This window comes from Triticum aestivum, chromosome 5B (genome assembly GCF_018294505.1).
Source record: "Triticum aestivum cultivar Chinese Spring chromosome 5B, IWGSC CS RefSeq v2.1, whole genome shotgun sequence".
Classification (NCBI taxonomy): domain Eukaryota; kingdom Viridiplantae; phylum Streptophyta; class Magnoliopsida; order Poales; family Poaceae; genus Triticum; species Triticum aestivum.
Genome location: NC_057807.1, coordinates 21,909,265 through 21,980,500, shown reverse-complemented (window position 1 = coordinate 21,980,500; position 71,236 = coordinate 21,909,265). Strand labels below are relative to the sequence as shown.

Sequence of the window (71,236 nt, the reverse complement as noted above, 5' to 3'; positions counted from 1 at the left end):
GGAGGCCTAACAGAGTCTACAAAAAGAAAGGTGCATAGCAGACATCAGTGCTTGTTCTGTTGACATTTCGACGGGGTCCCTTTAATAAAAGTTGTTCAGGTGGACGAGCTGCCTCGGAATCCACACCAAACGGGCGCTCATACGGACACTCGCGCACGTGTGGAACATCGTCTTTTGCTCTGACTTCACAGGGAAGCCTCTTATTGGTTCCTTCTTCCTTCATTCTTCTTCCCTTCCACTTCCACACATGATTTCTTCCCTTTTTAGCCCATTTCCTGTGGAAACACATCAAAGAGTGGATTTGTGGAATTCTTTGCATTCATTGGTCATTAGTGGCAATATCGAAGCAAATATCTCTTTTTAAATGAAATATCTTGATTTAATAAAGGTGAAATGAGTGTAAAAATATCACTCATCACATGTCATAAATTTAGAGTTTAGTGAGCAGGAACTAATAAATTGAAAGTAGTAAAATCAAGTTTGCTCATTAGAGTTAGTGATAATATACCAAATCTTAGTAACACAATTTTTAATGGAAAATCTTACTAAAGCAGATGCAGCATCTAGCAGAGGTGGCCAACGAATCCAAAGACATTAAAAAGAATAAAAAGAGAAAAAGGAAATATGTAGACATTTGATCATATAGCGAGAAGCCAACGGCTTCAATACATCATATCCGTAGTACAACTTTGATCTAATTGGGACAAGTACGAAAACCAATTTGGTATACCTTTACCATGACCTAGGTGGAAGAATTTGTTCATTGGCACAACAAACCTAAATATGCAGGTGATTGGACGTCGCGGAGGCTGTCAAGATCGAGTAGTCGGCCTTCTGCGATGAGGAAAGGCAGACGTAACATATCAGCCCGATCTTGCGATGGCCGTGTGGCCACACGACCCTGCAGCCGCACCATCGTGTTGGACGGGAGCGTCTTCCCCGGTGCCTCGCCGGCCGTGGTACAACATGCCCTTGGAGAAGGCCACCCATTGGATGGTCGTCTTCTCACTACAAGATCATCAGGGAAGAGGACAATTATTTGGCAAAAAAATAGTGGGGACGGGCACGACGGTGTAGAAGCCATGCAGTGTAGAGGCAAAGGAGGCATGTGGGGGGCATAGAGGTGGTGTTGGAACCCTAGAGGTGAGGCGAGAGGATGTGATAGGAAAAACTTGGTGGAGTGATTTGTTTCCTATAGCTAGGGAAAAAACCGGTTAAAAATAAGGGAACGAAAGGTGAGGGCAACTTTTGTCGGGATAAAAATCGTTGACAGTGAGGGGGGTGTTAGATCGATAGGAGGGTAACGGAACGAAATGATGTACCAACCCCCCCTTTAGGAGTAGAGATTCTAGCACTAAACATAAACATTAATTACAAACTTGGAAATAAACAATACCATTTATTACTGCATACAGGACATATTTGCAACACATGGGGGCCTTATGTAGCCTAGTAGTCCTTGACAAACGAAAAATCTACCCTTGAAGTAAGGATGTGGGACCATGGGAGGGTAGTACAAGGTAATTTCTCGTCCTTTAGCCCATGTGCTCCTTGTTGGGCTAGGAGGTGGGTTGTAGCCTATTAAGGGGAGAATCCCTCGAAAAGTGCTTGCAGCTACCGAGCTCCACTGCTCTCGGTATTTCGAAATTTTGAAAAACACACTTTTGGTACTCAAAAAATCTAAAAAAAATACATGGATACATACACTTATTCCCAAGGCCTGGTAAAAATTTGGAAAAGAAATACTTTGTATGTTGCGAAATACAAAAAAGAGAAATTCCTCACAGAAATGGCACCCTTTTTTATCCTGTATACTGTCATAAATGTATTTATTTTTGTATAGCCCAAAACAAAACGAGATTTCTACCAAAACTTGACACGTGTAATCGGAATGTGTATATGTATCCTCGGGAGAAATTTCACATTTTTTTGAAACTTCAAAAACCCGAATTTCAAAATGTTCAAATATAGAGAGCAGTGGAGCTCGGTTGCTGCAACGTCTCTCTTGAGAATCCCTACACTACAAGGAGACTTCCTTGCTTGGACTTGGGCTTCTTTGCTCTCATGTCTTCTCCTTTGACTTACTTTTTTATGTGGTCTTCTTCCCTTGACTTGTTGATCATGAAGCCTTTGCTTAGACTTCTGTTGACCAGGGTGGCCTCCGTGGACCCATGAGGGGCGGTTTTGACTATTCTTGACTATCTTGACTTGTGTTGACTGCTTGTTTAGTGCTTCATGTATGATAGGGGTGGGACCTTGAGCAGGATTAAAATCCACGACTACAACACCTTAAAGTACATCTTAATAAAACTATTAGTCCCAGTGTTGGATCCAGGACCCAAGCTGGGGGGGGGGGCATGAGAATGATTTACTTCGTTGACTGTAGCTTATTGAGCAATGTAGCAACACTATAGCAGCCTGGGCCCTGCGCTTGGCCCAATCCTGGGTCCGCCCATGATTAGTCCATAACAATTTTTATTAATTACCGAAACGATACACTAGACTACATGCACATTTAACTACGACTTCATCGGATACATGAAGAGTATAGTCTTGAATGGTAAGTTTACCCGCGACGGGCAAAGGAACAAAGGCCTCCATGCCAAGGCCAATGTTAAACAAGACACTACAAAAGCATTTGAACCAGTGATCTCCACCTTTCATATGTGAGGTCAGTGCAACGGGGAGAACAAGATGAAAGAGCACAAGATTGAAGACGGTAGAGCCCGATCTTCAATACGTCTCTCCAACCACCAATGCAACTATGAAGAAGGATTGACGATGACCCCGAATTTGGTCACACTAGAGATCTTCCGAGCTTATCAAAAAAGTCATTCCTGGATCAACAATCACCACCTATAACGGACGACAATCTGAGGAACAAGCCAATGCCACTCACATACACCAAAAAGAAGCTTTGATATGCCAGACGCCATGAAGACGTATCAAAACATAAACTCATATCCAGTACGCCCCTACTAACTGCAACGACGGTCCAACTGCCTCTCTCGTCGACACTCGTGACTGGCGACGCCGTCTTCTCCGGTCGGAACGGGGATGGGGTGGGCCCGGACCCCGGAGGACTCGAGGCGAGTACCGGGGGAGAGGGAGGGAGAAAGGGAAACTGAGAAGAATTAATAAAAGCCATGTGATGGAGGTGGAGGTTCCGTGAGATCTGGGGCGGGCGTGGGCGCAGCGACACCGCGTGAGCGCCTCCCCCACCACCTCCCCCGTCGTGCTTTCCGCCGACCCCCATCATCTCGCTCTCACGCACACCCACACCCACACCGACACCGCCGACGCCGACGCCGCCATTTTCTCCATTTATTGACCGGAAACCCCCTCTCCGCTCCCCCTCACCTCAACCACCGACGCCACCGCCCCTCCTCCTCCTCTCCGCCGCGTGCCGCGCACGGTACGTCTCGCCTCTTCTCTCCCCCTCTCCCCCTCTCCCCCTAAACATCTCTCCCCCTTCCCTCGCCGCAAACCATAGTCTATCTCTCTCTCTCTCTCGAGCGCGCGCGGGCCGCAGCCTCCGGTCGGCCGGCGCCTGCCTCCGTAGCTGACGGCTGAGGTGGGGTGCGTGGCCATCTTGCATTGTGCTGCAATGCACGGCAGGTGTTTGCTTCTTTGCCAAGCCCGGATCGGGTCCCTTGCGTGCTTCGGATGCCGTCTCCCCGTCTTCCCTCTTCCTACAGTTTACTCGCAGCGGAAACCGTGCTCAGATCTATCAGAAAAGAAAGAATGATCACAAGTCGCATCTTAACCCAGATCGATGACCATGTTCTGCTGTTGTCTAGTGCTAGTTTCTTTTCTTTTTTGTCTCACTCCCTCATTTGTAGATCAGTCCAAGATCTCAAAATTCGGCCGCTTCGTAAGATCCACCGATATTGGCCCGGCATGTTTGACCAAGTTTTAGCTGCTTGAGTATGCTTTAGGGATAGTTGCTGGCACGTGGACTGCCAGATGTGGAAAAACGAAGAAGACAAATAACTAGGTAGTATGTACTTGCAAAGCAGGTTCAGATCTTGGTCTAGAAAGTATCATTAGATGTCTACTTATCTAGGATTTGCTGCACGTTCCTGTCTGTTATCCATTGTTTTCCATGACCTGTCAGTGAAAATGTTTTTACAGTTAGTACTTCTGTTATATTGTGGTTTGATAGGATAGCATGAATATCCAAATTTACCTCGATGCATCTCTCCCCTGTGTGGTTCGCTTGAAAACGCATGTTGTGGCTCCATTCCAATGTTTTGTTGTTTCTAAATAGTTATGCACGCTTTTGTTTTATCTAGATGCGAAATGACACTGGATGCTCTGTCATGACTCATAAATTCTACTTTCAGCTTCGATATTTGTACAATTGTGCGAACCAATTATTTTTCTGCAGCAAACAAAAAGACGGAATGTGCCTGTCTTGCATGACTGCATTTCTCCACATTTTTATTGAAATTCCCAGAGTTTTACTTTCGAGCTTGGTAGTTGGATCAGGCACTCTGGTTTACGAGAAATAGGTGCAGCTTCCCATTTATGTAGTGACCTTAAGAGGCTGAAACTGGCCTTCCTGGTCTGTCTGAATTCTTTCTACAGGGGAGCTTGGTTCAGTTTCTCATTGTATCGTGTTCTGACAGTTCAAAAGATAATATGTAGTAATATTCTAGTTATTACATATCAGTTGTTTCATTTTATATTGTCTGTATCATAAACTGTACCTTGTCTGATCCTTTTAAATACTCTACTTGTACAACAGGATTTCAGAAATTACAGTCCAATATGGCGACACCCTACACACCTAAGAGCATCCTCATTACAGGAGCTGCTGGTTTCATCGCTTCCCATGTCACAAACCGCATTGTACGGAACTACCCTGATTACAAGATTGTCGTCCTTGACAAGCTTGATTACTGCTCCAATCTGAAGAACCTTCTCCCTGCCAGCTCGTCACCAAACTTCAAGTTTGTCAAGGGCGATATTGCCAGTGCTGATCTTGTCAACTTCCTCCTGGTCACAGAGAACATTGATACAATAATGCACTTTGCAGCCCAGACACATGTTGACAATTCTTTTGGCAACTCCTTTGAATTCACCAAGAACAACATTTACGGTACTCATGTTCTTCTTGAAGCTTGCAAGGTCACTGGCCAGATCAGGAGGTTCATCCACGTTAGCACTGATGAGGTCTATGGCGAGACTGATGAGGATGCAGTGGTTGGTAACCATGAGGCCTCACAGCTGCTCCCCACAAATCCTTATTCAGCCACCAAAGCTGGAGCAGAGATGCTTGTCATGGCTTATGGGAGATCCTATGGTCTGCCAGTCATCACTACCCGGGGAAATAATGTGTATGGTCCTAACCAGTTTCCTGAAAAGCTTATTCCGAAGTTCATTCTTTTGGCCATGAGAGGAAAGCCCCTCCCAATTCATGGTGATGGATCCAATGTCCGAAGCTACCTCTATTGTGAGGATGTTGCTGAGGCTTTTGAAGTCATTCTTCATCGTGGAGAAGTTGGACATGTTTACAACATTGGAACAAAGAGAGAGAGGACAGTCACTGATGTGGCAAAGGATGTCTGCAGGCTTTTCAATCTTGAAGCTGATAAAGTAATCCAGTTGGTCGATAATAGACCTTTCAATGATCAGAGGTATTTCTTGGATGATGAGAAGCTCAAGAGTCTTGGGTGGTCTGAGCGCACTAGATGGGAGGAGGGCCTGAGGAAGACAATGGAATGGTATGTAGCTAATTCTGACTATTGGGGTGATGTTTCTGGTGCACTGTTGCCTCATCCGAGGACACTGATGATGCCTGGGTATGAGGGCTCTGAGGAAATTAAAGGAATGCTAAATCTGTTTACTAACAATCAAACAAAGATGGTGGCTCCAACATCAGAAAGTTCTTCCCAAACGCGTTTGCTCAAGTTCTTGATATATGGCCGGACAGGATGGATTGGTGGACTGCTTGGCAAAATATGTGAGAAGCAAGGAATTCCATACGAGTATGGAAAAGGTCGCTTGGAAGAGCGCTTTTCCATTGTCCTTGATATCCAAACTGTTAAGCCAACACATGTCTTCAATGCTGCTGGTGTTACTGGCAGACCCAATGTTGATTGGTGTGAGTCTCACAAGCCGGACACCATACGTACCAATGTTGTGGGCACCTTGACTCTAGCTGATGTTTGTCGGGAGCATGGGTTATTGGTGATGAACTATGCCACTGGGTGCATATTTGAATATGATGCAAATCATCCTGAAGGGTCAGGCATCGGCTTCAAAGAAGAGGACAAACCAAACTTTACTGGTTCATTCTATTCAAAGACCAAGGCAATGGTAACTGCTTCTCCTCTTCTGTAATGACTACTTTGTTAGTAGTATTTATCTTTGTGGTGATATTATGTTTTGAAATTTGAGATGCAAATACTGGAAGAAACTTCTGATCATTTGTTCCCTGGGCAATGCAGGTCGAGGAACTGTTGAAGGAGTATGAGAATGTCTGCACTCTGCGAGTCCGGATGCCGATATCGTCTGACCTCAACAATCCCCGAAACTTCATCACAAAGATTAGCCGTTACGACAAGGTGGTAAACATCCCAAACAGCATGACTGTGTTGGATGAGCTTTTGCCGATTTCAGTTGAGATGGCAAAAAGGAACTTGCGGGGCATCTGGAACTTCACCAATCCTGGCGTGGTCAGCCACAATGAGATTCTGGAGATGTATAAGAAGTACATGGATCCCAGCTACAAGTGGACAAACTTCACGCTAGAAGAACAGGCCAAGGTCATTGTTGCACCTCGGAGCAACAACGAGATGGACGCGACAAAGCTGAAGAGAGAGTTCCCCGAGCTGCTATCGATCAAAGACTCGTTGATCAAGTATGTCTTTGAGCCCAACAGGAAGGTCCCAGCAACTTGAAAGCCAGAACAGGTAATAATATAGGAAATATACACCAAGCACCGAAAGATTGTAGGAACCATTCGTCACAGCGATTCATTAGAAATGTTTTACGATATTTGCAGCGTATCTCTGTTATAGATTCACAGAATCGTTTGAACTATACATTTGGCAGTCTGCTGGTGGCAGCGAGATATCTTGTACCATGATTGTTCCGAATGAATGTCGAGTACACTTGTATACCTTTTAATCTGGTTGCCTTTTTTGGTGATTGATCGAGCAACCTCTGCTCTGACAAAAGCATTTGGACAGGCATTTTAACTGTTTAAGTTCACATTTTTCTCTCGCTTTGCTCATTGTGGTGTTGCTCTATGCTGTTGCGTTTGGGTTTGGCCCAAGCTTGGAAAAAAACTTGTTATTCACAGAGCAAAGAGGAAGCACTTACAATCCATTGGTGATTAGATAATTAGAGTACACTAGTGTGTACTCCGTAATGGTTTTCTTAAACTAATATAAGAGGGTTTAGAATACTAGAGTAGTGATCTAAACGCTCTTATATTAGTTCACAGAGAGAGTACACAGTATTATTGGTTTCTTTCAGAAGATATATGTTTTCGTTTCACGGAAATCCTCCTAGGGCACCACTTGGAAAATTCTTATGTACCAAGTTGATGTAGAAATCTGAAACAGGTGACAATATTACTCTTTTGTTAGTTTCCGGTCTGCACCGCTGGAATGTCATGTTATAAGATATAAAGGTCCATGATCTAAGGCCTGCTTGGAATGTCATATCCCAGCCCAATACACCTGTAAAACACCCTCCGCAAAGAGAACTGGGCGGGCTTTTTCTAAAATCTAAATGCAACTACTGCAAGATCGGCCACAAGATGTTGCAGAAGAGCTTGCTAAGCACAGTAAAATCCTCTTTGTGTACATTCGGATTACACTGTCTGCAAAAAGAATTAAGCATAGAATTTTGTTTTAGGTACTCCTTCAGTTTAGCTAGTGCGAAACAGACGACAGATCATCCTCCCCGCCCGTAAAAACGTACTCTCTTCGTCCCAAAATTCTTGTCTTACATCTTGTGGGACGGAGGAAGTACTGGATAGGCTTGGAATGTTGTTTTTTGGTGGTTTTCTCAATTACAGCCGTAATAGGCTAGTGTCTTTTTTTTAGGCCCTAATAGGCTGGTAGGAGGGGGTCCCTATATGACGCATTCAGCGTTAAACAATGACCCGACACCCACATGCGCTTGCGACTGGGCCGAGCCCATTAAGCAGGTACTTGAGCTGCAACAAATTTCCAATACCCACAAGGTGATCATCTTCTAACTGTGAACAATCCTCAAAGTCCAGAACACGCAAGAGTCGAAACTCCGACAAAGATGGGATCTTCACATTACGACAAAACACATGGAGTGATCGGGCACTAGATACATCAATACCCGGCGAAACCTCGCCATCATTCTGTAGAGACACTCGACGAATCTTGGCCTTGGGATCAGGATTTATAACACCAGGTACACCTACTATAGTAACAAAGTTCTCTTCAACAGCCTTAGCAAACGCTTCTCAGTTTTAAAAAAGAGGTTGGGGCCTCTTTTCTAGATACAACAACAACAACAACCACATGGTTTTGGATATACTGCGGTTTGTAAAACTAAAGTATTTGTCGAATCCAGACACATCAAAGTATTTAAAACTGGTGTTTCTACAAAAACCATGGTATATTCTCCTAAAATTCCAAAAATACTAAGCAGCCAAAAGCAGCCCAAAGGATGTGCCCAAAGGATGTACCGCCGACTCAGACAGAACATTGCCATCTCCATCAATATGGAAGTTGTTAATTTTAGCGTGAAATGGAGGTGGGACCCACGACGCCACGTCCGTACCCTTTTCCTCTTTCTTTCTTCTCTCTTCTTCTCCCAACCAAATCCGGTTCGTTCGTTCGTTCGTCGTCCTCACGTGCTAGAGCTAACCGCCGCGGCTGCCGTACGTACGCCGTCTTCCCCAAATTTAATTCTCTCCCGAGAAGAATCGTCAGTCCGTCTCTCCACCCAACTTCGCCGCCTTCCCCGCCGGCCGGCAAACTGAGCGACCACGCATGGCACCTCTCCGGCTCCTCTCCTCTCCTCAGTCCTACATATATACTCATGCATGCCGAACACACATTCAGGTCAGTCCTCGTCGCCGCCGCCGCGATTCGACCCGACATTCAATGGAAATGGGTTTGGTGGTCCTTTTCTGCCTCACGGGTCTCCTCTCTTTCAGTATGGAAGTTGTTAATTTTAGCATGAAACCTACCGCACACACAAAAAGAAGGAACCTATTCAACTCAAACTAAAAAGAAACCCGTTTTAACAAGATAACTGAAATACGTGCGCAAGTGCAAATCTAATCCCGAACACTTCACCAACAACAAATTAAACTGGTCTGAACACACCGTTATTTCTTAAAACAATCTAGGCTATTAAGAACCCCACCACTTTAAGATTTACTAGCACATTGTTCATGCGTTGCTATGAAGCCAACAAAAGAAGATGGAGAGTTAGGCCGCCGGCTTAGAAAAACGTTGAACGACATTGGTGTCTTGTGGCCAATGAAGATTCACAACGAAAAAGAGAGAAAATAAGATGTGGAGATTCACAACGAAAAAGAGAGAAAAAACGTTGAAAGACGTTGGTGTCCTGTGGTGTTCTGCTCATGAAGTGGTGCATGCAGTAGCTAGCAATAACCTATCTGGTTTTTGTTTTAAGCTTGACTATGAGTAAGCTTATCATATGATTAGTAGAGAATTCATGCTGAAAATGCTTAGGAAGAGGGGGTTTGGCCCCAAATGGATGATGAAACTTGAATCTCTTCTTTGCAATGGATCAGTAGGAGTGAGGATTAATGACACAAACAATGATTATTTTATAGCTGGCAAAGGGGTTAGACAAGGAGACCCTGCCTCTCCCCTATTGTTCAACCTGGTAACTGATGTATTCACTAGAATGCTGATAAAAGTTGTGAGCAATAATTTGATCGTTGGTTTCTTCCCTCCCTCAAATCCAGCTGGTGTTATTAGCATGCAATATGCTGATGACATTCTTCTATTTTTAGATAAAAATCTAGATCATGCCAGAAATTTGAAACCGATTTTATCTGGTTTTGAACATATTTCTAGCATGAGGATCAATTTTCACAAGTGTGACCTAGTTAATATTGATAGGGATGAAGCTATTATTTTTGCCCAGTCTTTAGGGTGCAAAATTAGTGCTTTCCCTATTAAACATTTAGGTGCTCCCCTTCACTATAGTAAGCTTAGAAAAGAGGTTCTTCAACCTACGGTTTGAAGGAAATACGCCGTTATTTCTTAAAACAATCTAGGCTATCAAGAACATCACCACTTTAAGATTTACTAGCACATTGTTTGTGCGTTGCTACGAAGCCAACAAAAGAAGATGGAGAGTTAGGCCGCCGGCTTAGAAAAAATGTTGAAACACGTTGGTGTCATGTGGCCAATGGAGATTCATAGCGAAAAAGAGAGAAAAAAATAAGACGTGGAGTATTTGAACCCGCATGAACAGAACAATAACATCCGAATAAATAGTGAAAATATTCAAATTTTTTGATTTTTTGTGATAAACATTAATGAAAGTTTTAACTAACTGCAAAATTTTGTGATGAAATGACATTCATGTAGGTCTGGGCAAAAAAAAAATGATGCTCTGAAAAGACTATTAATTGTTGGAAGCATGTTAGAGCATCGATTTTGTTCATTTTGTCCAGATCTCCACCAATGCTATTTCATCACGAAAATTTGCAGGAAGTTAAAACTTTTATCAATGTTTATCACAAAAAAAATGCAGAATTTTTGAATATTTTACTATTTTTCGGATTTTACTATTCATCAGGGAGCATGTGAGCTCGGGATCAAAGAGCACTTTTGGAGAAAATAGAGTGAGAGATTTGCATGCGACATGTGACGGAGAATCTTAAATGAACATAATAGATCCTTTGCAGGATTTAAAGCGGGACAAGATTTTGAATTTTGAAACACAAGAGGGTGGACATTAGTTAGGAGAATGCACAAGGTCATGCATTCACCACCAACTACCAACTTTATAAGTATGAAAGATTGTATAAACAATAAAAAAACAAACCGGTATAAAATAATAAATAGTGTGAATATACATATGCATTCATGTTAATACATGCGATGAGTGTTATTTAGACTTAAGTCAACAAAACAACAAAGCTTCGTATTTCAAACATTCAGCTTATAGTCACACGGCCAGCCAATAAGTAGCCAAACAACAGTTTTATCCAGATGACTTTTCTCATCACAACAATTTTGACAGTATAGCCGGTTCAAATAAATATGATGTTATGCTATTCCAAGTAGCAGACACGACATTTCAAGATACAAGATGGAATTCATATGATCCTTTATTTATGTTTCTGAAACATAAACGAAAATTTAAACATAATGGTACCACCCGGAGGATGTAGCACAAACTGCAGTTTTGCTTGCTCCTCTCACCTTTTGTTAACACCTACAAGTGTATGAAAACAGCTAGCGTGTGAAAAATATATAAATCTATTTTGCAACATGATAAATAATGTGCGGACGAAAAGAGAAGTCCAAACAAATAAGACAAGAATTTTTTATGACAACAAAGACAATAATTAATAATTGTTTACAAGGAGAAAGAACAAAATGGTACCTCAAGGTAGCCAAAAACCCTAGAGTTAATCCTCATACCAAACCAAGGTAGGACGGTTTGGATGTTCCTCCATTGCTTTCTCCATAGCAGCCCGTGACTCAGACACATCATCCTCATCCGCATCCGCGTAGATGCGAAGATGGCGCAAGCTGGGCAAGCCTCTCAGTATCTCCATGTCTCTCTCATTGATCACTCGCATTGTGATGCATAGCTTCTCAAGGTTGACGAGCGAGGCCACCCATGTCGGAACCTCCGAGAGGAAGTCCCCCACGATGATAAGCTCTCGAAGGCCACACTGTGGATCAGGAAACCATGAACGCTTGAAGTACGCATCTGCTGCCTCCCTTACAAATATGTGTAGAGACTCGAGGCCTGCTTTGCCGAGCTCACATATGGAAGAGAGAAACTCCTCCTCATCCTCCTCGATCTCCTCCTCCTCTTTGTCGTAATTAACATCACAATTACCCATATCATACATGTTCCATATTATGCCCAGCTTCCTCAGTTTTTTCAGTTGGCCAAGCCTCTTTAGAAATTCCGTTGACTGAGTATAAATATTGAGACCTTCCAACACTCGCAATCCCTGCATGGCCGCGATCTCATCCGGTACTGTTTCATAACCATCAACACATAGAGTTACATAACAGGCCAACCGTTCTTGGATGGTCATAGGGATTTCCATTAGTTTGCCGTATCCATTCACGTCAATCTCCAAATGATGCAGCATTGCCACCTGTTCTGGAATCTTCATGACGGCTTTGGCATGTTTGAACCTCAGGTACTTGAGCTGCAACAAATTTCCAATACCCACAAGGTGATCATCTTCTAACTGTGAACAATTCTCAAAGTCCAGAACACGCAAGAGTCGAAACTCCGACAAAGATGGGATCTTCACATTACGGCCAAACACATGGAGTGATCGGGCACTAGATACATCAAGACTCGGCGGAACCTCGCCATCATTCTGTAGAGACACTCGACGAATCTTGGCCTTGGGATCAGGATTTATAACACCAGGTACACCTACTATAGTAACAAAGTTCTCTTCAACAGCCTTAGATACGATGAAATTATGAACGGTGTCATGAACACAGCAATTCTTCACCTCGTCACCAAATGTCTCGTCCAACTTCGCAGGCTGGATCAAATTCCTGTTGATGAGGTCATTGAAACACATCTCTCCTGACTCATATACTGTATAGCCAGATTTTTTCTGAATGAATCCCTCGCCAATCCACCTCCTTATCAAATTCTCCTTCTCAATAATGTGCCCTTCTGGAAATATACTCAGGTATAGTAGACATGTTTTAAGATGAGGAGGAAGATCCAAGTAACTAAGGGATATTATGTTTACCATGTCTTCGACACTAGAATTTCTTAGCGCACGACCAATTAAATCCTTCACTTGGTCCCATATTTCCTTTTCACTTGCCTTATCAGCCAACACACCAGATATAGCTGTGATTGCCAAAGGTAAGCCAGCACATTTATCCAAGATCTGACCAGAAATTTCTTCGAGGTATGATGGACATTTTTCTTCAGAGTTGAATAATCTTGTATGGAATAATTGCCTCGAATGCACCATACTAAGAGGCCTTATATTGTATACATGTCCGCTGAAAGTTGAACAACATGATTGAGCGACAGCATGTATACGTGTAGTGATTATTATTTTACTACCGGAACTGGCTGTGGGAAATGCACACTCAATAACCTTCAATATTTCCACATCCCATATATCATCAAGTACAATAATACACCTGCAAAATATATAAATAAAAGTTATGCTTACTGAGAAAAAAAAGAAGCAATAAAGGAGTTTGAATATCCATAAGAGTATACTTGTTTGGTCACACGGCCATCAGAAGTTAAGGCAGAATTTGCACTAGAATGGACAGTTCACTGATCATTAAATGTATTTTGCACTTGTACACTATATATGACGACCCGGTAAAAACTAAAATAGTTTGGAAGCTAGAATTGCCTCTAAACGTCCAAAATTTCCCTTTGTTATCTATGGAAATTAAGAGGGGTGATGTTAACAAGGGACAACCTAGCTAAGCGTAAATGACACACAAGTAATATTGTTCTGTTATGAGGACAAAACAACTAAATGTCTCTTTTTCAAATGTTAGCTCGCTCATAGCATATGGGTTGTCATTCAAACTGCCTATAACTTGTATCCGCCTCAGAGTGTTAGTAATATGTCCAGTAACTGGATGTAGGCCATTGATACGAAGGCTAGAGCCCAAATCATGTTGGCACATGCGTGAACTATGTGTGTTTTGTTTGTTATCCCCTTAGTGATCTACACCAAAAATATGATGCCCACAAACTAGAAGTTGGAGGAAAAAAAATCAAAATGGAAGAGTGGAAGGGAAACATACGTAAAGAGGTTGGACAAATGAGCTAGTAGGGAACCTTAAAGTTTTTTTAGATAGTAGACATACTAATAATCAAAGTTGATTTTTTGGTATTCCAGAATCCAAATGCAGGCCATATTTGGTAGTTTTAAAATTCCAGGATAATTGTTTGTGCTTTACAACAAGGATATAAATATTCTAATAGGTAAATGGAAAATTAACATGGTATTTTATTATTAATGTGATTGCATTAAATAATAGGATTTAATTTGGAATCATTAATTGACTAACAGAAAAGGCATGATTTTATTTGGTAAGCCAATAAGATGTGAGGCAGTTGAGGCAAACAAAATTAAGAAATCAAATGAGAAAAACTAGATATATGAGGAAACAATTGAAAGGGAAGAGGGGAAGGGGAGTAAAGAGGTTGGACAAAGGAGCGGGCAAAACGTTATGTGGTAAAATAGGGAATCACTAGTAGAAAACCCCCTTATAGGATTTCGTTACTAGCAGCGTTCCGATGAAATCGAAAGGGGCAACTGTTTTTCCAAATTATCAGCAGAGTTCGTCCATGAAGAGAACATGGCAACATCCTCTAGCAACGTTTCATTATGCTGGACACTGCTAGCTTGGTGCATCATGCTAACGTACCAGCCTTTAGGAACTAGCAGCGTCTTATCAAATTGAACGTTGCAAGTAGTTGAAGGACTGACAGTGTTTCTTGTAAATTCAATAGCTGCAAAGAATTTAATGTGTAGTTTATATTTTATATTCAAAATCCTTTATTATACATTATGTTGTTGTGTTTTAGCTTTGTTCATAAAAGTTGGAAAGCAAAAGAAAAAACAAAATTTAATGATTGGATAGGTAAATACTTTTATTTGCCAGCAGCATCTTTCAGAAACTAAACGCGGCGAACGGCAATGTTAGCAGCATCCGCTTTTGAGTACAGACTGCTACACTAGTTATTATACTTAATATATTGCCATTTGGCTTTTTATTTAAAAGCAATCTCAAATAAATCTATAATTGGATATGTAAATGTCTAATGATGCATATTACTTCTATATAATTTTTTGTTGTCATATGGTCAATAGTGTGCATGCGAACATCATCGGTCTCTCTTGTCGATTAACCTGACAGCCAATACTTCAGTTCCGTGGCTCCCCTCCGAAACTTTCATTAAATTTTTGGTATTTATCTAATTGTATTATGTTAATATATAAACAGTTAAAAAAATTCATCCGTTCACCGCCGAAAAGAATTTTTCTCTATCCAAGGTGGTACTAAATTCTTTGCGTTCGCATGCTAGAAAAAAAAAAGGTTTTTTCAGAATTTCGTACGTGGGCTGCACTCTGTGACGCAACAAAGCCAGTCCACTTATTTTTCTGCTCACACAGCTGGGAAAATTCTATTATCCGCGTAAGGCTACAAATAGTCGGAGCTTCTCACAGGACAACCAATAATGGGTTGTCCCATTTTTCTTTCTTTCTGCGGTTTACATCTATTTTTATTCTCCTTCCCCTATCACTTTTTACCCTTTCAAGTTTATTTTTCGTATATAATTTATTTCATATATTCGAAATTCTAAAAAATATTCAGAATTTTAAAAAAATCAAATTATACAAAATGTTCATAATTTCAAAATTTTGTTGCTATTTAAAAAAATATTTGAAACTTGAAAAAAGTTTCCCACCCAAAAACCTTTATTGTTCTTCAAAATTGTTCAAGATTTCTAAAAAGAAAATGTCATTTTAAAAATGCTCCAAATTTGAAAAATATTCTTGTTTTCGTGAATCTTTCACAATTCAAAAAAATATTAGAAGATACACAGTTTTTTAAAATGTTATGAATTTTCAATACATGTTCCTGTTCTAAAAAAATATTCACAAATTCAAATAATATTCATGTTTTTATAAAAAAAGTTTGCGTTTTCAATAAATGCTTGTGATTTTAAAAGATGTTCCTGTTTCAATTTTTATTCACATTTTTCTGAAGTGTACATGATTTTCAAAGAACAGTTCAGATTTTAAAAATGGTTCATGTTTCCGACAATATGCAGAAACTTCATACCTTAAAATATCCTCGATTTAAAGGAAAAGTAGATTGAATAATTCATGGGCCTTCTCTCGTGTACGATGACATAACAAAACTCTTAAATGCACTTGATAAAATAATGGAAAAATGGCGGATTGATTACACACCCGGTGAAACTGAGAAGCTAAATATTGCTTTTTCACATGCACACAACGTTTTTGCTTGCACATATAATTCTCACTAACTTTAAATGCATACTATTTTTCTCTCGTTGCAATGCATGGGCATATGTGCTAGTTTAAGACCAACTTCAAATAAATTGCTTCAACATTATCAGCAGCGTTTGCCGTTCAGAGCACGCTGCAGTGTACCATTATTCGTCGTGTGCCTCTAGCTGGAATGCTGCTAAATTACTAAACCCTACCAGCAGAGTTTTCAAATCACCAAATGCTACTAATGTTTCTTACCGTGGATAAATATCATCTTAACCTAGATCCCCCACTGTCTCTCTCTCACTCGCAACTCTCTCTCTCTCTCTCTCTCTCTCTCTCTCTCTCTCTCTCTAGGTAAATTATGTGGGGCACCTAGGTGCCTGGGCTCCTTGTTTGGATCCAGCCCGTTAACGCATTTCCTACATATAAATAATCATTATTGTCTTTCAAATAATTTACTTTCCATTTTGTGCTTGCATGCACTAGTACTCACGACCATTGATTACATATTGGTTTCCAAAACAGATGCATGTGATTGATTGCCTCATAAAGGATTTATTTTATTAAGAATTTTACTATAGTCTTGTTAAAATACTCTGAACACTCGTACTTGGGTACATAGATACCAAATAGTTTATTTTAGACTTTTGATACCTACAAACGTAGTTAATATATTTTAAAGTGTATATACTCGAATCCCTGCAAAAAAATAGTGCATACTCAAGATGTTTCTTTGTATGTATATACCTCGATGTGAATTTTCTTTGTATATACTCATACATGTCAGATTTTTAAAGGTGGTACATGTACCCGAGATACCCATGTGTACATGTTATTAAATTGTGATATAATAGTTGGTGGGTATTTATACCTAATATTACGGTCTAATAACAGATACCCATGTGTACATATTATTAGACCGTGATAAAAATATATACGTGTTGATGTTATACCCAATGAAAATACATATAACTAATGTATTATACCTAATGGAAATATACACATACCCATGGCAATTATATCGAATAAAAATACACACATACTAGAAGTATTATACCTAATGAAAATATACATATACCCGAGGTATTATATGTACTGAAAATGTAAACATAGTCGAGGTATTATAACTAATAAAAATTGGATATATCTCAGTCATTCTAAATGAAACGAAGGTTGAATACCCAACCGTGATATCTGTTGGTGCATACTAAAGTCCCCGAAAAAATGCATACTCAAATTTTTTATCTGTATGTATATACCTCCATGTGAAATTTATTGATATATGCCCATAAATAAAACTACCTTCCGATAGGTGGATACATGTATGTAAACTAAATACCTCGACACATGATACGTACATTACAATAAATATGAAGAACTATACAACATTATCCGATAGAGATGTATTTGAGGTACGGATACTCGAGTAATATAATAACATGTATGATTATCACATACCTCCAACAATTTTTACCTTTCTACTTTTGAAGTGTTTTCCCCATACCATACTACAGGTATATGCACCATAATTTGATAACTTTTTATGCATTGATGAGTATCAATTAGTATTAAAACCATAAATAGTTTCCATGCATGCACGCATGCTTGCCATTACTTTTGCTTACTGCCATATATATACTCATAACGGGTTTACCCAGTAGTACTTGAATCAACGGTAGTAAGTCACCACCTAACGGCTAGGAGACAAGGTGCCCAGGCACCTAGGTGTCCCAAATGGCGCCTCACGCTCTCACCGTCGCCTACACCCCGCCGCTGCCAACGCCATGATGTCGCCGTTGCTCCGCCATCGTCGACGCGGCTCCACTGCCGACACCGTCGCCTACCCTTTGCCCTGCGTGCCATGCCAACACCGTGCCACTGCTTGCCCGACGGTGGCAATGATCCTGAGCAGAAGTGATGCATCGCTACTGACACAACGAGGAAGTGGTCCGCTCGGCGGTACACAACCTGGGGCCTTGAGCCGCTGCCGTCCTTCCTCTGCCGCGAGACAGAGGAGTACGACCGGTGGCAGGCTTGACTATCTGGCACGCTGTCGCGGGCAGCTCCTCTCGTGCGAGCAGCTCGAGAACGCCGCTACGATCGGTCAAGAGGGAGGCAGAAGAGCTCCCGCCGCTCCGAGCGGTCAAGAGGGAGGCGGAGGACCTCCCCCAGCTCCCGCCTCTCGGTGAGCTCCTCGGTTGATTTATATAGATCAATTATTAGTTATTAGTATTATTTATATAGATCGATTAGTTGGTAGTGTTTCTAGTTATATAGATTGATTAGTCGGTCCATCGATTAGTTATAGATCCATTAGTCCATAGATGAGGTGGTGTATCTGGTATATAGATTGATTAATGTGAGCTAGCTCGATTAGTTGGTAATTTGATCTTCATTGTCTTTCTTACATTTCAACATTAATTTGAGTTGGCTCGGTTAGTGACTTGAGTTTCTTATTTGGTAAACACTCATTCTATCTTCTTTTTTATTTGGTAAACACTCATTTTATAGATATTCAACATTAATTTGGAAGTACACTAGTGACCATCACCGACAATCACAATACCTGTGAGTGAGATCCGACCATATAGACTCCACCACCTCAGAGATGAGAGTTGTTGAAGGATCCCGACTATTGTTGTACGAGGTGGTTGTTGTACTTATCCTCCTCTAAGACATTAGTTAAGCACGAGGGTAAGTACAACATCAACCATCACCGACAGTTGAAATACTCATGACTGAGAGCCCATCATATATATACACCACCATCTGAGAGATGAAAGTTGTTGAACGATACCGACTATTGTCGTAGGGGGTCACTTTTGTCCTTCTCCTCCTGTGAGACATTAGTAAGTAGGAGGGGAAGTGCAACACTGACCATCACCGACAGTCAACATATTCAGTGAGAGTTGTTGAAGCATTCCAACTATAGGGGGTTGTAATATTACCTTCCACACATGCTAGTACTACAATTAATACCCTTTTATGAATTTTGGGACATCCGCCATCAACTACATGGCTTCTCATCGTCATCAGGACTCTGTACCGCACCATGCTCATCCTCCACTCCTCCGCGAGTGGATTCGCGGTGGCCTCCTCTATGAGTGGTTGAGCGGGCATGAAGGATTCACGACGCAGTGTCCAGCTGATGAAAGTGCATGGAGGAGCTAAAAAAGACGCAGGTTCTCGCACACGAGAATCCAGACCTAGGGGAGGGCTTCCAACTTTGCAAAGATCGTATGAAGTGTACATTGAGGAATGCAACAGAGGCTGTCATCTTTGAGGCCACCGATGCAAAGTGTGCTCGAATGCCAACTCATAACAATCCAGAATTAGCCATCAAATGGGCACTACAAGAAATGAAATCGCCGAGCCCGGTGAGGTTGTATCCCGGGGTTAATGCCGTCAGGATACCACCACACCACCAGATTCAGCCGACATTATTGTTAACTAGTAGTATATATGCTTGGTAATACTATGTTAACTACCAGTATGCATGGCTCAAAAAAGCTTCCATTTCACCATTTAGGACTAAGAAAAAGGGAATCCAGCTAAGCGTAGGTACTATGTGCTAGTTAACTGTGTTGAACATGTTGTACTATGTGGTAAATTATAATACAATATGCTATTAACTATGTTGAACTGTCTACGTGTTTTTTTATTATTCTGTCAAACACTATCAGCATCGTTCGAACTATAGCAGACACTACAAACTTACTACACAAGGTAGTGGCGTTCAGTGGAAAGTGGCATGCTGCCGCTTTCCGGCCGAACGCAGCTAGGTTGGTATATATTAGCAGCGTTTGATCCGAACGCTGCTAGTTGTCCGTTGCGAGCGGCATCCTACTAGCAGCGCTTGGACGTTGCTAGTGGGCACCCCGGAACCCTGCTAAAGAGGGGGTTGTGTACTACTGAACCCCGGCCTAAGGTTTTTTAGATAGTAGAGAATTCAACTCATAAACATCTATATCTATATCTTCAAAATTTAAAGCAACAGATACTGACATACATACCTTCTGTTTTCGAGGTAGTCTGAAATCATGGTGATAAGTCCGGGCAAATCCCTCACGCCAGGGCGAGGAGAAGATAGACGGTCGAGGTTATTGTAAGAAGAATAGAGCTGATTGTAAATGGAGCGCAAAACCCGGGCCTTGTCTGGATTCCGTCGCACGGAACAGAAAGCATGGCAATCCAGCTGGCCTTCGAGCTCTTGGTACACTTGGTTTGCAAGGGTTGTCTTGCCCGTTCCTCCGGACCCAACAATAGCCACCAAATTTGGGGTTGGCTGCTGTTGCGTTGACTCAACAGAACCGGAGAGTAGTTGGATGAGCTCTTCCTTGGGCCCATCAACGCCGACGAGCTTGGGCGCGTCGTCGAGGATGGCGGGAGCCCTGCGATCGACCTTGGACCTCTTGTGGCTGTGCCTCTCGGCGACCTGGGCCACTCGCTCCTTGAGATCATCGACGGCCTTGGCGATCATCTCGTGGCGAGCCTTGGTCCGGCCCAGGATGGCCTTCATCTTGTCCAAGAGTCCGGCCAGCTCGGCGGATTTGTCGCAGACGCTAGCCTCCATGAAGTCGTGGAGGTCGTCGTCGATGTCGTAGGACAGCTCCCGAATCTCGTGCATGCAGGCCTTGTCCTGCGCGCTGGGAATGAGATCCGACGACGACGACGACGACTTGGCGAGGAGGAACGCGTCCATGGCGGCGAGCTCGCGGGTGAGGAGCTCGGCCTCGCCGCGCAAGCGCTTGTCCTCGTCGTCGCCGAGCAGAGCGGCCAGCTTTCCCAGGGCGGGCTGCAGCGCCCCCGTCGCCGCGCTCACCAGGCCCTCCTCCTCCATCGTTGCAGTGTTGCTTAGCTCAGCAGTGGGATCTCGATCCGTTTTATCCTTTTTCTATATGGATGATGGGTGATGGGTGGGGATGTGGTAGTAGGTATGGTACCGTAGTGGTACATGCTGGACGGTGGATGAATGCTCCAGGTTTATATATATGTTTCAACCATGAGCTGTTCCGGAATCGGAGGAGCCTGCACGTTCCCCACCTCCTGGCACGCTGCAGGATGGACGTGGCGTATGTCGCAAATTAAATACCAACGCATAAAAGCATCTACAACCACGGACACCAAAATCAGGACCTTCAAACGTCAGTGACCGGCAGCTCTCAAATTTCCGTTCTCTGCATCAAATATTTCATATTTCAAACCTTAAATCCATAGTAAACATAGAAAAACCTAAATACTATTTAGGTCAACAGCCTAGCATGCACAACTCATTGTCATCAGAGATATCCACGATCTCCGTGCCGGGCTTCGGGTACATGGCCTGCAGCTCCTCCAGCTCCGCGTCGGCCTCCGCCTCTAACTCGATGAAATGCCGGTTGGCCTCCACACATGCTGGATGGACTCCAAAATAGTGGTCTGCTCTGCCATCTCCAGCGCGTGGGCGACCTCGAACTCCGCCTTGGCGAAGCCGTAACCGGCTCCAGCTGCTCTTCCGGCTCCACCGCCTCCTCCGTGGGCTCCGGCTGCTACTCCCCCACCGGTTGTTGCCCCCCTCATCTTCCTCCTCCTCCTCCGGCTGTGGCAAGTCCGGAGGCAAGCCGGTGGTGATCCGGTCGGCGCACCTAGCCCGGATCTCCTCGAGCAAATGGAGGCGCTGCTCCAGCGCCTAGCCCGGATCTCCTCGAGCAACTGGAGGCGCCGCTCCAGCGTCAGCATAGCGCTCGGCCCTCGTCCACTCTTTGCTGACCAGAAGGGCCTAGGACCTAGCGGATTTTTCAAAAAGGAGGTTCAAATCCCAGTCTCTCCATTATGACGATGCACGCAACCATTGTTATTGTTATTAAGCATAATACAAAATAAAAACAATCACAGTTGAACCGTTAAAAAGATGAATAAAACAACCATCACTTTAAAAACGGATCTGTCGATAATCATCTCAGCCAGTACTCGACATTAGGCCAAAGAGACGCTAGCGAATGGGTAGGCCATCATCCGACGGTAGACAACTTCCGCAGCAGCCAAGAGGCCGCCCATGCCACAGCGTGTCAATCAATGCAGGCACGAACCAACCTGCAACATCCACCACAAGCACGGGGTCGCTGCCCCGGCTTCCTCAATGTAAGCAGAGGCGGATGCCGCCAAGCTTGATGCCTATGGAGGGCCGCCGCGCGGTACGCCCCCGTCCCATCAGCGGCGGCAGTTACCCTTACTGGCGTAGGCTTATGCAATCTCCGCCGTGTTTGGACACCTGCTTCCTCTCACGACGACATGTCATCTGACAAAGAGCACTGCCAGAACTATGGTGTGTAATATTGGCCGTTGGATCTCCCACGCCCTTGGTCGACCCTCGATTAAATCTAGGTGCACGTGGGCTGAGTTGTTCACACGTCAACTGTGTACTGCATAAACATGGAGTTGTTGTTATTGATCTTCTGCACCTGCCGTCCATTTTGGAAAACGGTCACCTCCCCTCCTGTACGCGTATATCGATCCAGACTGGGTGGCAGTTAAACTAATTAATTCATATGTGGTCTGCATGTCAATTAAACTAATTCATGTGTGGTTTGCATGTCTTTAGTTAAAAAGGATACGGGTTCCAGTCTACGCTTCTTCCATTATTAACATTATTATCAGTCCAAGATAAAAAAAACGTTATCTGCCACGGAAGCAAAGTCAGCTCTCATATTTGAGTTAATGGAAGAACACCTCCGACCTAAGTGTTTCAGGTTAGGATTCAGGTTTACGGAGGGAAAGATAAGGGTGCGTCATGGGGTGGGGTTTCCGTATTGAGCCAGAGTGTTGAAGATAATATGACAGATAGCCCGTAGCAATGCACGGGCTTTCTGCTAGTATTAATCTAGTGCTAACTCTAGTTGCCGTTTTTTTAGTGTTTTCGATGCAACAAGAGAAAAAATCAATGATAAAAAAATAAAACAAAGAGATGACATTTTTTTTAGAGACAGAAAGATACGACATTAAATTTAAACGCATGGAGATTGCCAGGAGCCGAAGAAGTGCCAGAGGGGTGGCCCAGGTCCATGCGCACCATGGGGCCTACTTCCTGATGGTATTGTGCCTATTGGATGAAAATCTATTGGACCCTGAAGTGCAAGAGTTTGTAGCATGAAGTAAATTTCCCTTAGTTGGGAACCAATATATGGAGTGGTCCATTTCACTAGCTTTGCTAGTCACACAAATTAATGTATAGTCTGGTTGGAAATGATACTTGTAAGCAATGAATCAACATAAAAGTTGATATTGTAAAAATAAAGTGATCGATGTTCTTTTTTCAACCAGTTTTTTCTTTTTTTATTTAATTTTTTAAGAACTTACAACATTTTTTGTATTTCACAAACATTTTCAAATTCGTCATTTTTTTAATTCATGAACATTTTTAAAATCCTATAAAAACCGGTGGTCGGTTTTCTACGTCAGTCACTTATATTTTTGGCCATCATATCAATATCAAACGGTCAGGAGCGCACTGCCACTTGTTCATCTTCTTCCTCGTCCTCCCCTGCCATGCCCCCCCCCCTCCTACACAGCCATAACCTCCTGCCTCTACCCTCAGCGGCCGGCGACGATCGCCACATTGCCTCTCCTCCCTTCGCGCGACCTTCCCCGGCGGCCGACGACTATCGCCACCTTGACTCTCTGCCCTTCCCTCGACCTCACCCCACCGTCGTGCTGGCCGCAGCCCCAGCCACCCTCTAAGCCCTGCCTTGATGAACAACTCTAGAAGACAAGTCATGGTGCCGTCTCTCACCTCGAAACACCAATGAGTACTTTTGTGGTATTTGACACACAATGATTGGGGATTAGTTGCAAGGGGTTGTTGTATGTTGCTCATGTAGGGTTCTTCTCTTTGCAAATGTATGCAATTTCTTTCCTTTTTTTGCGAATAAAATGTACATGTATGTAATACTCATTAGCATTGGTTTGATAAGAACTAAATGAAACCGAACAAATTTAATTTGTATATATATATATTGATTTCTTCTTTCCTTTCGTCTTTTCTGTTTCCTTCTTTTCTCCAAACAAGCTAAGGAAAGTAACTACACAAGCTAAGGAAACTTAATTACCACACACGCTAAGGAAACTTCTTCCATCTTTCCTTGAATGAACAAGGTAGGTAATAAATAAATAAGAAAGAAGAATCCCCGGCCGCAAGATATATATAAGATAAATAAAATACTTCATCATCTAAGAAAGAATCCTGAGGAGGAGACGATCCATCGAGTTTGATTCCATGGCCGCCGTGGACGCGAGGAAGCCGTCGACCTGGCTGGAGCCCTTCAGGCAGCTGGACCCCCCCGTCATTGGTACGACGGGCACCCCATGGCCCAGATGTGGACCATGGCCGTCTCCCTGTGCACCTACATCTTCCTCTTCCTCCTCGGCATCTGGCGCAGCTGGCCGTTCTACACCGACCTGGCCCGCCTCTCGTACGGCCTCCTCCTCGCCGCCGTCGCCGCCGCCCACGTCGGCCCGCGCACCGCCGTCTACGCCCTCCACCTCAGCACCGTCTACGCCGCCGCGTACCTCGGCTACGCCCTGGCCATGCACCGCCTCCGCGCCGGGTCGACCGAGCGGGCCATCGAGGGCGAGGCCAACACCACCCGCAGGATCGCCGTGACCGCGTTCTGGGCGACGGCAAGCTCGACAGCGTTCGAGGCGGTTGTCTTCCACGTCGCTGCGATCGACGAGATCCAGACCGTCTTCTTCCTCTCGTCCATGGGGTGCATGTACGCTGCCTACTTCAACATCCACGTGGTCACCGGGCTCATTGGCGGAGCTCTGTTCCAAGAATGGATGCCGTTGTTTCTTCTGGCCTGCAGCGCTTGCTTGGTGGTTTCTCTTGTTCTCGTTGTGTGCATCGCGATTTGTCCCTTCATCGTGGCAGGTGCCGTCACCGCGGCGCTGTGCATGTGGGTGATCATGCTCGCACTGCTCGCCTTCCTCGTCTACATGTCCTACCTCCACACTTGTGCTGCCGCTGACGAGACCGTTGACCAGCACGGCCAGAGATGATGATTTTGACTGGGAAGAGCAGGAGGAGATTGTTCTTCCCCTTTCATGCATCATCTGATCATGATTTGCTAACTAAGGTCACTAGCTATTGATGTGTTGGTTTGTATTTGTACTGGTTTAGTTTAATATTGCACTGCAGGAATAGTTTCATCCATGAAAATAATATCTGTGATCGGAGTCTAGCATTGGATTTGTAAAACGGCTAATTCTTTTTCGATTCTCTGATATTTATCTTTTTTGCTACAAGTGCCTGCATAAGAGTCTAGCGTTGTAGATGCTGTAACTAGCATTCAGAATCAAAGAACTGTTGGAAACATAAGCAATTTTTAATAAGCGTAATCCACGTGTGCTAGCAAAACAAATCACAGACGAGAATTTTTGACATTATCCACACATACGTGTTGGTAGGGATGTCCATAACCATGGCTTTGCGAGCGTTGGTTGTCAACCATGGCGGTGGAGATGACGGGATATAGTTATTAAGTAGTGGACGTAGTCGCTCGGTTCCTCTCCTCACCAGGTGGAAGGTTCTCAAGGAGCACGGCTTAATGGTCATGCACACGACCTCTGATATGCGACTTCTCCACGTCCCTCTGGTTGGATCATCCTTCCTCGGCTCCTCGCCTCCCGAGAACTAATGCTTGTACTCTTTCTTCTTCAACTTCACCGGTTCATGCTTTGTCTTCTTCTCCTTCCATCCCAGGCAACGTTTTCACAAATTAACATGAAACGGATGACAGCATGGAAGCAAATCATCCACCACCATCACCCGTCGAGGGATTTTATTGCCCATCTCCTTCCGTTGACGGGGCGAATTGGAAGCCTCACTCCGCCACTGACGCCTGCTCTGCGAATCAGAATTCAGAATCCTTCATCAACCTGAGTTGAAGCACCCACCGTGATTCATCTCCTTCTGATACCATGTGGGGGCTGGATGGGACAAGGCTGCACATTCTTCTTCCCCAGCGACAGCGAGGCAAATATTGTTAGAGTAATCTTGATGATTAATATTGCAATAATCCTACATCTACGTAACCCACTACGAAGACCTACGTAACATGCCTTTCTAAATCTTCTAGGCCCCCCTGATTTTCAGGGGGTGGGCCCCTTCGCGCCTAATGACCCATTAATAACACTCCACGTCGCTATTTACGTAAAGAACGTAACAACTATTACGTAGCTCTAGCATTACTCTTAATATTGTTATGTGTTGTTAGTGTCCGGTTAGTACTACATAAATAAGCTACGAAGGGCTACGTAAGTTTCCAATCTAAACCTATTGGCCCCCTTGATTTTAAGGGGGTGGGCCCCTTGCCCCTGCACCGATCCACTAATGATGCTCCCTGTTCAGCCATTACGTAAAATCTTCGCGTACCTTTACGTGGATCTAGCAAAGCCCTATTGTAGTACTGGGCTACGTGTGTGTGGCAATTGCCATGTACTCCCTTCGTCACATAATGTGTGTCAAAAAACGTCTTACATTATGGGACCGAGGGAGTACACATCAACTGTGTCAATCGGAAAAAAACAAATGAGTAAAATTGTCAGTGTTCCAGATTTCTACATGAATTTAGAACATAAGAATTTTCCAAGTGGTGCCCTAGATTTCTACATGAATTTAGGAGGATTTCAGTGAAACGAAAGCAGATATCTTTTGAAAGAACCCAAAATGAGAGTAGTATCATACTGTGTATACTGGGAAAAAAAAGAAAGCTCTTGTTCATTAGATAAGAAGAAAACCATTAGATACTCTTTCTCTGTGGATAACCAGTGCAAGTTCTTTTCCAAGCTTGGGCCAAACCAAACGCAACAGCATAATGAGCAAAGCGAGAGAAAAAAAGTAAGCTTAAACAGTTAAAATGCTTGTCCAAATGCTTTTGTCGGAGCACAGGCCACCCCATCATTCACACACAAAAAAAGGTAAGCAGATTAAAAGGTATACAAGATTCTCGACATTAGTTCGTTTCTTGACAGAACAATATGGTACAAGATATATCGCTGCCACCAGCAGACTGCCCCCTCAGTCTAACACATAGCTCCAATGAAGCGGAGAAATAACTTCACAGTTTTTTTTAATGGAAGTGTCACACTGTCACCATTTGTTTAGACGTGGAATATAGGAGTAGTATTTACGGGAGTAGATATGGGTTGTATCAGGCTTTGAGCTCAAGTCTGAATTATATGTTGTTTGGATGAAACCTAGTGTTCTATTTATGTGGGCTTTGGTATTGAACTATTAGGCCGCACCAAATTAATTTAATACTCTCTCGGTCCCATATAATATAGTGCACTATGATTTTCATGGAAGTCAAACATCGCAAAGTTTGACCAAGTTTATTGAGAAATTTATCTATTTCTATATTACTCCATCCATTCACAAATATAAGATGCTCTAACTTTTTCAAAATTGAACATGTTTTAGTGTGATTGTTCACTCATTTCAGTTTGTAAGTAGTCCATATTGAAATATCTCAAACATGTTATACTCCCTCTGTTTTGTATACAAGGTCACTCTATTTTTCGTGTCAAACTTTGACTTGTACTTTTGGTCAACAAAATATGGGTTATATGTCATTAAAATTATATCATCGAAAGTTGTTTGAAATGTGCATCGAATGGTATACTTTTTGTGGCATATAACTCATATTTTGTTGGTAAAATTAATTATCAAAGTTAGAAATAAAAATACCAGGCGGTGTTGTATAAAAAATGGAGAGAGTAATTGTGAACGGAGGGAGTACCAAATATACATCATATGAAAATATATTTCATGATGAATCTAATGATAAAGATTTAATATTCTAATTTTTTTCACATTTTTTCTGAAAACTTGGTCAAAGTTTACATTGTTTGACTTTAGAAAGGCCTAATACAACTATTATGGGACGGAGAAAATATATTATAAGCATTCAGTAGTAAAAGAAATTGCAAAATGTTTGTGGGGGCCATGGCCCCATAACCCCCACATTGGATCCGCCCATTCTCCAGAATCTCATTGTGGCTGACCACGCCAGGATTGGTGAAGTTCCAGATGCCATGTAGGTTCCTTTTTGTCATCTCAACTGAAATCGGCAATAGCTCATCCAACACAGTCATGCTGTTTGCCATGTTTACCACCTTGTCGTAGCGGCTAATCTTTGTGATGAAGTTTCGGGGATTGTTGAGGTCAGATGCTATTGGCATCCGGACTCGCAGAGTGCAGACATTCTCGTACTCCTTCAACGGTTCCTTTTCCTACATGAGAAGTGCTTCGGTACAACACCCCCCCCCCCCCCCCCCCCAACAAAACGTAGAAGGGCAGAAAGGTCATACGAAAGAAATGTATACCCACCTCGTATCGTAGACGCACAATCCCGGTCATACGAGTACACGTGAATAATAAGAAGAAGAAAAAACTCCCCCGCAAAAAAAAAAAAACTTGCACGACCACTCGATCGATCCCGCCTGCCGCCCGACTAGAGAGGAAAGGTAAACCGCTGATCGATCTGGCCTGCCGCACGGCGATCACGCGGCGGCTGATCTGGATCGTCGCGGGTGGGCTGAGGAGTGGAAGACCGCCGTCGCCGGTGGCCAGCCCGGTGTTGGACGTCGCCGTTCTCCGCATCGACGGCCGCCTCCAACCATCCCGACCTCCCACGCCGGCGGTTCCAACCCCGTCGTCTCCCCGTCACGGTCGGCGGTTAGGGAAGTGGCCGGCCACGTCTTGGACGTTGCCGTCTTCCGCAACGACGCCGCGTCCGCCGCCTGTAACCATCCGGACGTCCCACGGCGCGTAGAACACTCGTCCAAGACGCCGACGTTGACCTAACTCGTCCGCCGCTGCGGATCCGTCAGGTACTCCTCACTGTCCACTTCCGGTTCAGTCCCCACTAGGAATTCATGTGGTCTTCACCTGTGTTCAGATGTACAACGGTGGTGTTGTACTTGCCATTCATCACTAGATGGATGTTTGTGTTCAGTTACAGTGCACGCTCGCCATTCAGGTGGTGGTTCTAGAGTGGTCTTAATTGTGTTTGGTACCAAGAAAACAAATAAATTCTAGTTGTACATAAATCCCAATGCTCTCTCTGCTTCAGTTTTGTTTCTTGCACTGGCCAAAGATTGGATCTCTACTAAGCTTGCAGTTCCTGTTCCTGCCGTATGGTGGATCCAGCAGCAGGCAGCAGTACCCCCCACATGCCATTAATTCCTTGTAGTAGCATGTTACTTGCTCTAGCTTAGAATTGTACGTGTGTAGTTCAAGGGTTGGAAGCTGGAACCTGGAGATGTGTGAACTAGATGAGCCAGCTTGGACTTGGACTCTGGAGCACTGGGCATTATTCATTGGCTGGCCCTGATTAAGAAATTGCTTCTCCTCAGGCCCTCTTTAAGTGGGGGTGAAGCAAATTGTGCACTGCTCTAGGCCTTGTAGACAGTAAACAAATGTGGTGAGCCTGCAAGCACATTGCCATCTGCAGCAGCCAGCTTCCCACATCTCCATTCCATTAGGCTTCTCTGATGAAGCAGCTATGCCCAGGGATCACTGCCTTAGATGTCTGTAGTTAACGCGGCCAGATACCTTTCTTGCACTGCTAAAGCTGCGCCATCTTGTTCCGAAGCATGCTCAAAGTTTCTACCACATGTAGGGTATCTTCATCACATAGTTGCCTCAGTTCCTGTGGGTACTACTTGCATTGCATTTTGTCAGGGGCTCGGAGTTCTGTGCCTGAGCCTAAGTAGTTTGTCTGGCTTTACACTTTAAAGGGCGCCAAGGTGGAATTTCTGTCCTCGAGTAGATGAGTTAGATTTACAAAGAAATCATTTTAAATGATCATAGGTTAAATGTTGCAATTTATTCATCTATATGTCCCAGTGCATGAACTTAGAATTTAACGTGGGATAATGTGTTTTACAATTATGTGCAGTGTTGGTAGTAACGTGTGTTTAAATGGACGAAGAAACCTCATTTACGGCCCATGATAATGGTACAAATGATGTCGGTCGGGCCGATAACGATCCTAGTAATGAAGAAGATGACAGCAGCGATAACGATTCATGGTCATCATATGATATCTTACCTTCAGAGGATTTTTCAAATAATGAACATGGTGCAGACAGTGAAAACGTAAGTGAAGTCTATTTGATTCTAGTTTTCAATTGGCAGAGTAACATATGTGTAATAATTTGTCTGTGTTTTTAATTTACAGGAAGATGTGGACGTTGGGAATGAGCAAAATAATTTTGAGGAATCGTGGGCCGATAACTTGAGCCAGGTTTGTTCAAACATTTTGTACCGCGCGCGGTAGTTTGTAATAGATCATAAAAACTGACATAGTTTCTTATGTAATTTTGTAGGAGGGTTCAGATGGTCCCGATGGTGGTGACGACGAAGCAGAGATGGACATTGAGGAGGCTCAATACCAGCAGCGCGTGTTGGAGACACATTGGAAGGTCATGGCTATGACTTTTCGGTCACAAGGGGATGCATATATATTCTACAACAGGCACGCCAAAGAACATGGGTTCAGCATCATGGATGATCACAACCATGCGATGGCTCGACCCGACGAGGTTCCTTTTTTGTGGTCACATAGACGGATTGGAGATGGCACGAGGGCAGAGATACTGGCTATGCAAGGGGCTGGAATCAGGAAGCATATAATTGTGGACAACTTCATCAGTAGGTACGGTTCGTACGACAAATGCGGACTTATTAGGCGGGACGTGTACAATCTTTGCTGCAAAGAGAAGATGAAGCTCATAGCAAAGGGTGATGCTGAGATGGCAGTGGGCATTATGAGCAGCAGACAGGCGAAGGACCTAGACTTCTTCTTCGAGTACGAGCTAGATAAGGAAGGGCGGTTGAAGTGTATGTTTTGGTGCGATGCACAGTCGCGGAGGGACTATCAGGACTACGGAGATGTGGTCGTGTTTGACAGCACGTATAAGATGAACAGATATGGTATGCCGTTCGTCCCCTTCGTCGGTGTTAATAACCACCGTTGCACAACAGTTTTTGGGTGCGCCATTGTTTCCGATGAGACCGAAGCGACGTATGTGTGGCTGCTCCAGACTTTTATGAGGGCAAACTGTCAGCAGAAGCCAAAGTCAATTATCACAGACGGTGACGCTGCAATGCTCCGAGCGATTCGGAGTGTCCTTTCAGATGTGCTCCATCGTATTTGCTCGTGGCATATCGAGAAAAATATGCAGAGGCACCTAAATTACAAGTCACTAGATGAGTTTAGATCGCTCCTGTACTATGCCACCTCTGAAGAGAACTTTGAGGAGAGATGGACCGCCTTTGTCAATAAATGAAAGACGGATAAAACTGAAGAGTGGCTGAGGAGGATGTATAGGAAGAGGAGACTGTGGGCAGCATCATATCTTTCGGATGGCTTTTTTCTTGGTATGCGTAGTAACCAGAGGAGCGAAAGCCTCAACTCCTCCCTTCACCTTCACCTTGACTATGGTATGACCATAGTTGATTTGGTAGTGCATTATGAGAACTGCATAGTTCGCCTCCGTGAGAACGAGGCGAATGATGACTGTGAGGCCAATCAGAAAGTACCACCGGCGGTTACTGAATATAAGGACATTGAGGAGCATGCTGCCAAAGTATTCACTCCTGCTAATTTCTACATTCTGCAAAATGATTTGAAGAAGATGGGAGAACTGGAGATATTTGAGACGCTGGTGGGAATTGAGCGCCAGACCTTCATCGTCACATGGCAGAATAACCACAAGTTCAGGTATAATGTTCTGTATGAACCAGGTAACTCAGAAGAAACCTTATCATGCACGTGTCGCAGGATGGTTCGGAAAGGGCTGCCTTGCAAACATATTCTCTTTGTTTTGCATCATCTTAAATTGTCTGAAATACCAAAGTGTTGTGTCCTCCATCGGTTGTCTAAAGATGCAAGAGATGGGTTGCCAGCGCAACGCAAGAGTGATCTTTTTGGTTGGGGTTGGTCTGGGCCTGAGGAGAGAGAACTGTACAGTCAAGTGAGCATAAAATCAGCAAAAGCTGCTCATGTTGCAGCAAATGACCCCTTCTTGTTTGATGAATTGATGAAGTGCCTAGACGGTATAATAGCAAGGAAGAAGATCCCAGAAGAGGAACTCATAGGACGCAGAAGGTGTGCTCTAATTGCAAAGCAGGCAATTCAAGCGGAAGAAGGTGCAGCAGGTATACGTGATCCTGAGAAAGTTTCAACGAAGGGTGCACCTAAGAAAGGCCGGTCAAAGGGTGGCCCTGACGTTACGAAAAATGGTAGACCTAAAGATTTTAGAGAGAAGAAAAGTGGTCCGTTGTGCAGTCTTTGCAAATTTGCAGGTCATAACAAGGCGACATGTAGTCAAAACGAGAAGTAAGTTTTACATTTTTATTTCAGTTATGTTGTGTGTTCGATTTTACCGACTATATTTTCTCACAAGCGTTCTTTATATTTCTTTCAGGTACCGGGCGTAGAGAAGTGGCTTCGATCATGGGAAGAAGAAAACTGGTTGCACGAGTCATGTTGGAAGTTGCTATTTATTTATGTAAACATGTGTCCGGCGCCAGAAAACTTAATAAGTGTTTTGTTTATGTTTCTCAAAATAATTATGTGAACATCTATCGTATGTGCTAAATTATGATTGTCAACATATTTATGTGGACATCTATCCTATGTAGTGAATTAATTGCCATGATTTCTGTAATGTTTCGTGTACATGCTGCATTCTCATTTTTTGTTTGTTCACTGTACTATATATGTGCTGTTTAAATCATGTTGTATTCTCATATTTTTGTTTGTTCACTGTACTGTAAATGTGTTGTTTAAAGGAAAAGTGTGAAAAAAAGCCCGACCAGCAAGCTGGACCCGCCAGTAGGTAAATTTTTTCACACAAATCAAGCATAACAGTGCGACTCGGGCGGTCAAATCGACCACTACGGCCCAGCAGCGAGGTCCAACGGGGCAGGATGGATATGTAACAGAGGAGTTCGACTGCTATGCCGCGCCTGGCTATTTAAACAGGTCAAGGCGCCCCCCGCTTTCGTTGTGGTACTAAACCAGTGACCAGGTGCAACGCGCGCGCGGGGGGCAGGGGCGACCGCGCGGGTGGACTATGGGCCGGCCCAGTTGGCGGGGGAGAGGTCGTGAGCGGGGCGAGGGGGCCGACCGCGGTGGGCTTCAAATTTGCGCCGGCCCACGAACAAGGCAGTGCATGCTGTGCACGCCGTGCCGCCTGTTGGGGAACGTAGTAATTTCAAAAAAATTCCTACGCACACGCAAGATCATGGTGATGATATAGCAACGAGGGGAGAGTGTTGTCTACGTACCCTCGTAGACCGAAGCGGAAGCGTTGACGCAACGTAGAGGAAGTAGTCATACGTCCTCCGGTTCAACCGATCCAAGTACCGTTACTCCGACACCTCCGAGTTCTTGACACGCGTACAGCTCGATGACGCACCCTCGATCTCCGATCCAGCAGAGGCGCCGAGGGGGAGTTCCGTCAGCACGACGGCGTGGTGACGATCTTGATGTTCTCCTGTTGCAGGGCTTCGCCTAAGCACCGCTACAATATGACCGAGGTGTAATATCGTGGAGGGGGGCACCGCACACGGCTAAGGAACGATCAATGATCAACTTGTGTGTTCTAGGGTGCCCCCTACCCCCGTATATAAAGGAGGGAGGGAGGAGGTGGCCGGCCCTAGGGGGGGCGCGCCATGAGGAGGGGGAAACCTACTCCAAGTAGGTTTCCCTCTCTTTTCCTTATCTTATTTGGAGGGGAAGGAAAGAGTACTAGTATTAGGAAGTAGTACTAGTAGTAGTAATAGGAAGAGGGGGAAGGAGAAAGGAAAGGGGGGGGGGCGGCCCCCCTCCCCAATTCGGATTGGGCTTGGGGGGGCGCGCCCCCTTCCCTTGCTCCTTCTCTCTTCCTCCTACATGGGCCCAATAAGGCCCATATACCTCCCGGGGGGTTCCGGTAACCTCCCGGTGCTCCAAACTTCTCTGGAACCTTTCCGGTGTCCAAATATATCCGTCCAACATATCAATCTTTATGTCTCGACCATTTCAAGACTCCTCGTCATGTCCGTAATCATATCCGGGACTCCGAACAACCTTCGGTACATCAAAATACATAAACTCATAATATAACTGTCATCGAAACCTTAAGCGTGCGGACCCTACGGTTCGAGAACGATGTAGACATGACTGAGACACATCTCTGGTCAATAACCAATAGCGGGACCTGGATGCCCATATTGGTTCCTACATATTCTATGAAGATCTTTATCGGTCAAACCGCATAACAACATACGTTGTTCCCTTTGTCATCGGTATGTTACTTGTCCGAGATTCGATCGTCGGTATGCAATACCTAGTTCAATCTCGTTATCGACAAGTCTCTTTACTCGTTCTATAATACTTCATCTTATAACTAACTCATTAGTTACATGCTTGCAAGGCTTAGGTGATGAGCATTGCCGAGAGGGCCCAGAGATACCTCTCCGACAATCGGAGTGACAAAACCTAATCTCGAATTATGCTAACTCAACATGTACCTTCGGAGACACCTGTAGTACTCCTTTATAATCACCCAGTTACGTTGTGACGTTTGGTAGTACCCAAAGTGTTCCTCCGGTAAACGGGAGTTACACAATTCTCATAGTTACAGGAACATGTATAAGTCATGAAGGAAGCAATAGCAGAATACTAAACGATCAAGTGCTAAGCTAACGGGATGGGTCATGTCAATCACTTCATTCTCCTAATGATGTGATCCCATTAATCAAATGACAACACATGTCAATGGTTAGGAAACATAACCATCTTTGATTAATGAGCTAGTCAAGTAGAGGCATACTAGTGACTATATGTTTGTCTATGTATTCACACATGTATCATGTTTCCGGTTAATACAATTCTAGCATGAATAATAAACATTTATCATGATATGAGGAAATAAATAATAACTTTATTATTGCCTCTAGGGCATATTTCCATCAGTCTCCCACTTGCACTAGAGTCAATAATCTAGATTACATAGTAATGATTCTAACACCCATGGAGTCTTGGTGCTGATCATGTTTTGCTCGTAAGAGAGGCTTAGTCAACGGGTCTGCAACATTCAGATCCGTATGTATCTTGCAAATCTCTATGTCTCCCACTTGGACTTGGTCCCGAATGGAATTGAAGCGTCTCTTGATGTGCTTGGTCCTCTTGTGAAATCTGGATTCCTTTGCCAAGGCAATTGCACCAGTATTGTCACAGAAGATCTTCATTGGTCCCGATGCACTAGGTATGACACCTAGATCGGAAATGAACTCCTTCATCCAGACTCCTTCATTTGCTGCTTCAGAAGCAGCTATGTACTCCGCTTCACATGTAGATCCCGCCACGACGCTTTGTTTAGAACTGCACCAACTTACAGCTCCACCGTTTAATAAAAACACGTATCCGGTCTGCGATTTAGAATCGTCCGGATCAGTGTCAAAGCTTGCATCGACGTAACCATTTACGACTAGCTCTTTGTCACCTCCATATACGAGAAACATATCCTTAGTCCTTTTCAGGTATTTCAGGATGTTCTTGACCGCTGTCCAGTGATCCACTCCTGGATTACTTTGGTACCTACCTGCCAAGCTTATTGCTAAGCATACGTCAGGTCTGGTACACAGCATTGCATACATGATAGAGCCTATGGCTGAAGCATAGGGAACATCTTTCATTTTCTCTCTATCTTCTGCTGTGGTCGGGCAATGAGTTTGACTCAACTTCACACCTTGTAGCACAGGCAAGAATCCTTTCTTTGCCTGATCCATTTTGAAAATTTTCAAAATTTTGTCAAGGTATGTACTTTGTGAAAGTCCTATTAAGCGTCTTGATCTATCTCTATAGATCTTGATGCCCAATATGTAAGCAGCTTCACCGAGGTCTTTCATAGAAAAACTTTTATTCAAGTATCCCTTTATGCTATCCAGAAATTCTATATCATTTCCAATTAATAATATGTTATCAACATATAAAACTAGAAATGCTACAGAGCTCCCACTCACTTTCTTGTAAATACAGGCTTCTCCAAAAGTCTGTATAAAGCCATATGCTTTGATCACACTATCAAAACGTTTATTCCAACTCCGAGATGCTTGCACCAGTCCATAAATGGAACGTTGGAGCTTGCACACTTTGTCAGCACCTTTTGGATCAACAAAACCTTCAGGTTGCATCATATACAACTCTTCTTCTAGAAATCCATTCAAGAATGCAGTCTTGACATCCATTTGCCAAATTTCATAATCATGAAATGCAGCAATAGCCAACATGATTCGGACAGACTTAAGCATCGCTACGGGTGAGAAAGTCTCATCGTAGTCAACCCCTTGAACTTGTCGAAAACCTTTTGCAACAAGTCGAGCTTTGTAGACAGTAACATTACCATCAGCGTCAGTCTTCTTCTTAAAGATCCATTTATTCTCAATGGCTTGCCGATCATCGGGCAAGTCAACCAAAGTCCATACTTTGTTTTCATACATGGATCCTATCTCAGATTTCATGGCCTCTAGCCATTTTGCGGAATCTGGGCTCATCATCGCTTCCTCATAGTTCGTAGGTTCATCATGGTCTAGTAACATGACTTCCAGAATAGGATTTCCGTACCACTCTGGTGCGGATCTTACTCTGGTAGACCTACGAGGTTCAGTAGAAACTTGATCTGAAGTTTCATGATCAATATCATTAGCTTCCTCACTAATTGGTGTAGTTGTCACAGGAACCGGTTCTTGTGATGAACTACTTTCCAATAAGGGAGTAGATACAGTTATCTCATCAAGTTCTACTTTCCTCCCACTCACTTCTTTCGAGAGAAACTCCTTCTCTAGAAAGGATCCGATTTTAGCAACGAAAATCTTGCCTTCAGATCTGTGATAGAAGGTGTACCCAATTGTCTCCTTTGGGTATCCTATGAAGACACATTTCTCCGATTTGGGTTCGAGCTTATCTGGTTGAAGTTTCTTCACATAAGCATCGCAGCCCCAAACTTTGAGAAACGACAACTTTGGTTTCTTGCCAAACCACAGTTCATAAGGCGTCGTCTCAACGGATTTTGATGGTGCCCTATTTAACGTGAATGCGGCCGTCTCTAAAGCATAACCCCAAAACGATAGCGGTAAATCGGTAAGAGACATCATAGATCGCACCATATCAAGTAAAGTACGATTACGACGTTCGGACACACCATTTCGCTGTGGTGTTCCAGGTGGCGTGAGTTGCGAAACTATTCCACATTGTTTCAAATGTAAACCAAACTCGTAACTCAAATATTCTCCTCCACGATCAGATCGTAGAAACTTTATTTTCTTGTTACGATGATTTTCTACTTCACTCTGAAATTCTTTGAACTTTTCAAATGTTTCAGACTTGTGCTTCATCAAGTAGATATACCCATATCTGCTCAAATCATCTGTGAAGGTGAGGAAATAACGATATCCGCCACGAGCCTCAACATTCATCGGACCACATACATCTGTATGTATGATTTCCATCAAATCTGTTGCTCTCTCCATAGATCCGGAGAACGGTGTTTTGGTCATCTTGCCCATGAGGCACGGTTCGCAAGTACCAAGTGATTCATAATCAAGTGATTCCAGAAGTCCATCAGTATGGAGTTTCTTCATGCGTTTTACACCGATATGACCTAAACGGCAGTGCCACAAATATGTTGCACTATCATTATCAACTCTGCATCTTTTGGCTTCAACATTATGAATATGTGTATCACTACTATCGAGATTTAATAAAAATAGACCACTCTTCAAGGGTGCATGACCATAAAAGATATTACTCATATAAATAGAACAACCATTATTCTCTGATTTAAATGAATAACCGTCTCGCATCAAACAAGATCCAGATATAATGTTCATGCTCAACGCAGGCACCAAATAACAATTATTCAGGTCTAAAACTAATCCCGATGGTAGATGTAGAGGTAGCGTGCCGACCGCGATCACATCGACTTTGGAACCATTTCCCACGCGCATCGTCACCTCGTCCTTAGCTAATCTTTGCTTAATCCGTAGTCCCTGTTTCGAGTTGCAAATGTTAGCAACAGAACCAGTATCAAATACCCAGGTGCTACTGCGAGCATTAGTAAGGTACACATCAATAACATGTATATTACATATACCTTTGTTCACTTTGCCATCCTTCTTATCCGCCAAATACTTGGGGCAGTTCCGCTTCCAGTGTCCAGTCTGCTTGCAGTAGAAGCACTCAGTTTCAGGCTTAGGTCCAGTCTTGGGTTTCTTCACTTGAGCAGCAACTTGTTTGCCGTTCCTTTTGAAGTTCCCCTTCTTCTTCCCTTTGCCCCTTTTCTTGAAACCAGTGGTCTTGTTGACCATCAACACTTGATGCTCCTCTTTGATTTCTACCTCCGCGGCTTTCAGCATCGCGAAGAGCTCGGGAATAGTCTTGTTCATCCCTTGCATATTATAGTTCATCACAAAGCTCTTGTAGCTTGGTGGCAGTGATTGGAGAATTCTGTCAATGACGCTATCATCCGGAAGATTAACTCCCAGTTGAATCAAGTGATTATTATACCCAGACATTTTGAGTATATGCTCACTGACAGAACTGTTCTCTTCCATCTTGCAGCTGTAGAACTTATTGGAGACTTCATATCTCTCAATCCGGGCATTTGCTTGAAATATTAACTTCAACTCCTGGAACATCTCATATGCCCCATGACGTTCAAAACGTCGTTGAAGACCCGGTTCTAAGCCGTAAAGCATGGCACACTGAACTATAGAGTAGTCATCAGCTTTGCTCTGCCAGACGTTCTTAACGTCGTCAGTTGCATCAGCAGCAGGCCTGGCACCCAGCGGTGCTTCCAGGACGTAACTCTTCTGTGCAGCAATGAGGATAATCCTCAGGTTACGGACCCAGTCCGTGTAATTGCTACCATCATCTTTCAACTTTGCTTTCTCAAGGAACGCATTAAAATTCAACGGAACAATAGCACGAGCCATCTATCTACAACCAAACATAGACAAGCAAAATACTATCAGGTACTAAGTTCATGATAAATTTAAGTTTAATTAATCATATTACTAAAGAACTCCCACTTAGACAGACATCTCTCTAGTCATCTAAGTGATTACGTGATCCAAATCAACTAAACCATGTCCGATCATCACGTGAGATGGAGTAGTTTCAATGGTGAACATCTCTATGTTGATCATATCTACTATATGATTCACGCTCGACCTTTCGGTCCCCGTGTTCCGAGGCCATATCTGTATATGCTAGGCTCGTCAAGTATAACCTGAGTATTCCGCGTGTGCAATTGTTTTGCACCCGTTGTATTTGAACGTAGAGCCTATCACACCCGATTATCACGTGGTGTCTCAGCACGAAGAACTTTTGCAACGGTGCATACTCAGGGAGAACACCTCTTGATAATTAGTGAGAGATCATCTTAAAATGCTACCGTCAATCAAAGCAAGATAAGATGCATAAAGGATAAACATCACATGCAATCAATATAAGTGATATGATATGGCCATCATCATCTTGTGCTTGTGATCTCCATCTTCGAAGCACCGTCGTGATCACCATCGTCACCGGCGCGACACCTTGATCTCCATCGTAGCATCGTTGTCGTTACGCCATCTATTGCTTCTACGACTATCGCTACCGCTTAGTGATAAAGTAAAGCAATTACAGGGCGTTTGCATTTCATACAATAAAGCGACAACCATATGGCTCCTGCCAGTTGCCGATAACTTCGATTACAAAACATGATCATCTCATACAATAAAATATAGCATCATGTCTTGGCCATATCACATCACAACATGCCCTGCAAAAACAAGTTAGACGTCCTCTACTTTGTTGTTGCAAATTTTACGTGGCTGCTACGGGCTTAAGCAAGAACCAATCTCACCTACGCATCAAAACCACAACGATAGTTTGTCAAATAGACTCCGTTTTAACCTTCACAAGGACCGGGCGTAGCCACACTCGGTTCAACTAAAGTGAGAGAGACAGACACCCGCCAGCCACCTTTAAGCACGAGTGCTCGTAACGGTGAAACCAGTCTCGCGTAAGCGTACGCGTAATGTCGGTCCGGGCCGCTTCATCTCACAATACCGCTGAACCAAAGTATGACATGCTGGTAGGCAGTATGACTTATATCGTCCACAACTCACTTGTGTTCTACTCGTGCATATAACATCAACGCATAAAACCTAGGCTCGGATGCCACTGTTGGGGAACATAGTAATTTCAAAAAATTTCCTACGCACACGCAAGATCATGGTGATGATATAGCAACGAGGGGAGAGTGTTGTCTACGTACCCTCGTAGACCGAAGCGGAAGCGTTGACGCAACGTAGAGGAAGTAGTCATACGTCCTCCGGTTCAACCGATCCAAGTACCGTTACTCCGACACCTCCGAGTTCTTGACACGCGTACAGCTCGATGACGCACCCTCGATCTCCGATCCAGCAGAGGCGCCGAGGGGGAGTTCCGTCAGCACGACGGCGTGGTGACGATCTTGATGTTCTCCTGTTGCAGGGCTTCGCCTAAGCACCGCTACAATATGACCGAGGTGTAATATCGTGGAGGGGGGCACCGCACACGGCTAAGGAACGATCAATGATCAACTTGTGTGTTCTAGGGTGCCCCCCTACCCCCGTATATAAAGGAGGGAGGGAGGAGGTGGCCGGCCCTAGGGGGGGCGTGCCATGAGGAGGGGGAAACCTACTCCAAGTAGGTTTCCCTCTCTTTTCCTTATCTTATTTGGAGGGGAAGGAAAGAGTACTAGTATTAGGAAGTAGTACTAGTAGTAGTAATAGGAAGAGGGGCAAGGAGAAAGGAAAGGGGGGGCCGGCCCCCCTCCCCAATTCGGATTGGGCTTGGGGGGGGCGCCCCCTTCCCTTGCTCCTTCTCTCTTCCTCCTACATGGGCCCAATAAGGCCCATATACCTCCCGGGGGGTTCCGGTAACCTCCCGGTGCTCCAAACTTCTCCGGAACCTTTCTGGTGTCCAAATTTATCCGTCCAATATATCAATCTTTATGTCTTGACCATTTCGAGACTCCTCGTCATGTCCGTAATCATATCCGGGACTCCGAACAACCTTCGGTACATCAAAATACATAAACTCATAATATAACTGTCATCGAAACCTTAAGCGTGCGGACCCTACGGTTCGAGAACGATGTAGACATGACTGAGACACATCTCTGGTCAATAACCAATAGCGGGACCTGGATGCCCATATTGGTTCCTACATATTCTACGAAGATCTTTATTGGTCAAACCGCATAACAACATACGTTGTTCCCTTTGTCATCGGTATGTTACTTGTCCGAGATTCGATCGTCGGTATCCAATACTTAGTTCAATCTCGTTATCGACAAGTCTCTTTACTCGTTCTGTAATACTTCATCTCATAACTAACTCATTAGTTACATGCTTGCAAGGCTTAGGTGATGAGCATTGCCGAGAGGGCCCAGAGATACCTCTCCGACAATCGGAGTGACAAAACCTAATCTCGAATTATGCTAACTCAACATGTACCTTCGGAGACACCTGTAGTACTCCTTTATAATCACCCAGTTACGTTGTGACGTTTGGTAGTACCCAAAGTGTTCCTCCGGTAAACGGGAGTTACACAATTCTCATAGTTACAGGAACATGTATAAGTCATGAAGGAAGCAATAGCAGAATACTAAACGATCAAGTGCTAAGCTAACGGGATGGGTCATGTCAATCACTTCATTCTCCTAATGATGTGATCCCATTAATCAAATGACAATACATGTCAATGGTTAGGAAACATAACCATCTTTGATTAATGAGCTAGTCAAGTAGAGGCATACTAGTGACTATATGTTTGTCTATGTATTCACACATGTATCATGTTTCCGGTTAATACAATTCTAGCATGAATAATAAACATTTATCATGATATGAGGAAATAAATAATAACTTTATTATTGCCTCTAGGGCATATTTCCTTCACCGCCCGCACTTGTGAGGTTTAGTCCCACCTCGGAAGCAGGGAGGCGCCTTGACCGGCTTAAATATGCGGGCGCGGCTTACACATCGAACTCCTCTGTTATTTATCCTTCCAGCCCCGTTGGAACCTGCTGCTGGGCCCGTTGTGGGCCGATTTGATAGCGCGAGTCGATTTGTTTGAAAAAATATACCTACTACGGGTCCAGCAGCTTGGGCATTTTTTCCAGTACGTCATGACATTTTTTTCCCTTTAAACAAATAACTGTAGGCATAAATTTCACAAAGGCATAATCACTTCAAATAGAAAATCAGTAGCGATGCATAATCGATTGTAACAGTAGCAAAAATTGTCTCAATCACCAAACATGCATAATTACAATAATAAATTTGTCCCAATCACCAAATAGCCATAATAATCTATGTGCGGAAAAAATATATTGTGGCATTATTACAATAATAAAACAGATGTTACGAACCACCAAATAGGCATAATCATGTACGTGGCTAAAAGCAAAATTCTGCCATTATTACAATTATGAAATGGTACCAAATAGGCATAATCATGTGGTGGGCAAAAACCCTACACACTTGCTGGCACTTATTCCTTCTCCATAATTTTCAGAATCTTCTCCTTCACCTTAGTCAGTGTGTTGCTCTCTGAAAAAAGTATTTCCGCGAGAATGCGTCCCCTTGAAGAATTGATCTCGTCCTGGTCAAAGTCATGTCTGAAGGCATCCCCGTCCCAGAGTTCGATGCACTTCATCACGAAAAGTCGGCAAGACACTCTAAAAATAAAAATGCTAGTCAAGTCATGATGGAAAACACAATTACATATGCATTCGACTATGAGCTTACCCGTCTTTTTGTCTCGGCATGTCGTACTCCTTTATTGGCCATTTAGACACATCTGGATGATGTGTACCTATAGCAGAGTTTACCTGATTTGTATATACAGCAATTTCTGCCCTCTGTAAAAAAAATTGTCAACACAATATTAAGCATGTACAAAGTGATCATCTTACGAATGTACAAATGTATTCATGTTATGCAAAGTTGTTAAGTTACCATCGAAGCAATCTTCGCATGAACTGCCTTGCTTATTTTACCAGTAGAATTTAGAACTTGAAACTCTTTCTTCTTATTGTGCATGACAATGGTTATCCAATGATTCTTGTTCACATTCAGAGGGAAAAATGCCTACAAAACAGTAAGCTTATGTACAAAAAGTTTGCTATGTACTGTCAATAGTTGTTTGAAATGCAAATACCTTATCTTTTGCGAAGTACTCGTCAATTACTCTTGACACAGTTTTTGATTCTTTCGTGAAAAATTCCATGTAGTTCATGTTCGAGTTTTTCAGCTTTCCTTTAGCGCGCTGTATAAGGCAGTATGACACCCATGATGTTAGAACATGCCGATCAGCCATAGGAGTAGTAGTCAGCAAGTGGTTCGAATAACAATTGATGACCTATCAAAATTGAGAAGCCAAAAAATGACAGTTAGAAAATGTACTTAATACAACATAAGTGTATAAGAACATAAAATAATGCGCATACTTACAGCGCCATTCAACCAGTCGCCCGAAGTGATAGCTTGAAGCATTTCCGCCGTACACGTTTCCCCACCTATTCCCGTCATGTGGACCACAGTCTGTTTTAAATGCTTCGGCGAGTCTGCTAGCGTGTCGATATAAACCCTCGCGCCCTCTATGTGATTCTCATCCATAAAGTCCGTACTAAGGAGAACATCACGTATACGAAACAGACCTACAACAATGAGCGGACATGTAGTTAATTAACTACAAATGTTAGAACATAAAAAGCTTTACAAATGTTTTAGAATTAACTTACTTTTTTCACAAGTTTGCGTGGACCATCCTCAATAATAAAGGGGGACCGACAATACTTTGACTGTTGGCGTTTCCGCTTCCCATCATGCTCCTCAGTCCCATTATTATTCGCGTCCTTACAGATTGTTGTCGGACTAGGGTAAGTACCTTCCGCTGAATTTTCAGCACTAGACCCGACTGATACTGCATTTTCTTTCTGTGGGTTTCTAGTAAGAGAAGGAAAATCATTCGTGCCTAATGATGGTGATGCTTCCTTGGGTGAACCATTATCCTCAATAATAAAGGGGTCGTTTTCAACACCTTTACCGGGTGTACCGGATTGCATGCCTTCGTCATTGGGAAAGTTCGTACCATTTGGACCCGTGAAGGATGCATCCATCTTCTCCTCCGCGCGTTCTTCCAGAGGAGATGAAGTAACTTCCGTATGATACTTTGGCTTGTACTTTCTCACCAACTCATCACTTTCGTCCTCAAAAGCGCGCTCATCACGGAAGTCCCCACTTCGCTTCACCAGCAAACCCTTCTTACTTAGCTTCTCGAGCAATATCTGCAAGAACACATGGAAGACAATAAGTACATGTAGTTGCCCACGTAAAATAAAGTACACATTAATAATTACCTCAGCACATTTCTCAGGAATTAGACGTATCTCTTTCTGCATATCTCTTATGCATTTCATGAAGTGTTCTTTCGTACCGCCTCTGCTCGATGAAGCTGTGGGCTTACAACCTTTTCTAGTTCTGCCTCCACCTTTAGGTGAAGGTGGCTCGGTATCTTCCTCTTCGATTATTGCTTCTTTTGCTATTCTGGCATGTCTATACTGTTCGCTTATTAAATCATCAATCTGTGAAATGTTCAACGAATTAAGAATAAGTGATCCGTTATGTACTAGAATTAATGCATGCACTACAAGATATAAATATTTACCGTGCCATGACCACGGTCGTTCTCGTTGTCATATATGTCACGCTTCTTAGCCTCCATTTTGGACCAATTTACCATCAATGGGTACTCCGACAACAAAGGATCGAATGTTTCTACTGAAGTTGGCTGCACCTTCTCCCAGTACATGTACTGCAAAAACATCAAAAGCATTATTGTTCCTGCAATAGATAACAAGTAAGTAATTCACAATAAAATTACGGTATACCTGGATGAGCGCCAGGTTTCCAACAGGCCACTTGAACTTTTTAACATCTTTAACAGTCTTTGTGATTCCTTCAATGCAGACGCGTAACGTGAACGCATTCCAGTTATATGATTTTATGGCATCGACGTCCTCCACCAACTGGTAAAGAAAATGTGGAACATGTCTGGTGGAGTGCGGTGCTATTATTGTGCCAATGAGGACTAATACCGCTCGCCGCACAAAGTCGTCATCATACGTCCCACTTGAAACTATGTTGTTGATCAACTGATCGATCACTATTTCTCCACTTCGCGCGTCTACAAACTTAGAAGGAACCATTTCCTTCGCGTACTCGTTCATTTTACCTAATGCCTTCATAACATCTTTGCCCTTATTCACAAGGCCAAAAATATGAAAGACATCATCCGTCTGTAAGGATATGTCACCTTTTGTCGGACGCAACACGAATCTTTTTTTAATCGGGTCATATTTTTGAATGATGTATTTCAGCAAACATTTTCGCATTTGCACGCTAGGTATCTGCAAGAAATTCTGCAAGTTGGTGCCACGTAGCCGCGTTCGTTGCCTGGCGTTTAACTTGCTGACCAGCGTGCACCACTTCTCCACGGAGCAATAAACTTCTCCGTATTCTTCCATACTAGATGAAAAACAACATCAACTATTAGCTATTTGACACAGTGATTTCACATACGTCCACGGCAAGAAACTTCACTTTACCTTCGGGGCCGGGGTTGTTCGTGCGGGGGACGGATCGTGGACGTGACGGCGACCTGCGGATCGTCGACGTGGCGGGATCGGTCGTCGAGGCGGCGGCCGTTCGTGGACGCAGGCGCCCGTTCGTGGAGGCGGCGGGGCTGCTGGCGGCTGCTTGCTAGCGTCTTGCCGCGGGGCCGGCTGGAGGCGGGCGGAGGGGCTGCTGGCGGGGGGAGGCGGGCGGCGGGCTGATGGCGGCCGGCGGCAGGCGACGGGGCTGGATGGCGGCGGGCGGCGGGGCTGATGGCGGTTGGCGGCTGGAGTCGGGGCGTGGCGATCGTGGAGGAGGCGGGCGTGGAAATCGTGGAGTCGTAATCTAAGGGTTTGACCCCCGATGGATTCTCCTGCATGTATGCAATGATTGATACGCCTGGCCCATTCAGTAATTCTGCTGGCCTTTTTTTTGTCAACTACGTTGATTTATCCAACTTTGTCTACTGGAGAGGGGGTTCCGAAGTATTTTTTTTTTCACACGCACGCCAAGTTGCTAATTTTTCTGACTCCGCCTACCGGCCCCAAACTTTTTCCACACGCTGGCATCACCGTCGGCATCACGCAAGCCAATTTGCATATTTTTCTGACGCTTGATGCATTTTCTACGATTTTCCCGATGAAAAAGCCTCGAAAAAATGGCCGGACGTGACGCAACGTTGGTTTCGTGTCCGATTTCGTTCAAACCTTGCGTGGTGGCCTACGTTGGCCGTGCCCACATGTGTGCACACTTTCGTGCACTTGCATGCATGCGATCACGTACACCATGTGATACCAGCACGGTTTCGGTCTACCGGAGGGGGTTCCGAAGTACTTTTTTTTATTCTGCCAACCGGCCCCAAACTTTTTACACATGCTGCCATCACCGTCGACATCACGCAAGCCAGTTTGCATATTATTCTGACGCTCGATGCATTTTCCACGATTTTCCCGATGAAAAAGCCCTGAAACAATGGCCGGACGGCACACAACGTTGGTTTGCTATCCGATTTTGTTCAAACCTTGCGTGGTGGCCTACGTTGGCCGTGCCCACATGTGTGCACAGTTTCGTGCACTTGCATGCATGCGATCATGTACACCTTGTGCAACCAGCAACGTATCGATCTGCCGGAGAGGGGTTCCGAAGTACTTTTTTTTCATCTTCGCCAAATGGCCCCAAACTTTTTCCACTCGCTGGCATCACCATCGGCATCACGCACGCCTGTTTGCATATTTTGCCCACGCTCAATGCATTTTTTACGATTTTCTCGGTGAAAAAGCCACGAAAAAGTGGCCGGACGTGACGCAACGTTGGTTTGGTGTCTGATTTCGTTCAATCCTTGCGTGGTGGCCTACGTTGGTCGTGCCCACATGTGTGCACACTTTTGTGCACTTGCATGCATGCGATCACGTAGACCTTGTGCAACCAGCAACGTATCGATGTGCCGGAGAGGGGTTCCGAAGTACTTTTTTTTTCGACTCCGCCAACCGGCCCCAAACTTTTTCCACACGTTGGCATCAACGTCGGCATCATGCACGCCAGTTTGCATATTTTTCCGAAGGTCAATGCATTTTCTACGATTTTCTCATTGAAAAAGCCCCAAAACAATGGCCGGACGTGACGCAATGTTGGTTTGGTGTCCGATTTCCATCAAACCTTGCGTAGTGGCCTACGTTGCCCGTGTGCACATGTGTGCACAGTTTCGTGCACTTTCATGCATGCGATCACGTACACCATGTGATACCAGCACGGTTTCGGTTTACCGGAGGGGGTTTCGAAGTACTTTTTTTACTCTGCCAACCGGCCCCAAAACTTTTACACATGCTGGCATCACCGTCGGCATCACGCAAGCCAATTTGCATATTTTCCTGACGCTCGATGCATTTTCCACGATTTTCCCGATGAAAAAGCCCCGAAACAATGGCCGGACGTGACGCGACGTTGGTTTGGTGTCCGATTTCGTTCAAACCTTGCGTGGTGGCCTACGTTGGCCGTGCCCACATGTGTGCACAGTTTCGTGAACTTGCATGCATGCGATCACCTAGACCTTGTGCAACCATCAACGTATCGATCTGCCGGAGAGGGATTCCGAAGTACTTTTTTTCATCTTCGCCAAATGGCCCGAAACTTTTTCCACTCGCTGGCATCACCATCGGCATCACGCACGCCAGTTAGCATATTTTTCCCACGCTCAATGCATTTTCTACGATTTTCTCGGTGAAAAAGCCACGAAACAGTGGCCGGACATGACACAACGTTGGTTTGGTGTCTGATTTCGTTCAATCCTTGCGTGGTGGCCTACGTTGGCGGTGCCCACATGTGTGCACACTTTCGGGCATTTGCATGCATGCGTTCACGTACACCATATGATACCAGCATGGTTTCGATTTACCGGAGGGGGTTCTGAAGTACTTTTTTTTCAAGTTTGATGACCTTTTTTCAGAATCAATGAACTTTTTTCATATGTGATGAACTTTTTCTTGAATCCCATGAACTTCTTTCAAATCCAATTAATATGTTTTTCAAATTTGTGAACTTTTTTCAAATCCGATGAACTTTTTTTCAATCAAAAATGAAAAAAGTTCATCCATTTGAAAAGAGTTCACGAGTATGGGAAAATTCATCATGCAAGGAAGAAAAAAGAAAAAACAGAAAAGAAAAATGAAAAAACGAAAAAGGAAAGAAGAACCTAAAAAGGAAATTAAGTGATGTACCCTATTGGATGTGCCGTTGTGGCCGAGTGGTTAGCGCGGTGTAACTTGAGACAGGAGGTCGGCGGATCGAGTGACGGCGCACGAGCCAATTTCATTTTAATTTTTCTGTTGGGCGCCCTCCTTTTTTTGGGCCGGCCCGCTTCCCGTCGCTTGCGAGCGCCAGAAGCGCCAACCGGCGCTTAATGCGCGCGGATTAGGAGCTCCCAGTTAGCGCGCGCGAATTAGAAAAAGACCAAAAGGAAAGAAGAAAAGGGTTCAGAAAATGAACTTGATCGCAGAATGGGGCGTGGCGTGGTGGTTATGGCGTGCCACACTTGAACGGTAGTGTGCGGGTTCGATTCCTGGTCGCTGCATTTTATTTTTTGCATCAGTTTAGAAAAAAAAAGGGTACGTGGGCTGCGGGTCGTCCAGGGAGAAAAAAACAAGACGTACGCGTATACGGGGAGGCGGGGAAGACTTTTCTAAATATGTCGATCATACCCCTGATTATGAAAAGGTATCGTGCGATCTCGGCCATCCTTGTATTAGGGGGGTGTACCGAAGCAAAAGTGTTCCTACATTGTCCTGGGGAAAAAATGATAAGTAGTCTAGTATGGACGGAGAGAAGAGTGAAAATGCCATGATGCGAGTGTGTACCTCCACAGTGACCAAACGAGTGCCTTCCGTCGTCTTGGTCGATCCAGGAGAGCATTCCGAGACCAGCCAGGAGGAGCAGGCCACGAGTACGGGCGATGAGGCAACAGTCAAGAACTGACTGAGATCTACTTATTGGTACGAATACTACTTATTGGTATGACAGACAGTGTTGAGCCTGGATTTACATCACTATACTTGCTACTAACAAGAGAGAAATAATGTGCGCCACAAGTTTTAGTCATGGATTGTTTTAGCAAAAAGTATCAGTTTCAGTCTCATGGACATTGGCACCCTTCCCTTGGAGCAGCGGAGGCAGTGATGTTTCTCGCACGCTGAAATCTAGCAGGAGGTGCCGGTGCGCACTGACTTTCTTAGTTTCTTTCATGCTACAAGCAACACCGGAAGCAACAACGGTGGTCGAGGCACAATCGACAGGGGGGGGGGGAGGGGGTCGAAGGGGAGCTAGGTTCTCACCGTGTCGTGGCTGAAATCGGCGGAGGCCACGAGATGGAACTGCTTATTGCCGTCGCCCGCGTCGTCCGAGTTGTCGTGCATCCCCCACATCCAGCACCACACCGCGCGCTTGGCTGCGGCGGCGGTGGCGGCGCCGCCTGACCCAACCACCACACACAGCAGTGAGAAATCGAGGAAGGTGCAGACGAAACAATGCTAACATGAAGATCCTGCAGGTAGTTCAGCTTGCCAAGGCTCCCCTTACTGACAGACCAATCCAGCAGATTTCTCTCGACAGAAAGGCTGAGGTGCAGCAAGTGTGGGAGATGGATATCACTAGCAACTCTTGCATCCATAATATCCAGCAATTCCAAACATGGTAGCCCATGGTTTGGAAGCTCTATGCGACATCACATGCAATCTTCAAATATCTCAGTTGAAACAGTTCTGAGATCCCAGTGAGATCAACAGAGTCGTCGGCGTCGCCACCATGACCCGGTAGTTGGAGATTCAGAACACGAAGAAGCTTGAAATCTCTAATGCAAGGCATGCACTCAGATAACCCAAAAAATCCAAGTGACCGAACTTGATATTTGTTCGTTTCTTGGCATATCTTGCATCGCCAAAGAGGAGAGATAGTCGACGGACCTTGTGAGAAAGTGACACATTTGCTTGACTGTGGTCTATTACCAAAACGAAATTTTCTTCTTCAGACTTGTATGCAAATAAGATCATGTACCATGTCATGAACTGCACAGGACAGCACTTCATTGTTGTAGTTGATACATATAGGCTGGATGAGTCTTCTGCCAATAAGTTCATCGAGATAGCTCTCTGCAAGTTTCACCTTCCGCTGTATCAATAAAACCTTCAGCCACCCATTGCTTCACCAAATTATCCTTGAAGAATATGTGGCCCTCTGGATACATATTAAGATACAGCAAACATGTCTTCAGATAACGAGGAAGATTATTGAAGCTAAGATTCAGTGCTTGTCTCGTTTTTTCTGATGCCGAAAGAAAAGAGCTTAACGACTGATGGATGTACGTCAAAAGATCAATTGACATGACAGGTTGGCTTGCTAAAAGGCTAGCTATGCTGATTGTGGCTAGCGGCAAACCATCACATGTTTCAACAATGTCATCCAGTACCTCTTTGAACTCTTGAGGACAATCACTTTCAGAGCCATAAAGTCTGTTAAAGAAAAGCTTTCTAGAATGATCATCATCTAGGTGTTTCATCTCAAAAACATACTCTGACTGATAATGACAGCACGCTAATGCAATGTCTTCGATCTGCGTAGTTGTTACTATCCTGCTTCCACGATTACCCTTTGGCAATCCCAACATGATTAATAATATCCCATACTGATGCAGCCCATACATCATCAAGAATAATTAAATACCTGCATACATGTAATCAACCCATATTAGTAGTACTAGGGAGCATGGGAACTTTGGTATATTTTTAATGAAGAAAAAATCTGGTAATACTTCGAATGAAGGGAAAAAAATCACTACCTTTTATCCTGTAGATATTGCTTGATATGGTGAATCAGATCAGTTTCCATATAATGTTGTGGGGGTTGCTGCCGCTGGAGTTGTGAGAGCATGTCACGGAAAATTCTCTTCATATCAGGTTTCTTGGACACCCGAATGAAAGCTCGGCAACTGTATTGTTTCCTAAATCTGCTGTACATCACTCTAGCAAGTGTAGTTTTACCAAGACAAGCAGATCCAAGAACAGATAGCAGCTTGAGCTGCTGGTCCCCATCATTAACCAGTGAGTTGATAAATTCATTCATCCGGCCATCGATTACTATGTCATCAGTTTCTTTATATGGCATTGGAAGAAGCATAGGGCCAAGGGACACAAACCTACGCGCCTCAAGGTTCTGCAAGAATGGAGATTGTACCTCTGGTACCGTTGAATCACCTCTTGGACATACATCCTAAATTCTGATAGCGTTTCCGCGATAATAATCTGACTCTTGGGAGTCTTGATATGGCTGAACAATTTGCGGTGGGATTTGGTGCTCTTGATGTTGGTAACAGGGGAGAAAACTTTAGGCCGCACAACTACTAAACTGTCGATGTAATCCTCCATGTCATAGGACAGGTCACACACCTCATTCATCCAGCACTTGGCCGTCAGGGGAGGGTCCTCTAGCTCAGACAGGTCATCAAGGTACGTAGGAGCTTATCTTCTCAAGGTCATCTTTGAGGAGGTGCATACCGTCCTTAACCCTCTTGGAAGAGCATTCCAGAGGAGCATCCCCGAAGAGCAACATGTCCAGCTTCCCAACAAGGGGTCTCATGGCGCCCAGGGAAGCACTAATTGGGCCCCTCGTCTGCCTCTGAAATCATCTGAACACACACAAACAAAGGTACAATTAATTAATTAATTAATTAATTAATTAATAGAAATCCAACCTTCAACATTATGAGAAAGCGAAATGCATCAAACAATGTCAAAGTCGGAAAAGTTAGCGAGGAACAAGCAATCACACCAAGACGACAATCTCGTGGTCACAACACAGACACAGCACGACAGTTAGCCATTCTTCTTCCTATCCAAAAGAAACAAGCTAAGTAGTGCTGCATAAGTTGAAGTTGGTAAGTAAAGAGGGGCTCCCACCTCTAGCAGGACTTGGAACAGAGAGGACGACGTTCCTGCGCACCTCAGGAGATTCCTCTTCCACGATCTGCACCTCCTCATTGAACTCTCTCAGTTGCTCCATCAATTAATCAAAACCAGCTATATATCCTCTACTCGATCACCACTCTATTTTCTCAGTCCTCTCATTCCCCAATAAAACAGTGTTTTAGCGCGGGGTTATGTCAAGTCTCAACCACACCCATCCACTGAAACTTGGTGGCATTTTATTTATCCCCATGGCAGCTCATTTCTCTCTTATATTGTCGACCACACCTTGTGCAATGGTGTTTTTCACCATGCTGTCCCCTCTGCATCTTTCCGTTTAGATGTTACCATCATAGGAAGATGATATTTGAGGGTCCCATCCCAATGGGTGCCATGGGATCCCGGCTTCTTTCGGAACTCGACATGCCCTCATTGTTAAACACATTATTGTGAGGCTGTTGGGCCGAACCACTCATGTATCACGTTGGAGTAGTTAGGTGTTGTATCTCCTTCTATCTCCTGTTTAAGTCTCCTGTAATATCTCTTGTTGGTTAGATAAGACTCTGCCAACTCTTGTAACACAAGTAATCAATCCAATATATACCAATGCGGCTCCCCTGTTGGGAGTAGGAACGCTTACCCAAATCTTTACATGGTATACAGAGCAACCTCTTCCGCCACATCTAGTTCGATTTGCCTGCGCCAAGAACCCTAACCACCTTCCTTCTACCTGCGCCAAAAACCCTAGTCCACTTTCCTTCCATCAGCCATGGCCTCTTCTTCCTCCGCCATCAACTCCAGCCTCAACTACAACACCTCCGAGCCACTTACCCGAACCAATTACATCCTATGGCGCGCACAGGCAAGATCACAGATCATGGGTGCCGGCCTCTTCGGCTACCTAGATCAAACCATTGAAGAACCACCAAAAACCCTCACCACCAAAAACGCCGAAGGGAAGGATCAGGTTGCTGTGAACCCTGCCTACACCCAATGGCTCATCCAAGACCAACAAATCGTCGCTTACCTCCTCAGAAACCTGTCCAAAGAAGTTCTGGTCCAGGTCGCTTCGCTTGAGAAATCACATGCGATCTGGACCGCGCTTGGGAACATGTTCTCGGCCATGTCTCTCTCACGCGCCAACAACATACGAGTCGCCCTCACCAACGCCCAGAAAGGCTCCCAGACGGCGGCTGCATACTTCGGTCACATGCGTGCCCTCTCCGACGAGCTTGCAGCGGCGGGCAAGCCGATCGGCGAGGATGAACTGCTCTCCTTCATCATCGCCGGGTTGGACATGGAGTACCAGCCCATCATCTCAGCGCTTGATGCAAGAACGGAGCCGGTATCGGTCGACATCCTCTTCTCCATGGTGGCAAATTTCGACCAGCGAGTCGAGATGTTCCATGGTACAAACGCCGGATCCTTCAAATCATCGGCGAATACTGCATCTCGTGGTCGCCAGGGAAACACCAAAACCTACCAAAACCAGCGGAGTGGTGGAGGTGGTGGTGGATCCCGTGGTGGTGGCGGCCAGTACGGAGGCGGTGGCGGCGGACAGTACGGTGGTGGCGGTGGCTACCACAACGGCGGCAACAATCAGGACGGTGGCGGCGGCTACCACCCAAACAACAGTGGTGGTGGCGGCTATCCGGGCGGCGGTGGCGGCTACCACAGTGGTGGTGGTGGCGGCTATCCTGGTGGGGGTGGTGGCTACTACCAGGGCAACCCTCGCAGTGGCAACAACAGGCGCCCCCCCCCCCCCCGGCAACAACAATCGGGGGCGCAATTTCCAGGGCTACGAAGGATACGAAGGGAAGTGCCAAATCTGTAAAAAACAAACCACATAGCTAAAGATTGTGATTGGCGCTACGCTGATGACAATTCTCAAAGAAAAAAGGTTGCAGCCGCTGCTGACATGTCATATGGTGTAGATACAAATTGGTATATGGATACAGGTGCCACTAATCATATCACTGGAGAGCTGGACAAGCTGACGATGCATGAAAAGTACCGTGGCAATGATCAAATCTACACAGCTGCAAATGGTCCAGGTATGGAAATTAGTCATATTGGAAAATCAATCATTGAAACCCCACACACAAATCTTGAACTCAATGACATCTTGCATGTTCCTAATGCTGCTAAGAATCTTCTATCTGTCCATCGCATTGCTCTTGATAATAATGTGTTTCTAGAGTTTCACCCTTTCTTCTTTTTGATCAAGGATCAGGTCACGAAGAGGGTTCTTCATAGGGGTATCTGTGTGCAAGGGCTCTACTCGTTGCTTCCCAAGTATTGCAAATTCAATAAACAAGTCTATGGTGCCATCAAGCTTTCTGCTGAGAGGTGGCATAGTCGATTAGGTCATCCATCCTTTGCTACTGTTCATCAAATTCTTAGTAGGAATAAACTCCCAGTTGTTGGTGAGAGAAATTTAGAAACTATTTGTGATTCATGCCAAAAAGCAAAAAGTCATCAACTACCATATCCTGTCTCTACTAGTGTGTCTACAAAACCCTTGCAACTTATTTTCTCTGATGTTTGGGGCCCAGCACCCACCTCTGTTGGTCGACACTCTTATTATGTGAGCTTTATTGATGATTTTAGCAAATATACTTGGATATATCTTCTTAAAAAGCGTTCAGATGTGTTTCAAGTTTTCCACAATTTTCAAGCCCTCGTTGAACGCAAGTTTGATTGCAAAATTCTTGCCATGCAATCAGACTGGGGTGGTGAGTATGAAAAATTGAATTCCTTCTTTCAACAAATAGGCATATCTCACCATGTGTCATGCCCTCACGCACACCAACAAAATGGCTCTGCTGAACGCAAGCACAGGCATATTGTTGAAGTAGGATTAGCTCTTCTGGCTAATGCTTCTATGCCTCTCAAATTTTGGGATGAAGCCTTTCTTACCGCCGTTCACCTCATTAATATGTGGCCAAGTCGAACTATTTCCAATGAAACACCCACTGAACGCCTTTTGCATGTCACACCAGATTATCAAACTCTTAGGGTGTTTGGTTGTGCCTGTTGGCCAAATCTACGTCCCTACAATTCTCGCAAACTTAGCTTTCGCTCAAAACAGTGTGTCTTTCTTGGTTATAGTGCTCAACACAAAGGTGTCAAATGTCTTGATGTATCCACTGGACGTGTGTACATCTCTCGTGATGTTGTGTTTGACGAAACCCAGTTTCCTTTTGAAAAACTTCATCCCAACGCCGGTGCTCTTCTCAAGAAGGAAATCCTTCTTCTTCCTTCTCATCTTCTTGGCAATGATTGTGTGGGATAACATAATGATGATTCCATAATGACTAATTCCTCTCTGGTTTCATATGAGCTTTCTGCTACAGGAGCAAACAGTGCAGAAAATGGCGTGGCGAATGGTGCAAATTTTTCTGAAAATTTTGTGCAGCATGCCTCTGATTTGGATGCAGCAGATCCGGCTGAATCTCCTTCGGGATCGGTGCGGCAAACTGCTGCCGAATCCGCCCCGGGATCGCCGCGCCAGTCTGGGCCAGGATCTGCATCGGGATCAGCGGCCTGTACCGCGGCGGGCACGTGTACCACACGTCAACCATCGCCAGGGGACAACCCGACCGGCCGGGACCCACCATCCGGGCGCTATGCGCCATCCCCGCGCGTCTATGCCAGGCGACAGCCTGCCTCTGTGCCAGGCGGCAACAGCGCTCCACCCGAGTGTGCATCGCTAGGATCCTCTGTGGCACGTTCTCCTTCAACACCATCTGGTTCTTCCACAGACGATCCGCCTGCGACAACTGCCTCGGGATCGCCTCCTTCATCTGCAAATCTGCCCAGTTCGCGTGTTCAGGAGGGCTCTGCTGCCCCTGGATCTTCTGTGCCGCTGCATCCACCTCGTACACGACTTCGAACAGGCACAATTCCTTCGGTTAATTACAAAACTAAATATGGCTTGGTCGTATCTGATATATCTGCAGGAGAACCTCGCACTGTTCATGAAGCACTTGCTGATCCAAAATGGAAACATGCCATGGATGAGGAGTTTTGTGCCCTTCAGAAGAATCATACATGGCACCTTGTTCCCTCTTCTCCGCGTACAAATCTTATTGATTGCAAGTGGGTTTTTCGCATCAAACGGAGATCAGACGGTACCATTGATCGCTATAAAGCACGTCTTGTTGCCAAAGGATTCAAACAAAGGTATGAACTTGACTATGAGGACACCTTCAGTCCCGTTGTTAAAGCAGCAACTATTCGTCTGGTTCTTTCTATTGCTGTTTCTCGTGGCTGGTGTCTCCGTCAACTAGATGTACAGAACGCGTTTCTTCATGGTGTTCTGGAAGAGGAAGTATATATGAAACAACCTCCTGGGTTTGAAGATCCAAACAGGCCATTCCATGTCTGCAGACTAGATAAATCACTTTATGGACTGAAACAGGCTCCACGAGCATGGTACTCTCGCTTGAGCTCCAAATTGCAAAGTCTTGGTTTTGTTCCTTCCAAGTCTGATACTTCTCTGTTTATCTATCGCCGTTCCAACACAACTATTTTTGTGCTTATCTATGTTGATGATATTATTGTCACCAGTTCCTCCAATAAGGCAGTTACAGCTCTCTTGCAAGATTTACAGGCAGATTTTGCTCTAAAAGATCTTGGTGACTTGCATTTTTTCCTTGGTATTGAAGTCAAGCGAAACCAGGAAGGTGGTCTTCATCTCTCTCAAGAGAAATATGCCACTGATCTTTTGAGCAAGGAAGGATTGCAGGGCTGTAAACCGTCACCAACTCCTCTCTCCAGCTCAGAAAGGTTGTCTCTCACAGAGGGTGTGCCTTTGAATCAAGAGGATGGTACTAAATACAGGAGTCTGGTAGGAGCACTTCAGTACTTGACACTTACGAGGCCTGATATTTCATTTGCTGTCAATAAGGTGTGTCAGTATCTTCATGCACCTACCTCTGCTCATTGGACTGCTGCTAAACGTATACTGAGATATGTGAAGAACACACTAAGCATTGGACTAACGTTCACCAAGTCAACCTCTACACTTGTTAGTGCCTTTTCTGATTCTGATTGGGCAGGTTGCTTAGATGACAGAAGGTCTACAGGTGGTTTTGCAGTTTTCTTTGGACCCAACTTAATCTCTTGGTGTGCAAAGAAACAAGCCACTGTGTCAAGATCAAGTACTGAGGCAGAATACAAAGCACTAGCTAATGCTACTGCAGAAATTATATGGGTTAAGTCTTTGCTCAGAGAACTTGGAATATTTCACACACAAACTCCATGTCTCTGGTGTGACAATATTGGAGCTACTTATCTCTCTGCCAACCCTGTTTTTCATGCTAGAACGAAACATATTGAGATTGATTATCACTTTGTTAGAGAGAGAGTTGCTAGCAAAGAATTGCAGATTCGGTTTCATACCTTCAAAGGATCAAGTGGCTGATGGGTTTACTAAGGCATTATCAACAGGACTGTTTGAAGAGTTTAAGCGTAATCTAAACTTGAGAAGTTCAGATTAAGGGAGGATGTTAAACACATTATTGTGAGGCTGTTGGGCCGAACCACTCATGTATCACGTTGGAGTAGTTAGGTGTTGTATCTCCTTCTATCTCCTGTTTAAGTCTCCTGTAATATCTCTTGTTGGTTAGATAAGACTCTGCCAACTCTTGTAACACAAGTAATCAATCCAATATATACCAATGCGGCTCCCCTGTTGGGAGTAGGAACGCTTACCCAAATCTTTACACTCGTCTACAGGCGACCTATCAAAGAGGGAACAAGGACGGATGTTAACTGGTGAATATTAATCTATGTGGCTGATGTCTTTCCCCCAAAAAAAATCTATGTATCTGATGTGATGTGCTGTGATGTGATGGGTTAACTGACATTATTGATAATAAAATTGAAGCTTCCTGGAGTTTATGCGGCTGTGGCTGCTGTTGAGTTGTTGAACCTTACCTTTTCTCTGTATCCACGAAATCCCATGCGGGCGGAGGAGGGAAGGGAAAAACCAGTATCAGTAATGGTCTGATCAATCAAGAGGCAGGGGGTGGGGTGTGCTGTGTGCAGATGGCGGAATTAGCTACGGCTGCCACCGTGGCAAGCAGTGTGGCTGGCAGGAACGCGCCTAAGCTCTTGGATTACTTGGTGGTACAAAATCACAAGCTGCGGGTCGAGCTGGAGCATGACATCAATTACCTCAGAAGCGAGTCTGATGATTTCTGCAGCCATCCGAGAAGATGGCGATCGTCCATCGTGGAGTGGCAACCTCGTGCATAAGGCCTGGATCACTATGGTGCGTGACTTGGCTTATGATATCGAAGACCGCTTCACACACCGTGTGACGCTCAAGCCCGGCGTGTCATGGATCGGTAAGAAACTTCACCGGGTGAAGACGAGGAATGCTCGTAACAAGTTTGCTGCAGCGATCCGTCGTCTCAGGAAGAAATCCGAGGACGCATCCAAGCTGAGAACAAGCTACATCACCGGTGAGTATGCTGGCGGATCCAGCACTTTGGAGTCAGGGGAACCATATCTGATGAGAGGGACAGCTCGGTGGCTGCCGTTGGCATGGACGTGCCCCGGGACGAGCTCATAGAGCTGATAAGGGAAGCACAGCTAGCAAGGCCAACCCAAAGAACTCAAGGTGATCTCCATCGTCGGATTCGGTGGTATAGTGAAGACTCTCCTTGCCAGCCATTTGTATGCTAGCCCCGCTGTTGTTACTTGTTAGCGAATACGAAGCACGGGCTTGGGTTCGTGCTGCAGAGAAAGGTGCGGGGGATGTTCTCAAGGAGATACTCCAGCAGCTTGGAATGCAAAGCCTCGATCTGTATGCTCCCAATCATAAAGGAAAACAAAGTCCAGGAGCAGGAGGAGATAGGCAGATTAGTTCAATATCATGCACGACTACAAAACTCATAACTAATCTATGATCAGATCGATTGCAAATCAAGGTTGATGTTGAACCGGGTGACTATAATCCTAATCCTGTTAGCACTCAGAAGCCTTTGAGCTACAAGAAACAATATACTAAAAAAAACAAGTCATCTTGGGCGTTGTAAGGGTTGTGCGACCTTCGGAGTTGATAATTTTCTTTCTTCTTAATGAATATACGTGCAACTGCTCTGCATGGTTCCAAAAAGGAAGAGAAAAACAAGTCCTCCCATAAGAATCCAATCAAAAGCAAGATGCAAGCAAGAGAAGAATAGAGAGCTATGTTTCTCTAGCATTAGATTCTTGTGGAGGGCAACGATCGTCCGAGAGTGTCGCAAGAGTGTGAGAAGAGATAGATTTCCTTGTTATATTATGTGCTACCCGAGACTTGCTTTGTCTGAAGAGTGAATGTGTCCTAATTAACTCGCTTTTACTGTTTATAGGTTTTTCATTGTGATCGATGACATGCAGGCAGTATTTTGGCATGATATAAAAGATGCCTTCCCTGTAATTCCAGGGGTGAGTAGCAGAGTTATGGTGACGACAGCCATCCACTCCGTGGCAAATGCCTGCAGCTCTGCTCATGGTCATGTGTACATGATGACAACTCTTGCCGAGGATCATTCAAGACAACTGTTCTTCAAGGAAGCTTGCTTGGAGGATCCACCACCACCAGGTGATACACAGCTGGGTTCAGAAGCGCTAAAAAAATGTTACCACAGCCCGGTTCTTGCAAAGTGGAGGTGATCCCACGAGGGAGAAATGGGCAAACCTGTGTGAAAACCTTGGTGGACATCTGGAGACAAATGAGACCTTAGCAAGCATGAAACGCGTGCTCGTCCATAGCTACACCACACCAGCCTTGGTAAACAAGATGTCAAGACTTGTTTGCTATATCTGGGCTGGGCATTTACCCAAGTGGTCATCCAATCAGGAGAGGAAGACTGACAAGGAAATGGTTAGCTGAAGGATTCGTCAAACAAGACCATAGACGCAATGCCCACAGAGTCGCCATTGACAATTTCGATGAGCTGGTTGACAGGAGTATCATTCAGCCTATTGACGCCAGCAGCAGCAACAGCGTAGAGGTGAAGAGATACCAAATTCCCGGCATGATGCTCGAGTTCATCCTGCACAAGTCCATGTGTGAGAACTTTGTTACCTTGTTATATTATCAGGAATTCAGTAATATCCGTTGGCTTTCTCTGCATCATAAAAGTGCAGCAAGGTCCAAAATGAATCCAAAGGATTTACTTCTTGTCCGGTCTTTGACAGTCTTCGGTAAGGCACACACATCTGTGTTGGACTTTCCCAAGTATGAACTGATGCGAGTTTTGGATCTAGAAGAATGCGATGAACACTTGAAGGGCAAGCATCTCAGCAACTTGTTGCTGCTCAGGTACCTAAGCCTCGGAAGCTCTCTTAAGGTTCCAGTGCTTCCAAATGAGATTAAGAAACTTCAATTCTTGGAGACACTGGATCTAAGAAGAACGAACATAGAGATTCTGCCTACACAAGTCATTGAGCTGCCATGTTTAGTTCATCTCTTTGGAAAGTTCAAGCTCCAACAAAATGTAGGAAGCCGGAGAATGCGTAAGCTACAGACTTGGTTGTCAGAGAACAGTAAACTGAAAACGCTAGCCGGATTTCTTTTGGACAAGAACCAAGAATTGCCACAACTCATGGATCACATGGAGCACCTGACGAAGGTAAAAATATGATGCGAGTCCACCTGCGCTGATGACATTTCTAGCAACAACTTAAGTCATCTCTCAAGGGCCATCAAGGGGTTCATCGAGAGAGGAACCCAACTGAATGAAGCTCGTTCACTCTCACTGAGCATCGACGATGCATGGTCAAACTTGCTGAATTTCTCCCTGGAACATGGTTACTCCTACTACCTTAGCTTGCTCAAGCTACAAGGGAACAACATATGCAGCCAGCTGCCTCTGTTTGTGTTAGCAACACTCTCCTCACTAGGATCTATTCTTCGTCAATTCAGATTACAAGCCAAGGATTCATCAAGCTCTAGCCATTACAAGGAGGAGAGAGCATGAACAGAGGAAGAGGAAGACAGAAGCAGAGGAGGCCGAAGCCGTCCTGATCCAAGCCCCGTTGATTGTAGCCAATTCCCTCGTATATGTAGATGCTCCCTCCCGAGGCCTCCGTGCAGCCCAAGCCCAGTAGCACATGGCCCAGCCAGAGTAGGGTTGGTCGCTAACATTCCCCGCTCCTTAAATTTCGGCTTGACCTCAAGCCGATGTGCGGTTAAACCACCTGAATCCCATGGCACTTGATTTTCCTTGATCGTAGTGGGGATGTCGTGGTAGTCATGGCTGATGATGTAGTTTTCGTCAAAGTGGACTTGAGTGTGGCGTATGTAGTAGCCGTAGCCGACAAGGTCTTGGTCAAGGTAGGCATCAAGGTAGAAGTCTTGGACGGCATGGACTTCGTCGAAGTAGTAAGACTGGTCGAGGTACTGGTTGAAGCAGTACATTGGAATTGCAGTATTCCTCCTTTTTGATCCCGCTTGTGTGAGAAATCCAAAGAATTTTGGGCCACCAAGATCCCATGAGAACTGCAACTCTTCACTAAGCAGTAGCACTGATAGATTTCCAAATGCAAATATCTCACAGGAAACGGACGCAGAACCACGAGAGCACACATGAGTAGCATCGCAATATTTCAATAAGTAATCCAGTAGGGAAGGATTAGTTCTGTCCATAACCAAATTTGTTGTCTGAATATGTGCATGACGAGTATAGTTCATGTGAAACACAGCCTGAAGTAATTTGTTGTCTGCTAGCTCTGTTGTAACCGCATTGGATTTAAGGTAACATGGAACTTGGTAATACCGAGTGCAGATATGAAATATCCTTGGGATGCCTGGATCCCATTGCTCCATTGCTCCCTTCGGAGTTGAATTTCTAGAGGCAAGACGTGACATTGCAGGATTTGCCCACAAGATACATGACCAAAGCACACATGTGTTCTGAATCGCCCTCAAAATGTCACACAAGCTGAAGCATGAAATGTTTGTATTCTGAACTGAAAGTTTGGGACAGATAGCAAGGATACCTCGAGCATGGGTGATTGCAGTTGAATTAGTTGCTCGTTGTCCAGGATCCCACAGTAATGCCAAAAATTCAAAGCATGTAACACACTGCGATATCCTCATGATATTCCACAACTTGATCATGCTATCCCCTGGATCCCATGGTGCTTGCGCCAACATGTGATGGGTATCAGGGATAACACTTGCCAATGTTACAGTCATCAAGGGTAGCTCCAAAGAAGGCCAACGCTTCATGTTTACCAGGATAATCTGGAACTTTTCACAGAGATTAGCTAGCTTGACAACAAACTCAAGTAGTGGCAATGAAACTTTAGCCAGCGAGTCCACATCTAGAATTTTGGGGGAGCACCTGATAAGTGTCTTGCAGGGTGATTGACTGTCCTCAATATGAGTACCCAATATCAGGCAACCAACAACTGGTACAGTTTTGTGTTCCCCATCAATTACATGAAGATTAAGACATGTTCCCAAAGATGGCCATGGTTTCCTGCAACTTGTCAACCGCAGAATTGCAATGGATCGTCTCCTGGTGTACCAAGCGCAGCTTGCATGTTGAACACTCTACAAGTTGTGCTCCTCGCTGGAGTCCATAGTGTGTGTATTGACTCCACGACAATGAGCTTGTGCTCGGTGAATGATTTAACTGGGTGGAGGGCCACAGTTTTGACCTGGTTGGTAGCTACAGGGACCACCGTATCAACATAAGTAGGCAACGGTGAGGTGACATCATCGCCGCCCTTGAGCAGATTTTCCGCAGCTGGACCCAAGAACACAGAGACAGTAGCTAGCAATGCTGGGGTTGACGCTGATGAAGCAGGCACCATCATTTGGGACAGTGATGCCGATGCCATGTTTGCCTCGTCTCCAAGGCATTTCGTCTTGCAGGTGGAGGGTCTGACATAGCTGGGACACATCTCGTGCACTGGGACTGCCAACGGGACGCTGGCCTGTGTAGAGTCCATCGGCACCACAGTGGGGACGTGTGTAGATGTCGACGCACGCATAGAGGGCATGTCCCAACCAGTGGTGGAGACGGCGTCGTGCGTGAGGCAGTTCGCTGCGGTTGAGCTGTCGCCCGAGATGTCCAGTGCCGAGGTCAGAGTCAAGGACACCGCCGCTGGCTCGAGGTCGAAGCAGCAGCGCTCGGGGATGGCATTGACGGTGACCTTGGGCAGAGCTGTTGTTGCGGCGGGAGCAGTTGTCGACACCGATACGCCGACGTCGCGGCTTTGGCATCGCGTCGAACAGGTGGTGGGCGTCCAGGTAGCGAGGACATTGACTGTGTTCTCGACGACCTGGCGCGGTGCTGCATTTTCCTGTTGCTGCTGCTGCTGCGCGGAGGCTGATGTTGATCTCTGAGCAGAGATCACCATGGATGCATCAGGAACAGAGGCGTTGTCGTCCGCCGCCGGTGCAGTTGGAGTCGATGTGGTCGTCGGCGCAAGGTCGAGGTACTCGTGGTGCCCCAGGCGCGCAGCCTGTAGCGCTGCCGCAACGGCAGTCGACACCTCCGATGCGACCGCTACCGACACCTCCGAAGCCACCTGCGCCGCAATGGCTGTAATACGAGCGCCAAACTCGGCGCGACGCCGTGCCCGCTTGTCCTCCCACTTGGTATGCCCCCTGAAGCCCTGATCCGTCCACTCGGCAAGGCATGCCCCCTGAAGCCCTGATCCGTCCACTCGGCAAGGCGTCGCTGCTGCGGTTCCTCCATCGACTCGACTGCTCGATCACGGCGGGCAGCCCAAGCTGAGCTGTGCGACATGGCTGTGGATCGAAGCCCTCTGATGTGAGAATTTGCTTGGCTCGAATTGGAAAATTGGGGGGAAATTTTGTGTGGATTTTGCGTGGAGGAATCGATTGGCTCTGAATACCAATTGTTAGCAACACTCTCCTCACTAGGATCTATTCTTCGTCAATTCAGATTACAAGCCAAGGATTCATCAAGCTCTAGCCATTACAAGGAGGAGAGAGCATGAACAGAGGAAGAGGAAGACAGAAGCAGAGGAGGCCTCCGTGCAGCCCAAGCCCAGTAGCACATGGCCCAGCCAGAGTAGGGTTGGTCGCTAACAGTTTGTTACCATGCAGCTGGGTGGTCTCACTAAACTGTGCTTGTCATTCACTGGTGATCTTAACCTGAGTGCGCGGCCTGGAGTACCTGAAGCTGATTGCAACTCAAATGGACAAGCTCATCATAGGACAAGGTGCACTCAGAAGCCCGAGACACCTATGCATCGTTGTGGAAGTCATGACTGAGCTGGAAATCCAAGAGGGAGCTCTGCCGCGCCTCGAGTCCTTTCAACTGCTATGTAAGGATCTAAATGGATTTAGTGGCATGACGGTCCAGTCCCTGCCACGTCCTAAGGAGGTCGGCCTCCATGATGGAGTGAGCGACGAAACAAAACACGAGTGGAAAGAAGCAGCAAAGAACCACCCCAGACGTCCCAAGCTTTTGTTTGTTGACACGAAACCGATGAGGGGTGAGCCTGCTGCAGAAATTATCCATCCAGCAACAGCTACCGATACGGACAAAGAGGTTGATGTTCAAAGTGAGACTGCTGTGGAAATTAGCTTTGCAGCACCAGCTACTGATACGACGGCTGAAGAGGTTGCTGTGGAAAGTGAGCCTGCCGCGGAGATTAACCCTGCGGCAGCCACTGATATGACGACCGAAGAGGTTGATGTGGAAACTGGACCTGCTGCGAAAATAAGCCCTGCGGCACCACCTACTACTGCAATGCTATCAGTGACAACGCCGCCCGATGCTGCTGAAGAATCAGGTAATTGAGTGATGTGCATCTTATTTTCCTTCATTGCTAGTACTTTGGTTAATTATTTGTGTTGAGTTATATATACTCCCTCATCATGCACACATGTGACGTATTTTATTGTTGGTGATGGTCAACATGATGACGATGCTGAAAAAGAAGATGGTAACATTGATGACCCAAAGGATTTTGCTAAGAAAAATTGTCCGAGCACTCAGATGATAGATCAGACGAACAAGGAAAGTTCTAAACAAAAGATTGAAGGAGTGGCAGGTTTAAGAGCATTACTAGTAGAACCCTCAAACCCTCAAATCTAAAAAGCACTTTTAAGGGTTGAGTTGTGCTACTTTTTGACACTTTTAAGGATTGAAAAAGCAGTGGCAAATACTAGAACCCTCAAACCCAACCCGTAAACTGCTTTAAGGGTTGGATTTGAGGGTTCTAGTCTTTGCCTCAACCCCAACCTTTAAATCTATCATTTGGCATCTCATAATTTATGACAACAAGAACACAATCAACTTCCAAACAAACTACCAAATGACAATCATTGATGCATGGTTTAATAGTTTACATCACAAAATCATCATCTTCCTCCTCTCATCGGCACCATCACCAAAAGTTGCACCTCGGCGCCATCTCCTAGACCACAAGCGGGCTCCATCAAGCATCTCCATCGCCACCGATGGAGTCGTACACACCGTCATCACCACAACTACTCATCGGAGTGTCACCTCGAAAAGTAGAGGATGCAACACGAAACATCCTCTTCCTCTCCGCGATGTCCTCCTTGTAGTCCTTCCACCATTGCAATTGGTCTTGATCCATGTCCTTCTTGGACATCATCATGTGTTCTTTCTCCTCCACCATGAGTTCTTTCCATACCTTTGCCTCTTTGAGCTTGATCATCCTCTCCTCCAACTCGGCCTTGCGCTTTGCTTCTTCACGCTTTGCTTCAACTTCTGCAAGCTTGACCTCTTTCTTCTTCTCGGTGATAAGAAGCTTCGTCTCCAATGTCTTCGTTGTCAATTCCTCTCTTGCCTTCATCATGTGGTCCATCTTCTCCCTTAGGCTTGACGCCTCTTCTTTCATCTTCACCCTTAGCTTGCCCTTCTTGTTTCCCTCGGGCTTGCCCACGTTCCTCTCCTCCTCATCTTCACTATCATCCATCCTTAGCATTGCCGACTTCTTGGGTGCGGTCTCTTGATCCCTCAACTTCCACTTGTCAAAGGTTTGAAGAATTGACCAAACATGCTTAAATGGGAACGCCTTGCCCTTGGAAGCGGCCATCTCCTTGTACCTCATGCCGGCAATTGTCTCCTATCAACCACACATAAATCACATAAGAACCCACCAATAGCATAGTGCACACACATAATCAAAATAGTAAAGAAATATGTACTCACATAGTCACTCTCCACGGTTCCACTAGGTGGTGCATCTATCACTTGGTCCATGGCCGCACTCCAACGAGAACAAGCGGGCTTGATCAATTCCCACCGGCCTTGAAGCGACCGGAAAGAGCGATGGATGAACCACTATTCTTCGGCTTGATCTTACAATAGACGTCCTCGATCCTTTGCCAATACCGTTTACCGGTTTGATCGGTGCCGGTGGTTGCATCCATTCCCACAGCTGCCAAAGCACGAACCAAGAGGACATCTTCCGCCTCGGTGTAGTTTGTCGACCGCGCGTGTGGGCGGGAAGCGGCGGTGAATGCCTCCTCCCCTATCTCGGCCACCTCCTCCTCGTCATCCCCCACCTCCTCCTCATCTTCCTCCTTCTCCTCCAAGTCGTCACCAACCCTAAAGGGCTCTAGAGGCGGAGCTCCGAGGTCCACCTCCGCGTTTTGGAGGAGGTCCATGAACGAGGATGGGTTTGCCATTTCCTCGAACACCTCGTGCGCGGCGGGAGGAGGTTGGGCGACGGCGGCCGCCGCAGGCTTCTTCCGCGGCTTCGAGGCCACCCCTCGCGGCCCAAGGGAGGCCGCCTTCTGCCGACTCTTCTTGATAGCCGGGGCGGGGGCGGGGGTGGGTGCCAGCGCGGGCGAGGTGGGCGGGGCGGTGACGGGGGCGGGCGCCGGGGCGGGGGCGGCAGGAGGTGGTGCGAGGCCCGCCCGCCGCCGCTTGGCCCCGACGTGGGTCGCCGCCACCACGTCGGCGATGGCCGGTTGGGCGGGGGCGGGGGCGGGGGCGGGGGCGGGGGCGGGCGCCAGGGCGGGCGACGCGGCGGCCGACGCGGGCGGGACGGGCGGGGCGGGAACGGCGGCCGCGGCGGGCGGGGGCGCGGCGGCGGAGGGGCCTTCCATGGCCGGCGACGAGGAGGAGGGCGCCGGGACACGGGCGGGAAGGGAGCGGTTGCCTCCCGCGCGAACGAGGAGGCAGCGACGAAGAGGAGTGCGGGTTGGGGGGAGATTTCCCCCTCAACCCCTACTTCTACAGATTGCAAATTGGTTTGAGGGTTGGACCTCTAAATTTTTTTACGGGTTTGAGGGTTTAGAGGTTCTAGTCTACGGCATTTTTCCGGCGAAAACTGTAAAAAACGGTTATTTTTAAGGGTTTGAGGGTTTGAGGGCACTACTAGTAATGCTCTAAAGGATCAGCAGATGGAAGATGGAACCAAGGTAGTTAATTTACACACTCCAATTATCTTACCAATGCTTCTCTTAGTGATGTAGCTAGCAGAACTGGGGTGAAGTTAGGAAGTAATATTCTTGAGGTAAAACAAATATTTTCAAGTGATTAGAGATATGGAAGCTGTTAGATGTAGTATTTTTATAGCTAGCAAGGAGAAGTCTGACAATGTGCCTTTGAGTGGGGAACCAAAGCTAGAAAGTTTTGATTCTAAAGCCATTCAGGAGCTGCTGTCAGATGACGATGGGATTGGTTTAGAAAATGAGAATGTAGATAGCTGTGTAGAGGTTTAGCTTGTTTAACTGTGGACCACTTATTCCTTTTATGCCATGTTTCTATATATTCAGGTTGTTCCTGTTTCTTTCAATGATCTGTGTAGTAGGGCTCTGAAGTTTACTGGAGATGTTGGAAATTTGATGGTTGTTCCAGTCGCTGCTTTAGTTTACACTATATATGGAAAGCTAGAAATGTCTTTAAGAATATGTTTCTTACTGACCCTGCTGCTATTGTTTTTCAATTATCACATTGCTCATCGTCTGGACCGGTTTGCAGAAACGAGGCCTACAAAACAAACAGTGCCTTGGCGCGAGATTGTCATCTCTGGTGGAAATTGGGGTCTTTCGTCGAAGAAGTCGACATGGGTGGTTGGTGCATCGGCTGGGCTAATCTTGCGAGGGACAGGGCTGGGGTTTGCTTTGAGTGTCAGGTTAACGATTTTAAGTAATCGTGACTTCTATTGCACTAGTAGAAAAACACCTAATAGTCTCGGTTCGTAAGGGCCTTTAGTCCCGGTTCATGAACCGGGACTAATGGGCCGTTACTAATACCTCCACCCATTAGTCTCGGTTCAAACAAGAACCGGGACCAATGTGCATCCACGTGGCCCTGTGCGCCGAGCCCAGTCAGGGGTCCTTTGGTCCCGGTTGGTGGCACCAATCGGGACCAAAAAGCATCCACGCGTCAGCTTTCCAGTGGTTGGGGTTTTTATTATTTTTTAAAAGGAGGGGGGGTTGGGGGTTTTGGGGGGTTAATTTAGGTGTTTCATATATTGTGTTAGCTAGCTAATTAATAGAGAGAAGTGTCCTCTCTTATGTCCGTGCTTGGTCGACGCTACGTAATATATACATAAGTGATCGAGAGAACCATTGAGTACAGAAGTTCGTCATGCATACCGAGAGAAGTGATCGATCGACCTCTTCTTCTCCGAGAGATTGGTCGAACAACAAGTTTTCGTATCATGTATCCTACGCTGCTGGCTACATACATGTACAATATGTATAAGATCTCTTAATTACAATCCCCTAGCATTTGAAATCAACTTCCACATGGTATTCTCCGGCTTTATTGATGACGTGGTCAAGAAAGAATCCCGCCAATTCCTCTTGAATTGCTTTCATGCGATCTAGTTCTAGGAGTTCATTCCGCATCTGCCACGTCTAATTTGAAGAAGGGGGTTAATTAATACATATATATGAATGAAACTCAACAGAAATGATGGTGTAATAAAATGAAATTGTGAATATTATTGCTTACGCACTTTATATTGTCTTTTAGAGTAGCCCCGCTTGTTTTTCAAAGTCGCGTTGTGGATGAACTCGCACACGTAGTATCCACAGAAATCATTCCCTTCTTCCTGCCACAAGCACTTTACGAGAAATAGAGGTCAATCAAACTGATAATGAAGCATTATAAATGGCATTGATGAAAGTATAGCTATAGAATCAACGGGAGATGCGCGCAACTAGCTAGCCAGTAGTACTTACTTTCGGGAATATATATCGCAGCTCCTTCGGCAGTCCCGGAGCTTCTGGGGTGAACTGTTTCCAAACCCTGAAAGACAAAGAAAATAATTATTATTATTTGAGATATCAGGAAATGAACAAAAAGTTGCCGATATGGTGCGATAATGATCGATTGAACTTACTTGCTGAGCATTTCAGTCATGTCCGCATAGGATTTAGGATCTTTCCGTCTCGAGTCTAAGACGGTTACTAGTCCACGCTCAAGCTTAATCTCCAGAAGAATATAGTGGTACCTGTGCACGCATGCATAACTCATCAATTACATTACTATAACCTCGTTCGAGTAATAAGGGAAATCGAATATGCACACGACAGTAACACTCACTTGCCGTTGTAAGGAAAGAGTATGGTATCTTTGTTTTGATTTTTTATCAACGATTGTAGCACGTTGTCCTCGGCCTCTTTGATGTCCTTTTCAACCAGAAATTCATCTATGATATTTGTGTTAATGAACCCAATATCATAAATTTCTTGTTTTTTGCACTCGACGATCTTCAATCTGCATAATATATTGAGGATAATTAATTATAAATACATGAAATGAAAGAGCCGTATATATAGAGACTTAATAACAGAAATAGTGCTTACAGACAGTAGCAAAAGACCATTAGTTTATCGAGGGCCTTTTGATTGAAGAACGTGAAGAACTCATCAAATGGAACAGTCAACAGTTCATTTGTAACGAGGTCGTGCTCCTCTTTAATATGCAGATACAAAGCATTTGTACCCTCAGACACTCTGCAGGTTTCCATGTACCAATTATGGAATCTTCGCATCATTGTTGTCAGAGATTTTTCATCTTTGACGAGAGGCTTCCCGTACTCGTATTTGTGTTCGTCCACCTCCAAGAAATCAGGAAGTGCATCGTCAGGCAGGTAATCTTCAAGATTGCCATAACCGGCCACCGTCCCCGGAGCATTAGACACATTGAGCGGGGGGCACGATTGCTGTGCTTGTTCGCCGAGCTGGGCAATATTTTCCCCTTTGCTCGTTCTTTTAACCTTTTAGCACTGACAGTAGTTCCCGACCGCTGGGCTTGGACATATGTCTGTTCAGTAATGCGCTCATAGTTGGTTCTTGGCGGAGACTTTGGTGGTTTCCTCAGGGCATCGATAGTGCGCTTTGCTTTCACCGGATCTACCTTCTCCTCCGGAGGTGGATGTCTCTTTGCTTTCACCCCTTCAAAGAACTCCTTCACGTGGGTCCGCACAATCGTATCGTTTTCCTCCTCGGAGCTCTCGTACGGTAACTTCTCTAGAGGCTTGAGAGACGATGGACCGTATTTGTATTGCCTCCCGCCTCTGGTTGTGTTGCTAGACGCCGGAGCAGACGGAGCGGCTGCGGCGCTTGTCTTCTTTCGTGCTTGCTTACGAGGCGGAGGAGAAGGAGTACGACGCGCCGGAGCAGCCGGGGCGGCGGCGCGTCTCTTCCGCCCATGCTGGCGAGGCGGAGAAGGAGGAGGCTGCTGGCTGCTTAGGAGCGCCGGCCAAACCTAGAGGGCATACGACCTTCTTTGCTGCGTATGTACTGTCGGGCAATTCGTTATCCTTTGGAAGCTTCTTCTTCAATATTTTCAGTAGCTTCTCAAATCCTTTATCAGGCACATCATTCTCTGCCTTCCACTGCAGCAATTCCAGTAC

At 45.2% G+C, this 71,236-nt stretch overlaps 4 protein-coding genes and 2 pseudogenes across 5 annotated transcripts; 3 read left to right on the top strand and 3 right to left on the bottom strand.

Moving 5' to 3' along the window:
* The first annotated feature begins 3,174 nt into the window (after positions 1-3,174).
* LOC123110178 (trifunctional UDP-glucose 4,6-dehydratase/UDP-4-keto-6-deoxy-D-glucose 3,5-epimerase/UDP-4-keto-L-rhamnose-reductase RHM1) lies at positions 3,175-7,137 on the top strand. Of its 2 annotated transcripts, none has more exons than XM_044530653.1 (3): positions 3,175-3,415; positions 4,751-6,324; positions 6,456-7,137. In XM_044530653.1, the coding sequence occupies exons 2-3, from the start codon at positions 4,774-4,776 to the stop codon at positions 6,906-6,908; spliced, it is 2,004 nt and encodes a 667-aa protein (XP_044386588.1). In that variant the 5' UTR covers positions 3,175-3,415; positions 4,751-4,773; the 3' UTR covers positions 6,909-7,137. The 2 variants fall into 2 exon arrangements, with proteins under 2 accessions (XP_044386588.1, XP_044386590.1); XM_044530655.1 differs by lacking the exon at positions 3,175-3,415 and adding an exon at positions 3,744-3,997.
* A 3,972-nt stretch (positions 7,138-11,109) lies between these two features.
* Positions 11,110-21,136, bottom strand: LOC123110177 (disease resistance protein RGA5). Its single transcript, XM_044530652.1, has 3 exons — positions 20,221-21,136; positions 11,596-13,355; positions 11,110-11,424 (listed from the first exon to the last, which is right to left on the bottom strand). The coding sequence occupies exons 1-2, from the start codon at positions 21,045-21,047 to the stop codon at positions 11,621-11,623; spliced, it is 2,562 nt and encodes an 853-aa protein (XP_044386587.1). The 5' UTR covers positions 21,048-21,136; the 3' UTR covers positions 11,110-11,424; positions 11,596-11,620.
* A 7,517-nt stretch (positions 21,137-28,653) lies between these two features.
* LOC123115500 (protein FAR1-RELATED SEQUENCE 5-like) lies at positions 28,654-32,884 on the top strand. The gene is made up of 5 exons (XM_044536647.1): positions 28,654-29,074; positions 30,145-30,344; positions 30,427-30,492; positions 30,575-32,589; positions 32,678-32,884. Exons 2-4 carry the CDS (start codon positions 30,168-30,170, stop codon positions 31,535-31,537), a joined length of 1,206 nt encoding a protein of 401 aa, XP_044392582.1. The 5' UTR covers positions 28,654-29,074; positions 30,145-30,167; the 3' UTR covers positions 31,538-32,589; positions 32,678-32,884.
* Positions 32,885-42,637: 9,753 nt separating this feature from the next.
* On the bottom strand, positions 42,638-46,332 carry LOC123114576 (uncharacterized). The gene is made up of 10 exons (XM_044536077.1): positions 45,947-46,332; positions 45,230-45,866; positions 45,007-45,153; positions 44,699-44,923; positions 44,081-44,626; positions 43,791-43,996; positions 43,498-43,698; positions 43,296-43,427; positions 43,086-43,198; positions 42,638-43,015 (listed from the first exon to the last, which is right to left on the bottom strand). The coding sequence occupies exons 1-6, from the start codon at positions 46,330-46,332 to the stop codon at positions 43,937-43,939; spliced, it is 2,001 nt and encodes a 666-aa protein (XP_044392012.1). The 3' UTR covers positions 42,638-43,015; positions 43,086-43,198; positions 43,296-43,427; positions 43,498-43,698; positions 43,791-43,936.
* A 3,441-nt stretch (positions 46,333-49,773) lies between these two features.
* Positions 49,774-52,073, bottom strand: LOC123114575 (disease resistance protein RGA5-like; annotated as a pseudogene).
* Positions 52,074-58,453: 6,380 nt separating this feature from the next.
* On the top strand, positions 58,454-65,184 carry LOC123114574 (disease resistance protein RGA4-like; annotated as a pseudogene).
* The last annotated feature ends 6,052 nt before the right edge of the window (positions 65,185-71,236 follow it).

Coding starts and splice junctions, on each gene's coding strand:
- LOC123115500 (XM_044536647.1), top strand. CDS start 30,168: ATGGACGAAGAAACCTCATTTACGGCCCATGATAATGGTACAAATGAT. Junction 30,345..30,426: donor ATGGTGCAGACAGTGAAAAC/GTAAGTGAAGTC, acceptor TTTAATTTACAG/GAAGATGTGGACGTTGGGAA. Junction 30,493..30,574: donor GGGCCGATAACTTGAGCCAG/GTTTGTTCAAAC, acceptor GTAATTTTGTAG/GAGGGTTCAGATGGTCCCGA.
- LOC123110178 (XM_044530653.1), top strand. CDS start 4,774: ATGGCGACACCCTACACACCTAAGAGCATCCTCATTACAGGAGCTGCT. Junction 6,325..6,455: donor ATTCAAAGACCAAGGCAATG/GTAACTGCTTCT, acceptor TGGGCAATGCAG/GTCGAGGAACTGTTGAAGGA.
- LOC123110177 (XM_044530652.1), bottom strand. CDS start 21,047: ATGGAGGAGGAGGGCCTGGTGAGCGCGGCGACGGGGGCGCTGCAGCCC. Junction 13,356..20,220: donor GACTACCTCGAAAACAGAAG/GTATGTATGTCA, acceptor TATATTTTGCAG/GTGTATTATTGTACTTGATG.
- LOC123114576 (XM_044536077.1), bottom strand. CDS start 46,332: ATGCAGGAGAATCCATCGGGGGTCAAACCCTTAGATTACGACTCCACG. Junction 45,154..45,229: donor GAAACCTGGCGCTCATCCAG/GTATACCGTAAT, acceptor ATGTTTTTGCAG/TACATGTACTGGGAGAAGGT. Junction 43,997..44,080: donor CACGCAAACTTGTGAAAAAA/GTAAGTTAATTC, acceptor TCATTGTTGTAG/GTCTGTTTCGTATACGTGAT.